Source organism: Leopardus geoffroyi, chromosome X, assembly GCF_018350155.1.
Source record: "Leopardus geoffroyi isolate Oge1 chromosome X, O.geoffroyi_Oge1_pat1.0, whole genome shotgun sequence".
NCBI lineage: Eukaryota > Metazoa > Chordata > Mammalia > Carnivora > Felidae > Leopardus > Leopardus geoffroyi.
The window spans coordinates 1,530,851-1,601,633 of NC_059343.1; the positions used below are offsets into that span (position 1 = coordinate 1,530,851).

General features: G+C 49.0%; 3 protein-coding genes and 1 long non-coding RNA gene across 28 annotated transcripts in view; 2 read left to right on the forward strand and 2 right to left on the reverse strand.

Annotated features, from left to right (window-relative positions):
• Positions 1–5,326, forward strand: part of XG (Xg glycoprotein (Xg blood group)) — a 35,897-nt gene extending 30,571 nt beyond the window's left edge. For 9 of the 16 annotated variants that reach the window (XM_045471444.1, XM_045471442.1, XM_045471437.1 and 6 more), the window contains 2 exons: positions 1,064–1,099; positions 2,210–2,321. In XM_045471444.1, coding sequence (XP_045327400.1) covers positions 1,064–1,099; positions 2,210–2,221 — 48 coding nt within the window. In that variant the 3' untranslated portion in view covers positions 2,222–2,321. Of the gene's footprint in view, positions 1–1,063; positions 1,100–2,209; positions 2,327–3,682 lie in introns of those variants that run through there. The other 7 variants (XM_045471434.1, XM_045471445.1, XM_045471440.1 and 4 more) reach the window with 1 other exon arrangement.
• LOC123594599 lies at positions 1,973–3,748 on the reverse strand. The gene is made up of 3 exons (XR_006710794.1): positions 3,681–3,748; positions 2,158–2,340; positions 1,973–2,083 (listed from the first exon to the last, which is right to left on the reverse strand). It is a non-coding gene; the product is annotated as an uncharacterized LOC123594599 (long non-coding RNA).
• An 8,747-nt stretch (positions 5,327–14,073) lies between the features above and the next one.
• Positions 14,074–50,441, forward strand: GYG2 (glycogenin 2). 7 transcript variants are annotated; one of them, XM_045470762.1, is made up of 12 exons: positions 18,780–18,899; positions 19,698–19,853; positions 24,648–24,789; positions 31,453–31,627; positions 32,623–32,785; positions 33,511–33,637; positions 35,823–36,045; positions 37,165–37,293; positions 43,821–43,925; positions 45,303–45,410; positions 45,666–45,774; positions 48,626–48,735. In XM_045470762.1, exons 2-12 carry the CDS (start codon positions 19,847–19,849, stop codon positions 48,628–48,630), a joined length of 1,293 nt encoding a protein of 430 aa, XP_045326718.1. In that variant the 5' UTR covers positions 18,780–18,899; positions 19,698–19,846; the 3' UTR covers positions 48,631–48,735. The 7 variants fall into 7 exon arrangements, with proteins under 7 accessions (XP_045326717.1, XP_045326716.1, XP_045326719.1 ...); XM_045470761.1 differs by lacking the exons at positions 18,780–18,899; positions 45,666–45,774 and adding an exon at positions 14,074–14,225 and having other exon boundaries at positions 48,626–50,441; XM_045470760.1 differs by lacking the exons at positions 18,780–18,899; positions 45,666–45,774 and adding an exon at positions 18,219–18,503 and having other exon boundaries at positions 48,626–50,441.
• A 3,048-nt stretch (positions 50,442–53,489) lies between these two features.
• Positions 53,490–70,783, reverse strand: part of ARSD (arylsulfatase D) — a 25,138-nt gene continuing 7,844 nt past the window's right edge. For 2 of the 4 annotated variants that reach the window (XM_045470540.1, XM_045470541.1), the window contains exons 3-10: positions 68,927–69,048; positions 65,481–65,603; positions 62,865–63,288; positions 62,348–62,484; positions 60,902–61,036; positions 58,581–58,743; positions 56,789–56,910; positions 53,490–54,768 (exon numbers count right to left, since the gene is read on the reverse strand). In XM_045470540.1, the coding sequence (XP_045326496.1) occupies positions 54,404–54,768; positions 56,789–56,910; positions 58,581–58,743; positions 60,902–61,036; positions 62,348–62,484; positions 62,865–63,288; positions 65,481–65,603; positions 68,927–69,048 (1,591 nt within the window). In that variant the 3' untranslated portion in view covers positions 53,490–54,403. Of the gene's footprint in view, positions 54,769–56,788; positions 56,911–58,580; positions 58,744–60,901; positions 61,037–62,347; positions 62,485–62,864; positions 63,289–65,480; positions 65,604–68,926; positions 69,049–70,138; positions 70,672–70,783 lie in introns of those variants that run through there. The other 2 variants (XM_045470542.1, XM_045470544.1) reach the window with 2 other exon arrangements.

Here is a 70,783-nt window from a genome sequence, read left to right on the forward strand (position 1 = left end):
TGTGTGTGTATGTGGGCATGTGCCCATGGGTGGGCATGTGCCCATGTGTGGAGGTGTGAGTGCACACGTGTGTAGATGGGCGTGTACATGTGTGGAGGCGTGTGTATGTGTGGTGTGCGTGTACGTGTGTGGAGGTGTGAGTGCACACGTGTGTAGATGGGCGTGTACATGTGTGGAGGTGTGCGTGTGCACGTGTGTGGAGGTGTGTGCACATGTGTAGGTGTGTGGGCATGTACATATGCGGAGGCGTGCACGTGTGTGCATGTACATGTGTGGAGGTGTGCATGTGCACGTGTGTGGAGGTGTGTGCACGTGTGTAGGCATGTGTGGGGGTGTGTACATGTGTGTAGGTGTGCACGTGTGTGTCCATGTGTGGAGGTGGGCGTGTGCACGTGTGTAGGCCTGTGTGTGGGCGTGTACACGTGCAGAGGCATGAATGTGTGTGCGTGTACATGCGTGGAGGTGTTCGTGTGCACGTGTATGGAGGTGTGTGCACATGTGTAGGTGCGTGTGTGGGCGTGTACATATGCGGAGGCGTGCACGTGTGTATACATGTGTGGAGGTGTGCGTGTGCACGTGTGTGGAGGTGTGTGCACGTGTGTAGGCATGTGTGTGGGTGTGTACATGTGTGCAGGCGTGCACGTGTGTGTCCATGTGTGGACGTGGGTGTGTGCACGTGTGTAGGTCTGTGTGTGGGCGTGTACACGTGCGGAGGCATGCACGTGTGTGTGCTTGTGCGTGCATACATCGGTTCGTGTGTGCACATGCATGAATGTGAGTGGGAGCTCACATCTGTTGCACATGTGTGCATGGGCACGTACCCCGACCCCTGACACGCAACCTGCACCCCCGTGTGTCTCCACCGCGGCCTGCCCCCCCTCACCATGTCGTGTGGCATGCACACCTGCTCCCCCTGTGGGTGTCCCTGCCTCCCTGGGAGCGGGAGGCTCCCCGCGATGGGGGCCTGTCGTGTGCTGCGCTTGGACCCGCGAGCCCAGCGCCCGGGGCTGGACGCGCCTCGGAACACACTTATGACCGGGTGCCCTTCCCCTTCCCCTTCCAGGCGGAGACGGATACTCCACATATGGCAACCAGCAAGGTAACGGGTCGGGGCCACGCCCCGCGTCTTTAATAAAAACACGCTCTCACGGGGCGCGCGAGGCCCGCGTGGTCCCCGCCTCTGGTCTTTGACGGAGCACCTGCCGTCTTCACGTTGGGAAGGAAGGTCCTGAACAGCCCTGTGTGCCTTCCGGGGGCGGTCAGCGCCCCGGGGGCTCAGGGAAGGAGAAAGGAGGGCGCGTGCCAGGTGGCCAGAAGCCCGGTGGCCGCAAGGGCACGGTGGGGATCGTGGGCCTGTGTCGGTGCCACCGAGGGCTGTCCTTTGCTGAACGCACAGCTCGGGAGGCAGAGAAGGAGAACAGGAAGGAGGGCACGGGCGCTGTGCCCTCGTGAAGCCCCCAGAGCACGGCCGGCCACAGGGCAGGGGTGCGGTCCAGGGGACCGACGAACATCCGGCCCAGACACACGGCTGCACGGAATGTATGGGGTCCCGCGGCAAGACGGGGGGACGATGGCAGGCTGGGGTGGGGTCCGGGCACGCGAGGCTTCCCTGCGGTGACGATATCCAAGCCAAGGTGCCATGGGGGCCAAGGATCCCTGCCTACGACCCGCCAGGGGCTCGACCCCGCCTGACACAAGACGCAGGGGGTCGGTGTCCACACAGGCAACGACTTCTCTTTCCAAGTGTTGACTTTGGTCACGCGAGGTCCTGCACGGGAGAAACCAAAGCTGTGTGGTAACCTTCCCTTGAAGGCGTCAGCCTGTGGGGTGTGAATGAGTCCAGACCTGTGGCTGTCAGGACACGTTTTGGTTGAAGAAAAAAAAAATATTTTCTTTGGCCTGCGTAAACATTCGACTTGGAAAATGGTACAAACCTGTCAAATTCAACAGGCAGATGAAAAACCAATCAAATGCCTCTCACAGGCACTGTTCTATCTTGAACGTCCTGCACGGGGAAGACGTGCTTACTGATGTCCACGCGGGGTAGGCGCAGAACCCTTTCCTCTAGCTCCTCGTTCGGATTCTATGTATTTTTTTTGTCTGGAGTTAAGGGCGGGGAGGGCGGGATGTGACAATGTGGAGGCATTTAATACCAACGGCTTTCTCGTGGGGTGTTTTCTCAGAACCTCTCGGTCTCTCCACCCGGCAGGTAACACGATAGCGAAAATCGTGTCGCCCATCGTGTCCGTGTTGGTGGTCATGCTGGTGGGTGCTGCCACGGGGTGGTTCCAGCGAAACAGGAGGAGAAATTGTTTCAGGACAACAGGCAAGTGTCTCGAGCTGGAAAGCTCCTTCTGGAGCCTGTCACTCAGCAGGGCTGTTTCTGGTGATGGCCAGCCTAGCACCCTGGCATGAGGACACGGTTTTCACTTGGGATGTTTGCGAGGGACACATGGGGACTTGGGAGAAGCCAGCACACGTGGTTTTCTGGTCCCACTTTGGGTACAGGCTCCTGGGTTTGGAGAATCACGCGCCCGGCTGGTGGCGGTCCTTGGGGAGCAGAGGTGTCAGTGAAGGGCCCTGAGGACATCTCTGCGGGGAGGGTCCTGGGACAGACACGGGGGCCTCTGATGTGGAAACAGCAGCTGCGAGTTTAAGCGACAGTGTCTTGAGTTTGGGTCCCGAGAGCCCCCTGCGTCTGACGGGGTCTGGGATTTGCAGGGAGTGTCTGCCCTCCCCTCCTTCCTGTCCCTAAGGTCGCTGTGAAAAGCAGCCTTGGAGAAGAGATGTCAAAACCCCAAAGCCTGCCCGGGGCCTCCCCCTGCTGGCGGATGCAGGCTATTGACCAAACGCAGGCTGGGACCAGCCAGCCTGCGTCTCCGCTGTCCCCGGGTCCCCCCAGAAAGTCCGGCGGGGGTGGGGGCGGGAGAGGGGGACCGAGTCCATGAACAACGTGTGGGCGTTGGAGAAGCAGGAGTGTAAAGCCAAATTGGGTTTTATTTTATTTTATTTTTTTTCATTTTTTAAAATGTTTATTTATTTTTGAAAGAGACAAAGACAGACAGAGACAGAGTGTAGGTGGCCGAGGGGCAGAGATAGAGGGAGACACAGCATCCCAAGCAGGCTCCAGGCTCTGGGCCATCAGCACAGAGCCCGACGCGGGGCTGGAACCCACGAACCGTGAGATCGTGACCTGAGCCCAAGTCAGACGCTTAACCTTCTGTTCACACTAGGGACCTCAGACAGGCAAGGGTGCACACGATGTGGTGAACTGGCCCCTTCTAGGTGGGATGCGGTGCAGTGCACAACCTCGTGAACTGTATGTGTGCCGCAGCTCCACAGGCAGCCTAGCACAGCTTGTGGGGACACGGTTATCGGGTCGGGCTGCCACTTACGGGGTGACAGACATCCTTTACAGTGGGTTGTTTGAGCGCGATTCACATTTATTTTGTAAACTAGAAGGAATGAAAGCCCCCGCATCAGAGACTTTGAAGGTTAAGGAAACCACATCCCTAAAAAAATATTAGCTGTGACCAAAAAGATAGAGTGGCTGGTTCGTTGAGGGTGTTCAAAGCCCTCAAGAGCGGAAAGCATAAAAAGGACGGTAATCCTTGAAAATCAAGCCACAGAGGAGTTTTCTTGTCCCTGGCGGTGACACTGTGTTCCCCGTCTTCCCTCACAGAACCAGAGCACGTGTGATGGCTTCAGGATCCCGCGGTTGCTTTGAGAGAAGCTCAGTGTAGACGAGGTCCCCGTGTATCACTCCCGTGACAGCTCCTTCCATTGTGGATGTCATCGCCACCCTAAAGCGTCTCTGTCTGGAGGGGACTGACCGCCTGACAAACAATTTTTGAGCCGCCGGACGGGGGAGGGGGGTGTTTATAAAGATAAGTTAGCCAAGCCTTGGGTCCTAAGAAGACGGTCTGACCTGCACGTTCGGTGACTCCTCTGACCAGATTGCGAGGCTGTGGTGGGTTCCCCAGAACTACCTCACGGTGGAGGATGCACACATTGTCCCAAAGTACAACGGGGGTGCAAAGGCATAAGGGGTCTCGGGCTGGGGGGTGCTGTCTCCTTCTGGGGGGTTCGGGGGACCCTCCGAGGGTTTCCAGCGGGCTCTGGGGAGAAACCTGATCCATGGGAAGTCTTCCTCAAGGAGCCAGCATCCCCCTTTCCAGCTGGAACAGCAGGATTCCCGCTGCTCAGTGCTGGCCGTGACCATGTAACCCTTATTAGCACACAGTAAGGCTGGCATTTCCAGTTGCCAGTGCATACACTCCCTGATGTGCAAGACATCGTGGGCAATCTGTGCAGACTTTTTCTCTTTTTTTCCTGCGAAATCTTAGGATTTCGGTATTTTGGGAAGGGAGAAAATTGGGGCTGGCAGTCATGATTTGTGCCTGTTGAGTCTTCCCGTATTATTTTTCATGTGATAGTCTGTAGGCAACCGTGTTGAAGGCAATGGCATCCTTTTCCTTGGTTTCTACTTTTTTCCGCCCCTTTTTACTGGAGCAGAAAATTCTAAGTCCTCAGGCATCTAAAAAGCATACTAGGTATTTGCTTCTATTTTAGCGACATTTTAGGGGAAGCTGGGAAAAAGGAAGGATTTGGGCTCATTGATAGAGTTTCATTCAACTAACATAAATGCTTCTAGGACTTTCGGAGTTTGCCCTAAATATCAGCACTGAACATAAAGACAGTTACTGCAATCCGGAACTCATCAGGAGGGCCCAGGAAAGTCCTAAATTGTTGTATGCACCGTGCTCATGGGTATGGACTGGGAAGTAGGTCTCCAGGGAGGACTTGAATGCAGAAAGACCTAGAAATACCTCCCCAAATAGAAAAGGGAATTTACAGCTAACGCTCTTGATGTGATGTGATTCATATGTGATTGGAGCACTTTCAAGATGGCCGTGGTTCCCGTCTGGTTGCTATCGGGATGGGAATGTCCTCCGACGTTTCTCCAGTGTCCCCATCGAGTGACAAAGCCTCGTGGCCCCAACACTCTTTCTGTACTCTTTTCTGTGGGTTTCGGTAGGAGTTTATTTTGACTCTTGATAAAAAGTATGCGTGTGTGTGGACAGACAGACACATTCACGCCATCACAGACACTTCTGGACGGAATGGAAGCATTCATAACGACATACATCCATCGGTTTCCTGTAACTGCCATAAGTACATTTTTATCATGTAAAAGAAATGTAAAAAAAAAAATAAATGTAAAAGGAGAAAAGAATCAACCCCAGGTTGATGGCTGTCTTCTTTGTTTCCCACCGACGTTGATGAAACAGCACTGGAAAATAAAAATCATAAAGCATCGAGTAAATCCCGTCCTGGGCCTGGTGGTGTGTCCATTGGGTGTGTGTTCTGTCTGAGATGGTCTCCGCTCCATCCCGGGGGAGCTGGCAGGTATCTGAGGGCTGGGTGGCCTTCCTTCACCCCTCCCCCCAGAAACACATTTTCAGGTTGGCACCATTTGGAATAAGACGGATTATGGGGCGCCTGGGTGGCTCAGTCGTTAAGCATCCAACTTCCGCTCAGGACGTGATCTCGCGGTGGGTGAGTTGGAGCCCCGCATTGGGCTCTGTGCTGACAGCTCCGAGCCTGGAGCCTGCTTCACATTCTGTGTCTCCCCTCTCTCCACCCCCTCCCCTGCTCACGCTCTGTGTCTCTCTGTCTCTTAATAATAAACGTTAAAAAAATAAAAATAGATAAAAAATAAAAAATATATAAATTAATTTAAAAAATAAAAAATAAAGGGGCGCCTGGGTGGCGCAGTCGGTTAGGCGTCCGACTTCAGCCAGGTCACGATCTCACGGTCCGTGAGTTCGAGCCCCGCGTCAGGCTCTGGGCTGATGGCTCAGAGCCTGGAGCCTGTTTCCAATTCTGTGTCTCCCTCTCTCTCTGCCCCTCCCCCATTCATGCTCTGTCTCTCTCTGTCCCAAAAATAATAAATAAACGTTGAAAAAAATTAAAAAAAAAATAAATTTAAAAAATTAAAAAAAAAAAGGAGAAGAGGGGAACCGGAAGTTGGTGAGTCTGCAACAGCCCCTCCCGTATAATGTTCACAGGGAGCGAGGCCCTGCCCTGCCTGGATCTCAGACTTCTTGCCTCCAGAGCTGAGAGAGAGAATCAACGTGTGTTGTTGTTTCAGCTGCTGGGTGTGTGGGACTCTGTTGTGGCGGCCCTGAGAAACTCACGCACAGGTCACGACATGTTGCGTCCATATGTGTGACTTCCTGTGCACCTTGCAGGCAGCCTGCACGACCTCTCTGGGCTGCAGGAACTGCACCTGAAGGGTGGGTGTAATAACGGGGCTGCGCCTCGCCCGGATGCTGGGGGTGTAGGAGCTGAGGTGTCACAAGCAGTCCCAGCCGTGCCCGGTAGGTAGTGAGGTCTGCAGGTGCAGATGTGTGAAAAAAAAATACAAATAACCTTTTTTTCTTACTATAAATAGAATTAGGTTCAGTGAAATATATAGGATATTTCTTAGAGTCAGATTAGAAGATGAGACCGTGAAATCAAATCTTCGGACGCTAATGAAACACACAGAGTGTTCGAGAATAGAGGCTGTCCCTACCAAACCACCCTTGTGCCTCTTCTGAATCAACGGCGCCCTAGCCAGGCTCCAGGCTTCCCAGGCGGACTACAATTCCCAGAACCCTTTGCACGCTATGATCGTCATGTGATAGCTCTGGCCAATGGCGTGCCACCTCTATTTCTAAGGCTGCAGGAGAGTTCTATCTGCGTGCAGATGATCCCCTTCTGCAATGAAGAGATCTGGGGTGTATTTGGGGGCGGGGCTGCTGTGCCAGGACCGGGACGTCTTCACGGAGGGACCCTTCTCCTGTGGTCTTGACCCTCAGACCCTACTAATAAAAGGGTACAAGCTTCCAGTTGTGGACCCCGCGCGTCTTCGGCATCCTCGCCACAAAACAGACGCGGCAACGTGGGAGTGTGTCCCGTGCCACCGTGCACACCTGACACGGACACCATGTGGTAGGACAATTGTACAACACACCCGGGCGAGCTCTGCTCTCTCTCCACAAGCGTGTTCGCTTGGAGTCTGCAGGCGTCCACTGCTGGACACGCACAGATGATGTTTTCAGGGACTCTGGAAGATTCCCCTCTCTTTCCACGGTAAATTCACTATAAATGTAATCATGGTGATAATTCAATACAAGTTTGTAACGACATATAGGCATTATATAATATATATACACAACATATTTGTGCATATAAATTTATATATCATTATATATAACATATTATTTATAAAATATATTTATATATGTATAAATATATATGAATATACTTAAGTATATAAGTGCTATAAAATATAAATATAAAATATATCATTTTTAAAATATATTTTTATATTCATGTATATAAATATATATGAATATACTTATGTATATAAATACTATAAAATATAAATATAAGACACATACTATATAAGATAAATATATATACAATGTATACTATATAAGATATATAAAAATATGTATCTATAAATATGTATATATATTTGATGGATCGATAGGATGGATAGATAGATGATGGATAGATAGGTGATACATAAGTAGATAGATATGGTTGATGGATAGTAGATATGATGGATGGATAGACAGATAAATGGATATGATGCATATATCTATAGATAAGATGGGTGGATGGATAGATAGATAGATAGATATGATGGATGGATAGAAAGATGGGTAGATAGGTAAATAGATAGATACATATGATGGATGGTTGGATACATAGATAGGTGGATGGATGGATAGATAGATAGATAGATAGATGATACATAGGTAGATAGATATGGTTGATGGATAGATAGATATGATGGATGGATAGAGAAATGGATATGATCCATATATCTATAGATATGATGGGTGGATGGATAGATAGATAGATAGATAGATAGATATGATGGATGGATAGAAAGATGGGTAGATAGGTAAATAGATATACAGATACATATGATGGATGGTTGGATAGATAGATGGGTGGATGGATGGATAGATAGGTGGATGGATGGACAGATAGGTGGATGGATGGATAGATAGATAGATGTGGTTCAGTAATGGCTTTATGATTGAGCTGACATTACAGAATCTGACTTTCAAATTGCCTTTTTTTTTTCTGACTACATGAAGCTTGCTTGTTGTGGAGACTTGTAAACAGGATCTGCATGTGCACTGGTATTTTATCTTCCATCAGACAATTCACTGTACCTTGGGTTGCTTTTTGTTCCAGAGAATTTGAGCATTGATGAGAGCACATTAATCATTTTCTTAAAATTTCTTCCTCATGATACATCACCAGGGCTCTGCCTGGACTTGTGCATTTGTCCCCAATCCTAGGGACACCCCTACCCCCCGTCCCTACCACCATGACCTCTATCTTGAGCAAGTGTTTATTGACATTGTGTTTGTTTGCTCATTGAGTTTACTTCCTTTTTCTTTGCATCCTTGGGTGTCTTATCAGATTTATGTGTCCCTGAAGATGGGGACTTGCACCCAGACTGTCTGTTCTTGCTGCCTTGTGTGAGACGGTTGTCCTTAAAGCTCACCGATCTTTTTTTTTGATGGCTGAGAAATGTCATGTTGGAATGTGATATGGAGGGTGGGTGGATTTCAGAGCCCGTCAAACTTGTTCCGATCCAGTATTGCAAAGCAGTGATGACACATGGTCCCCAACCTGCACCAAGGGGGCTCTGCTCATTGGGACAGTTCTTCAGGATCCTTATTCTGTCCTCGAGCCGTGTAATGTGGGTCTCTGAAAGCTAATTCTTGCTCTGAACCCATCAACCTTTCCAGGACACATTAATCCACTTTCACACGGGCCTTGAATTTTGTGTTTGTTTGTCAGAATGTCAGAAACATGGCCAAACAAATTATTTGAAACAAATAAGTAACCTGGCTTTAGCTTTGTTTCAAAAAAAAAAATTATTTACTTCTTTTTGCTCATAAACTAGTGATGGGACCCTCGATTTGGAAATTTTTATTACTATATCTATCTATCTAGATATATGTATATCTGTGTATATCTAGAGATATATATGTATACGTACAATGGAATATAATTCAGCCATAAAAAAAAGATGAAATCTTGCCATTTGCAACCACGTGAATGGATCTAGAGTGTATTATGCTAAGAGAAATAAGTCAGAGAAAGAAAGAAATACCATATGATTTCACGCATATGTCAAATTTAAGAAACAAAACCTATTATTTAAATAGAAGTTAGTTAATTCATGGCCAGTGCAAGTTCACTCAGACCCTCGTCTGTCCCCTTGAAAGCAAGAAACAAGTTTCCTGTATGAAAAATACCTTCCCTTACTAACAAGTAACAAGACACCTTTATCACCAGAAACTGGGGCTTTAAAGCTGAAAAAGCTGTGTATGCAAACCTTCCTTTTTCTGATCTGCCTTGGCCCAAATTCTGTTCAGAATTCCTTACTAGTACAGCCCCTGAAATCTGTGTGTGTGTTTGTTTGTTTTTTATCTTGTCCATTTCTCACAAATGTATCATCTCCACCTAAAACGTATAAAAACTGCCTGCGTTGGTCATTTCTTCGGGTATCAATTTCATTGGCCTCTGTGCACAAGTAACAAAACTTCGAAGTTTTTTGGTTTTTGGTTTTTTTTCTCCTGTGGTCAGTCTGTCTCATGTTGATTTAGTTCCTGAACCAGCTGGAACACCTTGAAGGGTAGAGGAGGAATTTTTCCTTCCCGACACTTTGAAGGACTTCTCTTCTGGAATTCTGACGGGATGGTCCTTGCATACAGGTGCCTTGTTGTGCCTGCATCGGACGTCTGGAAGTGCCCAAAATACACCTGCTAAGAGCACTGTGCAAAAGTGACATCTTCCTCATCTCCTTGGCCTCACTGCTGCGAACCACGGTGCGGACAGCTTCCCTGCGGGCTGTGAGGCGAGAGATTCTGCAGCTGGGTCAGGCATTCGGGTGCAGGTGATAATTGCTTTTCGAGACACCAAATGCTGCTGTCCCCAGGCTCCCCAGAGGGTTATGTTTTACATTATGCACTTGCAGACTCCTTAGAGAGTTCAGGGCTTTGTTCAGAGCGGAAGGGACGTTGTGCAGTGCAGAGCCACCGATTTTATGTCATGCGATCAAGTTTCCTCGCAAATGAGACCTTGGGGCTGAGGACAAAAGTTGGGGTGCAGAATTCCAAGTGGAGATAAGGTAGGTTAGCTAATGATGGCTCCTGTGTTGTCTTGTGATTCTAATGAGCTTTGGTGAAGAGAAAAAGATATATATTTTATGTATATATAATTATATATGCATTATACATATACATTATTATATTTGTTAATAAATTAGTATAGGAAAATATAATATACGGTATATACAATATATAGATTATAAACATATCATATAAACATATATTATAATTATTACATAATAAACATAATATAGACAGATATATATGTGATTTATAGTATATATTATTGATACATATCATATATAATATGTAATCATATATATCATATATAATACATAATTATATATTATAATATGTTTATATATGTTTATGTTATATAAACATATATAAACATATATAAACATATATAAACATGTATATATATAATATATACACATTACATATATGTATATATATTATATATATACATTACATATATGTATATATGTATATATATAAACATATATAAACAAGTATATGTATATGTATATATAATATGTAATCATATATATCATATATAATATATAATTATATATTATAATATGTTTATATATGTTTGTTATATAAACATATATAAACATGTATATGTATGTTATATATACATATTACATATATGTGTATATGTATATATAAACATATATAAACATGTATACGTATATGTAATTATATATGTTTATGTTTATGTTATAAACATATATAAACATATTATAATTATTATGTAGTAAACATATAATATAGACAGATATATAGGCGATTTATAATATATATTGATACATATCATATATAATAAGTAATCATATATATCATATATAATACAATTATCTATATTATAATATGTGATATATAGAATTTACATGACATTATATATAATATCTTACATATATAAGATATACACACATGGGATATATAAGATATAGATATCTCATATTTATATAACATATATAATATAATATAGATATACAGATATGGGATATATAATATAATGTATAGAATATATTTTATATTTATATATTTTTAATATATATGTATATGGGTTGTAAAAATATATTTAAGGAGAGCTAGGTCTTAGAGCTTCAGAAATTTCATTTTTTTCTATATATTCTTCCTAGGTCTACAGTCTTAAAAATCTGTTAAAACAACGTGCACAACAATGTCAGGAAATCATCAATAAAAGAGGAAGTGTTGGTTATTTGTGTTTGCTAAATTTCACAATAAAAATTCGGAAGGAGCCACAAAAGAAAGACAATGGTATGTATGATTCATGCACTCCCCGAGAATCTTTTCTTAAATTTTTTAAATATTTATTTATTTTTGAGAGAGAGGGAGAGAGAAAGACAGACCATGAATGGGGGAGGGGCAGAGAGAGAGGGAGACACAGAATCCGAAGCAGGTTCCAGGCTCCGAGCTGTCAGCACAGAGCCTGATGTGGGGCTCAAACTCATGAACTGTGCGATCCTGTCCTGAGCTGAAGTCAGACGCCCAACTGAATGAGCCACCGAGGCACCCCCGACCACGATTCTTTTAAAGTGACGTTTTTTGCCACCACAAAGGCCCATCATCGTTTCTTTTTTTAATAAAAATGGGCGATGATAGATAATTTCATCCAGCCAGTGATGAATCCGTTGGTCAGCGGGTAGCCATTTAGAATTCATAAAATAAATGACGTTGTGATGGGGAACAGTGAACGCCAGGACCTATGTGTATTCTATTTCAGTAGGAAAGCGGGCAATGACAGATTATTTCAGAATGTAAGAGTATCAAGGAGTCTTGTGACCAGAAGGCTTGAGAACTTCTGCTAGATTGTATGAATTTGGATGCTTTTCTGTGGAAGCCACACAAAGACATCTCAAAATGGATAAAACCATGAAGATATTATCACATAAGAAGACCTAGTGAGGTTTGAGCCTCTGGGGTGGGGTAACTTGAGGGTTCAATAATTTCCTCCCGTGGCCCAGTTGTCTGTTTGGTGACCTCAGGTTTTGCAGCCCATTAGCCAGTTTTACTCATGGCGCAAGATGGCTGCTGTAGCTCCGGCTGTCACAGCCTGCCTCCCACCAATCTCCAGAGCCCTAATTAAGACCCATTTCTTATCTGCATTCCGGTTTTATCTTTTATCCGTTTATGCTTTTGACTCGGGGCCGGGATGGAGTTTGAAAGTTAACCAGTAGATATAAGTCCTTTGATTATTATTATTTCTTTTTCTATCCATCGACTTGCAATTATAGTTCTTTAGATATGACCGTGTCCTACAATACGGATGTACAATTACAGTCGTTTAATTTGCAATTGCAATAATCGTGTACTAGGCATATTTTTTCTCATCCTTTTGCTTGTTTTTCAAGTTAGTTCATTCGGCCTTTGTCTCAAAAGCGCGTTGCACAATCACACTGGTTGGCGGGTTTTTGTTTTTGTTTTTGTAGCTTCTGGGTTAGAAATCTATCCCGACACATAGTGATTATAAAAAAGGAAACCAGAAGAAGAAGAAAGTAAGGTCCTTTACGTCTGCAATAATACTTTTTCTGGTGTAGGACGAAAGTCACATTCTCGGGGCGCCTGGGTGGCTCGGTCAGTTAAGCGGTTTAAGCCTCAGAGTCTTGACCTCAGCTCAGGTCAGGGTCTCCGGGTTGGGGATAGGAGCCCCGCCTGGATTGGGATCTGATGCCTGGGACTCTCTCTCCCTCTCTCTCTGCCCCTCCCCTGCTCACCGGCTCTGTTTCTCTCTCAAGATAGATAAATTAACTTAAAAAAAAAAAAAAAAAGTCCCATTTTCTCCCCAGGGCTCTGTTGGGGAGAACGCAGACTCCCTTTTGCAGTCAGCAACCACAGCAACCGCCTTATCACAGGAAAGCAGAGGACACCGCACCTTCCGCTGGGGGGTTAAAAATGGACGCACCCTCTGGCCAGGAGCCCGGCAGCTCCCCTGGGGTCACTGCCTTTTGTCCTGGTTTCCAGGCCCAAATTCAGGACTGCAAGCGTCCCACGGGGCAGGCAGGGGAGTGGGGCAGGGGGTACTGGGTCTCAGGACACAGGACGGCTGCTGGGGTTCCTGAACCTTCTCCTAAACCTCTCGGGTGATTGGCCATTTCCCGCTGCCTTTCATCCTGGCCCACCCTCTCCTGCCCCCAGGGTCCAGCGGCCCCCTCCCCACCTTCCCCAGGGGTCAAAACAGACCCCGTCCCCCCTCCCCCACAGATCAGAGCTGACCCCGTCCTGGAGCCCCCCATCCACCTTCCCCAGGGGTCACAAAAGGCCCCGTCCTGGAGCCCCCTTCCCACCTCTCCCAAGGGTCAGAACAGATCCAGTCCCGGAGCCCCCTCCCACCTCCCCCAGGGATCAGGGCTGACCCCCTCCCGGAGCCCCCTCCCAGCCTCTCCCTGCAAGCAGAGCAGACCCCCTCCTAGATGATGCATCTGCAGGGCTTGTGCACACACAGCACCCACTGGCCCCCAGACTCAGTTTTCTGTTCCTCAGGGTTGTGGGCCGGGGGAAGCGCTGAGGGTGTGCATTCCTGAGATTTTCCCTGGTTGGGGGGGGGGGGGGTGCCAGGGGGGAGGGGCTGCTCTTGCTGTCTGGTGGGGGCAGAGCCAGGGCTCCCGTTTGGTGGATTGCTTGGGGGCGGGGTGAAGCCCACCCAGCCCCTGGCCCCGTCTCTGGTCCTCTGAGAGCTGGGCTGAGACACCAGAATTCCAGCTTCCCTTTGGGAGCGCTTATCTGTGACTCAGCACAGGGAAAGGGTGGCGCCGGGAGGACAAGAAGCCATCTGCATCTGGGCGCTCCAGCCGGACCTCCCTGCCCCTCAGGCTCCTAGGGAGAGGGCGTCGTCCCCTCCCCCCCCCCCCCCCCCCCTTAGCTCCTGCCTCTGGCTTCGGAGGCCGGTGGGCAGGTGCCCCTGGCCTGTGGGGGTGGAGGCCAGGACGCAGGGTGGACCCTGCTGTGCGCAGGACGCCCCACCCCACGCACGCTGGGCACGTGGAGAAGCCACAGAGGCCCCTGGTAAGTGGCCCGGAGGTCCGTGACGTGCGTGTGAATGGAAAGCTGGAGGCTTGTGCTCGGCTTGGACAGGGATGTGCCTGGGCCGCAGGGGGGACACTCAGGCTAGGCGCCAGGTCAGACTCCACTGCGCACGCAGACCCCCACGGTGCCCACTGAGCCTTCGTTCCGCGCGCACACACCCCTGGGACTAACGCCCCACACGATGTGGCGTGACGCGGGGGCGGGGACGCCCCGGTTTCAGGGCCTGGCAGCCGGCTCTGCTTGGTGCGGCCCCAAGCTGGCGTCCACCCAGAAGGCTCTCTTGCCGCAGGACGGACATTCTCAGCCAGGCGTGGTTTCGTTCCCGGAGGCCTCGGGGCAAAGTCTGGAGACATTTTCAGTTCTTACAACTGGGTGAGGGGGCTCCTGGCAGATGGTGGGTGGAGACCAGGGAGGGACGCTGGGCAACACGGTGCCCAGGACGCCCGTGTCAAAGAGTCATGCAGCCCCAGACGTCAGCAGTGCTGATGGCAAGAAACCCTGCCTCGGGACAAGAGACTCCATTTGTCTACCCATCTAAATATCCAACCATCCCTCATATCTACCTATGTATCTATCCATCCATCATATGTATGTATCTATCCATTATTTATCGATCAATCCATCGATCCGTCCACCCATCCATCCATCTGTCATCTATCCAACTATTATCTATCTATCCATCCAACATATGTATGTATGTATCTATCTATTATCTATCGATCAATCCATTCATCCATGCATCCATCATATATATTATCTATCTATGTATCCATCCATCCATGCATCCATCCATCCATCCATCCATCCAATCATCCATGCATCCTATCAGTGAATGAATGAATCAATCAATCTTATCCATCCATCCATCCATCCATCCATCCATCCATCCAATCATCCATGCATCCTATCAATGAATGAATCAATCAATCAATCTTATCCACACATCCATCAATCCATTTATCCATCCATCTCTTCCATGTACCTATGTATGTATGTATCCATCCATCCATCATATATATATATGTATGTACCTATCTATTATCTATCTATTGATCGATCCATCCATCCATCCATCCATCCGTCATATCTATTATCTATCTATCCATCCATGCATCCCTCCCTCCCCTCCTCCCTCCCTATGGCTAACTACCTAGTGCTGATTCTGCCCCTCAGGGGACTGTTGGCCATGTGTGCAGTTGTTTGTGGTGGTCACAACTGAGGGAGGGGAGGGAAGTGCCACTGGCACTTATGGGTGGAGACCAGAGAAGCTGCTGCATACCCTACAGTGCCCAAGATGCCGCGCATCAGAGCATGCCCTGCCCCACACGTCACCGGTGCCGGGGGGGGGGGGGGGGTGGGAAACCCTGCTGGTAGACAGCTTCCGACCCACAGAAAGGGGACAATTTGGGAACCTCACTGCCCCATGTAGTAAAGGAGGCAGGACCCGTCTGGGACATTTGCAAATGGATCTCTTACTGTTGGAGTCCCGTCCCAGGACCCCATGCCTCATAGGAGGGCCTTTGCACGCAGCACTCCACACTTTGCTCACTGACAGGCCAGAATGAGGCCCAACAGAATGACCCCGTGGCTCGGATGTGTGGGGACACTCGGGAAATAATGGAGCCAGAAGGAAGACCACCACAGAGGCCAGGGAGCCTCCCCCTGCCCCTGGAAGCAAGAGGGCTGCGGGGGGCCGAGCAGGACTCACACGGGAACTCTTTCCCATGCTGTCCACCTTCCTGAGAACGTTTCTCCTCTTCCCACTGCTAGTCTGGAGGCTGCGGAGATTTCAGAGAACCTTCTAGAGGCTCAGTGAGCCCTGCAGATACCTTTCCAGACCCCAGAAGCGGTCAAGCAGGTGCACACAGCCGTGGTGGGGGCAGGGAGCTCCATAAGCCCCTCTCCAGTGGGGTCAGACCCACGATACCTTTGTGGCTCACCACGTGTGCATTCTGGAGACCGTGAGCATGATGAGGTGGGGCGCTGCCCCCGCGTGTTCCAGATGGCGTCGCCCACTTCCCTCACCGGCTTGCAAGGTCTTAACAGCTCTGGGCCCCTCTGGGCCCTGGGGTGAATAACCCCACCAGCACCTGTGCCCCGAGGCGGATGGTTATCCATCAAGCTGCTGTCTCTGTGGACAGGGGCTGCTGGAACCTGGGTCCCTTCCCTTCTCCATCTCTGCCATTGTTACGCCCAAGGTCCTTCTTTTCCAAGCCCCCTGAGGCCTGCGGCTTTTAAGGATGCAAAGCCCCTGTTCCCCATGCAGTCACTTGTGGGCCACTCGTCACAATGGGGAATCATGAAATCCAGCAAAGTCCTGTTGTGGGGAGGTGACCTCCTCTGTGACTCTTCTGTCCTCCTCCCCTACCCCAGGTGACTTCGCAAAGCGGGAAGCCCGGTTCTGTCCCTGAACAACAGGCATGTCAACTCCCCCTGCAGATATATGCCCCCTGGACCGCAGAGCCAGAAGGACAAGGACAGCTCATTGGATCCAGGAAGGCCACACAGAATGAAGAGCTCCAGAAGGAACTGCCTGCTCTCTCTGACCACTGGTCCTTGACGCTCTCCCATGGCCCCAGTCACAAGCTGTCTGGTCTCAGGAGTTCTTGGCCCATCTGGCTGCCATTTCCCTCCCTCTGCGACTCTCCATGGCTCACGTGTCTCCTGTCCTAACACTAACTCTTACCCTGCGTTCGTCTGCTGACCCTTCAAGTTGTGCGTCCAAGACGTTCGTCTCTTCAGGGCAGCATTTCTGGGTACCCATGTTCCCCCTTCCCCATCCACCGAGGGATGCTGCAGAAACTCACTCATGCGTGGATACGGGCACCCCTCCCCCAGCGATGAGGCAGGAACTCACTCATGCGTGGATACGGGCACCCCTCCCCCAGTGACGGTGCAGAAACTCACTCATGCGTGGATACGGGCACCCCTCCCCCAGCGATGGCGCAGGAACTCACTCATTCATGGATACGGGCACCCCTCCCCCAGCGATGAGGCAGGAACTCACTCATGCGTGGATACGGGCACCCCTCCCCCAGTGACGGTGCAGAAACTCACTCATGCGTGGATACGGGCACCCCTCCCCCAGCGATGGCGCAGGAACTCACTCATTCATGGATACGGGCACCCCTCCCCCAGCGATGGCGCAGGAACTCACACCTTCATGGATACGGACACCCCTCCCCCAGCGATGGCGCAGAAACTCACTCATGCGTGGATACGGGCACCCCTCCCCCAGCGATGAGGCAGGAACTCACTCATGCATGGATACGGGCACCCCTCCCCCAGCGATGGCGCAGGAACTCACACCTTCATGGATACGGGCACCCCTCCCCCAGTGACGGTGCAGGAACTCACTCATGCATGGATACGGGCACTCCTCCCCCAGCGACGGTGCAGGAACTCACTCATGTGTGGATACGGGCACCCCTCCCCCATCGATGAGGCAGGAACTCACTCATGCATGGATATGGGCACCCCTCCCCCAGTGACGGCGCAGGAACTCACTCATTCATGGATACGGACACCCCTCCCCCAGCAATGGTGCAGGAACTCACTCATGCATGGATATGAGCACCCCTCCCCCAGCGATGGCGCAGGAACTCACGCCTTCATGGATACGGGCACCCCTCCCCCAGCGATGGCGCAGGAACACACTCATGCATGGATACGGCCACCCCTCCCCCATCGATGGTGCAGGAACTCACTCATGCATGGATATGGGCATCCCTCCCCTAGTGACGGCGCAGGAACTCACTCATTCATGGATACGGGCACCCCTCCCCCAGTGACGGCGCAGGAACTCACTCATTCATGGATACGGGCACCCCTCCCCCAGTGACGGCGCAGGAACTCACTCATTCATGCACTGCACGCACTCCTATACTCATTCATGGATTCCCTCCTCCTTTGACTGAAGCATGCGTTCAGTTATTCCCTTCGCTACTCACTCACTCACAGGCGGATAGGCTGGCTCACTGTTGCATCCATGCCTGAGGTCGGCCCCGCACATATCCAAGTCTTAGACGCACCCCCTGGTGCTTTGCGGGGTCACAGGCACAGCCCTGCGTGCGCACGCGCGCCCACTCGCGCTCACACTCACAGGTGCCCTGGCCCAGGCGAGCACGGATTCAAGTGCTGAGGCGCCAAGACTTCATTAATCTTGTGGTCCTCTCCCGCCTTCCTGCGCGCGCCCGCTTCGCTCTTCCCTGCGCTCGCCCCGAATTCGGTCAAGATCCAGCGTCGCGGTCCCTGCGGGTAGGTCTCCAGCGTGGCCTCCGCAGGGCAGCTCGCTGGCCTTGAGCCCAGGCCGGCCAGGCCACTGCAAACATTTACTTTGGGGGGGGGGGGCTGGTTGAAGGTTAAATGTGCAAACCTCCAAACCTGGGGCTCCAGGATTTGGCAAGGAGGGGGCTTCGGGGTGGGGTGGGGTGGGGGCAGGGGCGCGGACGGAGGGCTGTCGAGGCTCGCTCTGGCGCTGGCCGGGGGGGCGGGGTCTGCGGCGGAGGTGGGGACCTGTGCCCCTGCGGCCGAGCGGGGGTGGGGCCTGGCTTCCGGCGAGCGGCCAATCGCGGGGCGCGGGCCGCGGGGCCTCCCAGCGCCTGCCCGGCCAGAGGCTGCCGGAGCGCAGGAGGTGTGGGGGGCGCGCAGAAGGTGTGAAGGGCGCGCGGCTGCGGGGGCTGGGCAGGGATCGGGGGAAGGGGCGCCGGGCCGCCGGAGTGCGCAGGAGGTGTGGGGGGCGCGCAGAAGGTATGGGGGGGCGGGACTGAGGGGGCTGGGCAGGGATCTGGGGAGGGGGCGCCGGGCTGCCGGAGTGCGCAGAAGGTGTGGGGGGCGCGGGGCTGCGGGGTCCTGGCCAGGAGTCCGGGGAGGGTGTCTCCGGGTTGCTGGTGCGCTCGGGACGTGCGGGGGCGTGGAGGCCGCTGGGGCGTGGCGGGGACCGGGGCGGGGGACGCTGCGGGGGAGCCGAGGGACGAGGGGCGGGGTGGCGCACGCTGTGGGGGACCCGCAGGGAAGGAGGCGACGGGGGCGCGGGGCCAGGGTGGGGCCGAGGCCTCCGGGCGCTCGTAGGAGGGGCGGGGCGCGGCGGGGCCGCAGGTGACTCGGGAGCTTCGAGGGGTCTAGGGGCCCCCGGAGGGAGCGGGGGACACGGCGGAGGCTGGAGGGCGGAGGCTGGAGGGAGTGCCGGGCACGGCGAGGACGCTTCTGACACCCGGGCGGGCGGGCTAGGGCCAGAGCGAGCCTGAGGGTGCCCCGGGGCGCAGAGGGGTCGCAGGTGACTCCGGGTCGAGGGGAGCTTGGCTGGAGGACAGAGGCTGCCCGCGAGCACGGACGAGGACGTGCAGGGCACGGGGGTCGTGGAGGGGGCTCGGGTTCAGCAGGGCCCAGGGTCGGGGCGCGCCGGGCTGGGGCTGCAGCTGTGGGTATCTGGAGTGCAGCTGTCGCCTGCAGGCCTGGAGCTCCGCGCGGGTCCCCTGGAGACGACGACGACGACGAAGCCGCCTCTGCTAGGCCCTGCTCCAGCCGGCGGAGTCCACCCGCGCGCCCAGGAGAGCCCAGGCGGTCAGCCCCACTGTGCGCCAGGCGACGAGCGCGGAACCATGCCGGGTGAGTCGGAGAAGGCTTTGCGTTCAGCCTCCCTGTTCCTTGTGGCACTTGTGAGATCCATCTGATCTGGAGAGACCCCCGCTGTGCCCCCACAGTCTCCCCAAGCCCCTCGCCTCCCCAGTGCCACCCGAGTGTTTCCGAGCTTTCGCAGAGCCTGGTGCTGCCAGGTGGGCGGAGTTGGGGGGAGTCTCACCAGCGGGGAGGGGCCATTTATAGCATGGGCAGGGGGCTTGGAGGCTCCCGAATTTTCCTCCTGTCAGTCGCTGCCCGGGGAGTTCCAGTGGGCTAGTTTCTTGGCCACAGGATTGCACTGTGTGGGGTTCTCAGCAACCGGGCGACAGATAGCAGGTTCCGGGTCATCTCCCCGCACCGCAGCAGGCTTAGGGTGGCCGCACGCCTGGGACTTAAGGCTGGGCCTGACCCCGAGGGCTCAGATCCAGCCCTTCGCACGTGGCGTTGGGTTTTGTGGACGTCAAATGTGGGCACTTCGGGGAGCCACACAATTAGGTGATTAGCATGTGACGTTCGCCCCCCCGAGAAAGATGCCTGTCCTCCTGCTGGCACAAAGCCACCCCCCGTCTTGCACCAGACCAGACCAGACGTGACCATGCACGTCTTTTCTTTCTTTAGGGAAAAAGAAAAAAAAAAAAAAATCAAAAAACGTTACTTTTTATTCAGAGGTTGGTAAATCTGTGCTTTCCTCTTCTCTGGCCTTAGAAAGGAGAATTGTTGAGCGGGGGACGCAGGACCATGGTTCCCTGTGGTTCCCGCTGTTAAGAGTCTGTTCCCAGGAGGAGGAAAACAGGTCCTGTGTTGCAGGGAGAGGCCTGCGTTCCTGCACAGGGGAAACCACCTTCCCGAAGCCGCTGGGGCCTGTGGATAATGGCAGCATTCAGTGAGAGGCGTTGGGACACATCCCGGTCAGCCTTGCAACGTGCTCCAAGACCCCAACTGTGGATTCCACATTTTCCTTGGGTGGGGGCGGGGGGAACAGAAACCAGCTTTGAGTAAAAGCAGAGGGGGGGGGAGGAGGGAGCCAGCCGGCTGTGTTATTGCGGAGGGGGGTGGATGGAAGACAGGTCAAGTGGAGGACAGGCCAGGAAGAGACATAGGTAAAAATAAACAGGTTTCTTCCAGACCCATTGGGAAGCTCTCAGCTGCCACGTTCGTCCGGCTGAACTCGCTTTTGCAGGAATATCTGTTTTGTTTTGTTTTTCTTAAACCCGCATTGGCTGATGCCTTATGGAAACTCGGTCGGTGGTAGCTTCTTAAAAGCAGGACCGTGTGGGTGGGTGAATTCTCATCCTTGTAAAGGTGGAGACCCGTTGGTCTGCGTTGCTTCCTCTGACAGGGGTCCTCCCCGTGAGTGATTTTGCGCACTCCTGTTAGCGGGATCACGAAGCCGTCCGTCCTGAGCAGAATCAGGCCCGGGTCCTTGTGTCCAACCCGCTCAGTGGTCCCAGCTCCGGCTGTGACTTCTGTAGGAATCCGCGAACGAACTGCCTGTCCGCAGTGCATCGTTTGGGGTCCCCGGAGACCCCGTGCCTCACGAGGAAGCCGCTGATGTGTCCAAACCTGGTCGTTCTGAAACGTGAGATGGTTGGAAATCTACTTAATTGTTCTGGGCCTGACGGTTGCCTTAGGTACAGGGCAGCCGGGCTCCTGATCATCGAAAAGATCAATGAGTAGGAGTAACCTAGTTGGGTCTTTGTCGGGTCGTGCTGTTACCTTCCGCTCGGCCAGAATTTGACGTTCTTTTTTGGGTGCTATCCGAGCAAGCTTCGTTGGGGATTTTCTTTTTCTGTGAGGAAGGGTCACTGGGTGATTTCTCTGCTGCTTTTCTCCCGGGCTGGTGTGCCATTACCGGACTCCTGTGACAAATACTCTCGATGACGTGTCTCAGATAACATACGTGTCTTTTCTCCTGGTCCTGGAGGCTGGGAGTCAGATCCGGGCGGGGCTGACACTGGTTCTTCCTGTGGCCTCTCTTTTTCGTGTGTAGACCGTCTTGTCCCCGTGTCCTCATATGGTCGTCCCTCTGTGTCATTCTGTATCCTAAACTCCTCTCATAAGGACCTCAGTCCTGTGGGATCACGCCCACGCCCACCCTACTGACCTCAATTTACCTTAATCTCCTCTTCAAAGACCCCATCTCCAGATATATCCATATTCTGAGGTCCCAGGGGGGAGGAGTTTGTGTGAATTTGGCGGGGGGACGTAATTCAGCTCATAACACCCATCGATTACATCAGGTACATTTATGTCCCTACAAAACGCTGCAAAACCAGTGTGTACCGTTACCAGTGTTTGGACACTTTCGTGTTCTGTTCCACCCAGTACCTTATCTCGGGCCAGTTGAGCAACACTTGCCTCTTGTCTGCACGGCCATCCTGTCACAGGGCCATCCGTTCTGGTCTGGGGCTCTTTCCCGTCACTGTGAGGTCTCCGGGGGACCCCAGTCTTTGTTCCCATATCTCAGACATCGCAGGGGTGTCTCCTCAGCCTTCCAGCACCTCGTGGCAAAACTACCCTCCTTGCTTTTCCCACAACATTGTTTTTTGTTGTCCATATTTCTGTGAGTGCTATCCCTGTCCCTGCAGACTGAACAGCATTCAAAGCCAGTTGTGTAAAAAAAAACAAAAACAAAAACAAAAACAAAAAACTAGATTGATAGAAAAAGAGATAACTAGATGATGGATGGATGGATGGATGGGCGGATAGATAACAGACAGACAAACAGATATGATGGACGGATGAATGGATAGATAGGTGATTGTAATAAATGGTTGACAGATGACAGGTGGTGCATAATATGTGGTAAGTAAATGATAGATGACGGATATATAGATAGATGGTAGGTGATTGATATGTTGGCAATATAGATAGATAGATGATAGATAGATAATAGAATGGATGGATGGATGGATAGATAGATATGGATGGATAGATAGATATGATGGATTGATGGATGGATAGATGGATGGATTTATTGATGGGTGGATGGATGAATGGATGGATGGATAAATAGATGGATAGATAGATATGATGGATGGATGGACAGACAGACACAGAAATAGATGGATGGTTAGAGGGATGGATGGGTGGATAGATACAGATAGATGATAGATAGATGGATCAAGAGATAGATGATAGTTGGATGGATAGATACATAGATAGATATGATGGATAGATAGATAGATAGATATGATGGATGGATAAATAGATATGATGGGTGGGTGGGTGGGTGGGTGGATGGATGATAGATAGATATGATGGATGGATGGATGGATGGATGGACAGATAGATAGACAGACAGACACAGAAATGGATGCTTAGAGGGATGGATGGGTGGATAAATATAGACAGATGATAGATAGGTAGATAGATAGATATGATGGATGGGTGGATAGATGGATGGATTTATTGATGGATGGATGGATGGATGGATGGATGGATAGATAGATAATCATGTATGGACAGATAGATAACACGTAGGTAGATGGGTATTTGGCGCCTAGAAAGTTGAGCTCTCAAGTGTGGGGTAAGACTCAAGCCACAGAGGAGACCGTGGAATTCACCCAATCCTCTTAGCAGCAGCCACGTGCAGACGGGATCCTGTTGTCACAAGTGCACTTTGGAATGTAGCCCCATGGCATGTAAAGGTCAGGGAGGCGGCCCAAGAAACAGGCCTCGCTCAGAAGCTTGCCTTTGTCACGTTATATTCACTGTGAATGTGAGTCCTTCAGGCCCTCCTTTGGGAGCCACCAGCCCTGCTGGGAGGGGAGGGGAGGGAGGGCTCAGCTCGGCTCTCTGGCCTTTGAGAACCGAGGTCTGTGTGTTCGGGCCCCACGCCGCGTGCTGCGAATTTTAATTTCTGCAGACAGCACGGAGCCTGCCCAGGATTTCTTTACGCTGTTGTGTCTCTCCTGGCAACGCGCTCTGGGCGGACCAGGAACTAAGTCTGGAAGTCCCAGGAGACACGAACACCGGGAGGGACGATGTACTTGGATTGCAAATGGCCCTCAAGGGGATCTGCTGTTACCGTTTCCTCCTGTCCTGTCCACGCGTTGGGAAACCGGGCGTAGCTTTTTTGTGGAGAGTCTCACGGGCATCTAGAATGTAGCTCGGATCATCGGACGGTGGCTGACTCGTTTCCATGTGCTCGGGCTCAGGATCAGATATTTGGAGCATCAGTACCTTGTAATCATATTCTGCTGGTCTGTGCTTCACGGGTGGGGTCTCCTTACACTCCATGGGTGTCTGTGTGATTTTTTTTTAGTTTTTTTTTTTTAATATTTACTTATTTTTCAGAAAGAGAGAGTGTGTGTGAGCAGGAGAGGGGCAGAGAGAGAGAGAGAGAGAGAGAAACACAGAATGGGAAGCAGGCTCCAGGCTCTGAGCTGTCAGCACAGAGCCCCACGCGGGGCTCGAACTCACAAACCGTGAGATCGTGACCTGAGCTAAAGTCGGACGCTCAGCTGACTGAACCCCCCAGACTCCCCTGTGTGTGTTTTGCAATGAAAAGGGACGTCAGGGAGCCCGACTGGGAAGCGTGTGACTCTTGATCTCGGGAGCGTGAGTTCAAGGTCCACGTGGGATGTACAGGTTATTAAAAAAATAATAAAGGAAAACATAAAAAAAAGAAAGGATGTAAGGAAAGTGTTCCCAGGGAACGTTTGAGAAATATCGAGCAGTTTGCGATGGTTCAGAGGCAGAGACAGGGCTGACCTCGAACCCGGCCACCTGGGGAGACGCCTCGGGACGTCACTCTGGTGTTTTTGTCCACGTCCACAGTGTTGGACCAGGCGTTTGTGACGCTGGCCACCAATGACACGTACTGCCAGGGCGCTCTGGTGCTGGGACAGTCGCTGAGGACGCAGCGAGCGACCAGGAAGCTGGTGGTTCTCATCACCTCACAGGTGTCCAGCCTGCTCAGGTAAGACCGGGAGATTCTCACGCGCTCGGCCGCTTCCTGCCGCTGTGCAGGGACGCGAGGCCGCCGATGCTCGGGGAAGTGCAAGGGGTCCGGAGCACGGGCCGTCACGGGGGGCGTGTGACTCTGGTACGCGCCAGCTGTGATCCGCGTAGGCAGGACTCCCAAAGGAAGAGACAGATGTCAGTTCGGGAGTCGGGGGATCCTCAGGCGGTTCTGCAGGAGCCTTGGGAGGGCGGAACGGGGCTCTGCTTCCCGATGAGTGCGTACGTGTCCCCGTGTTGCATGCGGATTTCCGGGCGTCTGTCTGTCGTGGTGGTGAGTGCGCGTCTGGGTACGGAGGAGAGCTCTGGGTTTCTCGTGGTGACTCTGGGAGAGAGAGGCTGGGGAGGGTCTGCCAGCAGGCCCAGGGATGTCACAACCAGGCGAGCCACGCGAGGGACGGCTGATCGAGAAGCCTCACGGTGCTTGGTGGGTTGGGTGCTGTCGGTGCCCCTCTCTGGCCCCATGTTAGCAGCACCCCTCGGGCGGGCGTACCCAGCTGGGATCCCAGTCTGCACATCCACACTGTGCCTGCCACCTGCTCCCCAGGACGAGACCCTGGGAGCGGTCGGGAGGTCGGCGGTGCACGAGGGTGGGGTTGAGGGTCCGATGAAGGAGAGCGGAGGCGGTGGGGTGGGGGCGTTGCGGGCACACAGCACCAGCCCAGTAGAAACAGGACCCCCACTTGGCCCGGGGTCAGCGGACACTGTGTCTGTACAGGCAGGGACAAGGAAGCAGGCGCAGGAGGCGGGGACAAGGAAGCAGGTGCAGGTTCCTGCCTCTACGGGCCCCTGACGTGTGTCCTGGGAACAGGGGGCGCCCGTGCAGCAATCTGAACTGAGGCGCTCCACAGTCCGGGACCTTGAGATCGCCACGCAAGGTTTGCCACGGGAGGTCGAGGACGATTCCAAGCTCAGATTGATCACGACGCCTTCGCGGCCATGGGCGCGTGCTCGCGAATGCAGACACGTGAGCTCCTCAGACGTCCTGGTTCTGGAGAGCGTGTTGTGCATTCGCCCCCGAGCGTGGGGAGGCTCCCGCCTGTGCAGACGCGCATCGGGGTGTCACCACATGGTCACGAATGGTGCTCGTTTGCGTGGGCAACCCCGCGTACCTTCTGGGTGCTTTCCGGGTGACCCCAGTCATGACTCCAGGAGCAGATCCCATGACTGCCCGTGTTTCCTTTGCTACGTTTGCTTCTCATAAAGAGAATTCTCTTTTTTCTTCATCTTCCTACGAAAGAGAATTGTCTTGAAGGTGACTGTTGTAAGAACAGACTTGTGTGAATTCAGGGCTCCCGGTTGTCAGGTTTTATTTAAACCCCTGGATAGTTCATGTGTACTCTTACTTTAGTTTCAGGTGTATAATATAGTTGTGAAACATGTCCATACAGAATCCGGGGCTCATCGCGACGGTGCCCTCCTTCGTCCTTGTCACCTGTTCCCCAACCCCCACCCCTCCTCCTCTATCTGATATATTTATTTGATAAAGGATGGACAGATGGATTGGATCACACGTACAAGGGAGGAAAAGCAGAGGCGATCAGAGGGTTTTTCCGAGTGTAAGGATCTAGGCAAGAGACGCTATCTAATCAAGTGGAGAATTCACACGTTACATAATACCACTCAAGACCGTGCACCAACGATCCCTATACAAAGCACGTAAAAATAAAACCTATCTGATACACAGGCAAACGGAAAGAGCCGTAGAGGGAGGGTCTTTTCATAGCGTTTTGCTGGTTTTTAACTCACAAAGCAGACATGTAAGTAAGTTGATGTAATGAATAAAGCATAAGGTATCTCTTAAACGTTACGCGTTCTATAAACAATGGCCCTTTTTCTCATGTGCCACGGACCACTTAGAAAAATTGATTTTATACTCACGGCACAAGGAGGCATTTAATGTGTTACTTGGCGCAGGAATTGGATGTTATGCCCTTTGACTGTAATGTGATAAACGTAGACATTAAGAGCAAAACACATTTAAAAAACAGCATTACCCTCAGACATTTTAAATCAGAAATTCTCTGCTTGGGATTCTGTTTCCTCTCTCTCTCTCTCTCTGCCCCTCCCCGGTTGGCGCTCTCTCTGTCTTTTTCAAAATAAATAAATAAACTTAAAAAAAAAAAGGAATCTTAAAAAAGAATGCTAGAAGGCATAGAAAACATTGCTACCCAGTACCTGGGGGTGGGGAACAGAGACTTATCAGTTAGAAGGTCCTGTGACTGGGCAGTTGATCAAGGATGTTCTGTTACGTTGGCCACAAGAAATTAATTTCCATGTGATGGGAACTATCTCAGAACCTGGGGGTGGGGGGGGGTGGGGAAATGAACATGTTCATTTATTTTAACAAACCGTCCTAAGCTTGAGACCCCAACTTGATTTACAGAGAAAGGCAGTGATCTAGTCCTTTTAATACAAAGTTAAACGTGTACCAGGATGAAATCCAGATGAGGAAGTGTAACATTTTTTAAAGTGTAGACAAACCTTAGAAGTCGGTAGATCAGGGTGCCTTGGCTCGGGCACTACTGCCATTTGGGGCTGGATGTCTGTCTGTTGTGGGGTGTCCTGTGCATTGTTGGGTGCTGACCAGCATCTCTGGTCTCCATTCGAGATATGCTGGTAGAGTCACCACCCACGATCCTCCCTGCGGTTGTCGGAAAGACACGTGTCTCCAGACACTGATATGATGGATGGTCCATTCATCCGAAAGCTGGGAAAACCATTCTAAATTAAATCAGAGGCTGATAGCCAGACCTCTGTTGGTCAGAAATACCATGTGTAAACGTGAAAGATCAAACAAATAAACTAAGGGGCACATTAAGGAGACCTGCGGTGGGGACGAGGCTTGTTGTCTGTATCATGTTCAAGGAAGTCTTACAAACAGGACACACAGACGGACAGGTGGACATAACAGGGATGGAGGGTGGGAAGCATCACTGTATCTTTGGAGGATATTTATAACCAGAGAGGTTAGTCTTGGTTGGGATTAAGATGGAAAACATGGGGTGCTTCCTGGTTGCCTACTGTCCCATCAGTTGCCCCGGTGATTGGGGACCGTCATATTTTTTTTAGAGAGAACAGTCCTCAAAGGGCCCAAAGCATCCCCATGACTCCCATGTGATTCCCTCCTCTGTTCCCGTCTCCTCGGGGTCGGTACAAGCTGTCCACACTGACTTTCTGGCAGTCTTCTGGTCCACTGAAGACGAGCCGTAAAATATTCAGAAACGTTCAGTAACCCTGGGAAGGTCCAGTGTTGGAGAATCATGACACGGTTTGCAGGCGTCGGAAGAGCTGAGGAATGGTGCCCTGTGGTCCAGTAGAAGACAGACAGTGACAGGTGACCGCAAGTGACCAAGGGTGTGAGTATGGGGACCACCACTCTGCTTTTGTCTGCTGTAGGGTCCAAGTGCAGAGTGGAGTCATCTTTCTGCACAGAAACAAACCCAGGAGCACGTGCTCGGAGCTTCAAACAAATTGTATTCGTGACACTCAACTCCAAGACCAGGGATTTATTTTGAGAAAACAAGCAGAACTGAACAAAAGAATTCAAGGACGTGACACCACCATCTATTTGTAGCAACACTGAGTGATGCTTTTTTTGCCCTCCACCCTCCTGGCTCCCGGATCTTTACACAACCCTGAGGATGCCATAAATTCCATAAATAACTGGGTTAAAAGCAAGGGGAACTTGGCATTGAAATAGCACTCTTTCAGACACGTAGGTACTTTCAATACTGTTCAGTGAAGCACACACAAAAAAAAAACGTAAGGCATGAGCATCAAAGCTGGTACGGACATAACGGCTCGACTGGGAAATGCCAACACCTGCCTAATAATGGAAATTTCAAAAGGAGACAAAGAACGGATTGTAGGGAGGAACTCATCTCCTATTTCCGCTTTGAGAAAGGATTTTAGGTTGCGAATGCCCCGTGAGTTTTGAGCACATGAATGAACCCAACAAAGAGCGGAGAAAGGCGCTAAGTACACTTGAGCATCCATCAGGTTGAGACAGTGGATGTCTCCCATTCTCTGGAGCACAAAGCACTCGTGGGATGGGATTTCTCAATTCAGCCACATTAATGCCGTTCGAAAGCAAAATAAAGATGTACCAAATATGTAAAAGCTTAATCATTCTACCCCTCAAAGACCTTTGGAGAACATAATTACTTCAGGATGTACTCAACCAGAATGAACTATGAATCCAGGCAGGAACTTGTAATATAAGAAGCATTGCTAAACAAATAACTAAGTAGAACTCGGATTGAATTGTAAATGCATTGTGCATAATTATGAAAATCGTCTGGGATTTACACTCCACAACGAGGTGATTGTGGAGTGCAGTGGGGAGGGACAGAAGTGAACATCAGGTGATGTTCTTGCCTCTTCTGGGGTGAACATACAGATGCCGACTATCTTTACGTTTGGTAGAAAATATATTTTTAAAAGAATTTTAAATGTTTTATTTTTGAGAGAGAGAGAGAGACCGTGCGCGAGCTGGGGAGGGGCAGACAGGGGGAGACACAGAATCTGAAGCAGGCTCCAGGCTCCGAGCTGTCAGCATAGAGCCCGACGTGGGGCTCAAACTCATGAACCATGAGATCATGACCTGAGCTGAAGTTGGATGCTCAACCAACTGAGCCACCAGGGTGCCCCAGAAAAATATAAGTTCAAATATGTGTGTTGACAGTCTGAGGATGGTCACCACCAGGAGACTATAAAGGGTACGTATGCTTCCCAAGCATTAGTGGAAAAATGCATGGAATGGAAAACAAAATCTAATCCATGCAGTGGAAGGCAGGAAAGGATTACAAAGAAGAAGAAAGTATGATAAATGTAAAAAAAAAAGGGGGGGGGGAAAGAATAAAATTGCAGGACTCAGTAAGAATATGTCAACGATGATACTAAAGGTGAATGGGTTAAAAACCTCTTTTAAGGGAGAGAGACTACCGCCAGGGGAAAATAAACATAAAATCCAGCCATATCCTGGATGTGTACAGGGGGCACCTTCAATAGCAACACAAAATGTGGAAATGAAAGGATGTGCTTGATATTAGATGATTCTGTTCTCATCCAGGACCCTGCATTAATTATCACGTCTGCCCTTGTGACTTCCCATCTATCACATTTTCTTTTTCTTTCCTTACGTGTCATGATCTTGACATTTGCAAATAGTACTGGTCAGTTATATTATAGAATTCCTTTCAGCTTGGGTTTGTCCAGTATTTTCTCGTTAGTAGAGGTTATGCATTTTTGGCAAAAAAAAAAAAAAGTCTGCAGAAGTGATGTACCTCTTTTGGGGCATCCTATCAAGGAGTATGTGATGTGGCTGTGTCCTGTTAGGGTGATATTAACCTTGGTCACATGGATAAGGTTCTATCTGTGGGGTTATGATTTTTGTCTTTGTAATTGATAAATATCTTGGGGAGATACATTCAGACTATGAAAACATGCTGCTGCTTCTCAAAACCTTCACCCGTTGATTTTAGCATCCATCGGAGAACCTTGTCAACAGCAATTATTACTGCAGTGTTAGCCTAATGGTGATTTTCTTTTCTTGTTTACAAATGTTATTTTATTTATTGTGAGAGAGAGGGAGAGAGGGTATGCATACAAGTAAGGGAGAGGCCAGAAAGAGAGGGAGAGAGAGAGAGAGAGAGAGAGAGAGGCTGAAGCATGTTCCACGCTTTCAGCACAGAGCTTGATGAGGGGCTCGATCTCACCATCTCTGAGCCAAGATCAAGAGTAGGATGCTTACCTGAACCACCCAGCCACCCCCAATGGTGATTTTCTATTTCCCTCATTCCTAATGCATTTATTATTTGGCATTCTTCTGCTAGTCCTTTTTTCCCATTTACTTATCTATTAATTAGCATATTAATACTAATATTATGATATTAACATATTTTTGATACTAATATTAATACTAATATTGACCCATGAAGATTCATTTTATACTTTGGGTTTCTTATTTGTTTTCCTGTTCAAAGTGCTTCCAGCTTGGGCATGGGTAACTCTCCTGATTGGCTCCCTGTATCCTTTTGACCTTCCACCATCCTTTTTCTAGCTCTTCCTTAATTCTTTGCATCCCCAAACATTCTGGTCTATGATGGAGTAGAACGTAAGCAAAAAAATAAGTTAATGGAATAGAGGGAAATTTCATTTTGACAAAATGTCTTTCAACATTTGAGTGTTGAACTTGTATGCAACCAACAATGTAGGTTTTGAATACATAAAATACAAGCAAAAAGTAAATACATAAAATGAAAAAAATAAAAAATGATCATAGAACAAAAACTGATAGAGATTGTCTGTATCTGCTCAGCATTCATTCCCACAGCACACACATTTTTATAAGAGAATTGCCTTCTTAAGGGATGACCAGAATCAGTCTAAGACAATTTTGTATAGTTGTCAAGCTTTTTAAGTTTGCGTAAGGCTTAAGCATGAGTGGGAAGTGTACAAAACTCCATGGCAAAAATAAAGCCTGAACACAAAGATTGCTTGGGGTTTTGGATCCGTGCTCCGTTTTGTGAGTAGCAAAGGGGTGTCATCTTGAAGGGATAGCATGTCCTGTGTTGAATAGTCCCTTGCTCTCCTAGTATTTGGTGTGGCTCTTTTCCAGGGTTATCCTGTCGAAGGTGTTTGATGAGGTGATCGAGGTGAATCTGATGGACAGTGCAGACTACATCCACCTGGCCTTTCTGAAGAGGCCTGAGCTTGGGGTCACCCTCACCAAGCTTCACTGTTGGACCCTCACCCATTACAGCAAGTGCGTCTTCCTGGATGCAGATACTCTGGTGAGTACGGGGGGGGACAGCGAGGAACCCCTCAAAGACCCCTTTTAAGTAGCCTGCTGGTTCTTACTGCTGGGTCCCCACCTCCATTTCTGTCACCAGCATTGACATTCAGCGCGTCGGAACCAGGTATAACACAGCACTTGCACTGCCGTAGTCCCCGTTCGGGACACTAAGGCACTTGAAGCCACGCTCCCTAGGAGGGATTTCTAATCACATCGTTTCTAATCACATTGTTTCATCTACACGAAATCGAATAATTAGAAAAAAGTATTTTGCCTTGATTGTATATTGAAATGCATAGTCCCAATGGGACTGGAACAGCTGGCTTCTGAGGCTGTGGCTCCCTCCCTTTGTCATTTAAGGTAGTGACCCGAAGGGTGGGAGCCTATGTTGGCTGCCTTCAAAACCAGCCATTGGAAAGCTAAAGCGTGACAGGGAGTTGGGATGTCGCCAGTCCATTGTAGGTCGTCTTGGTGGGGCAAAAGCATCTCTATGGGAAGACGGGGAGGTGCCAAGGAAAATAAGACCCATAGCAGCATGGGAGTAACGTCTTCTTTTTCCAAGCAGAGCACAATTTAAAAAGGCAATGGGTGTTGGAGGGATTAATCTGGAATTAATAGTTAAGCTCTGGAAGGCAACATCACGTTGACTTGGAAACCTCTCCGTTCACGGGTTTGCAGAGTTTCGTTGGCCACCTTTGCTGGATTAAAGAGGATATTCAGGTGGGCAAGCTCTATGCAGGATTTTAAAAACCTTGAGAAAATAATGTCGTCTCCGAGATGGTGTTACTTCAGGCGCCTGAAATGAGCCGGAGAGCAGTCTTACTCATAACGCTCTCCTGTGTCTGTTGGAAGCCTAACAGAAGAGTCGGTCAAAAAACATGCACGGGTTTCCAGTCGCTGGACATAGTCTGCCCATAGTCTGTGGCATTTTCACCCGCATCCCAGAGGTAAGAGACGTGTGGCCACACGGTTTCCCATGCTGTGCTTTGCCAGGTGCTGTCCAATATCGATGAGCTGTTTGACAGGGCGGAGTTTTCCGCAGCCCCGGATCCCGGGTGGCCGGACTGCTTCAACAGTGGCGTCTTCGTCTTCCAACCGTCTCTTGAGACGCACGGCCTCTTGCTGCGACATGCCATGGACCACGGCAGCTTTGACGGTAAGCGAGGGAAGCCGGACGTGGGTGGAAGAGAACGGGGCTCTTCCCAGGAGCCATATCCCTGCCTCATGCTCACCTTCCCCCAGATATGTGAATGGCAAATCGACGTGAGTTAAAGACGGGTGTGGAAGAATAGGGCCAGGCAAGGTGTTAGGAATTAGTGAAGTCAGTCAGTAAATACACAACGTAGAAAAGCATTGAAAACATCCACAGTGAGTAGGAAGGATGGGTCCCCAATCCTGATCATACAGGAGGTAAGCCTTGGTTGGCCAGCCCCTGGAGTAGAATAAAGTGACCCAGCGAGAAGCCGATATTTGGCTGGAACAGGCTTTAATAGAGGGGGAGTGTGCTACGACTGTTGTCACGTAAAAGAAAACACGAGACTGATCGAGAATCCTGTCTGGGTGCGGGCCAGGAGCTGCCCACCAGGCAAACATGGTAGAGGAAGAAGTGTTGCTACCAGATGGGGTTCATTGTGGGCAAGATGGAGAATTCTGGAGACAACGTGTGAGTTTATTATCAATGGTCTAGGTTATGGGTGGAGAATTTTGGAGACAATATGCGGTGTTAAGATTAACGGTGTGGGCGACCACTCCCTTTTGAGACGAACGGTCGTGTTGTAGTGGGCAGAGAGGAGACACGTAATGGGACCTCGAGGGTGGGTGCGTATATTAAGCCCTTCAAGCGCGTCTTGAATTCTCTCCGAGCGCTCTTCCGTCATCTAGGGGCAGATCAAGGCTTACTGAACAGTTTCTTCAGTAGCTGGTCCACGGCAGACATCCACAAGCACTTACCGTTCATCTACAACTTGAGCAGTAACACGGCATACACCTACAGCCCCGCCTTCAAACGGTAAGTTCTCTGTGTTCTAGATCCTTCTAGAGCAGCTGCTTTCCGGCAACCCTGTCTCTAGAATCTTTATCAGCTTTTGGCATTTGGGTTAAAAAAATCAGATCCTGGGGTGCCTGGGTGGCTCAGTCGGTTGAGCATCCGACTTCGGCTCAGGTCATGATCTCGCGGTCCGTGAGTTCGAGCCCTGCGTGGGGCTCAGAGCCTGGAGCCTGCTTCGGATTCTGTGTCTCCCTCTTTCTCTGCCCCTCCCCAATTCATGCTTTGCCTCTCTCTGTCAAAAGTGAATAAACATTTTAAAAAATTAAAAAATATTAGATCCTCCCTCCATTTGCCTTTTGTAATTATAAATTATAGGAAGCCAAGGCAGGGAGTTTTAATGGTAGTGGTTCTCAAAGTGTGGTCCGAGGAACCCCCAAGGGGTTCCCCACAGTTCTTTTTAATGTCTGCAAAGTCAAAATGACTCGAAAAATAATTCTAAGATATAAAAAATAAAAATAATTCTAAGATGTTATTTTTTTCTTTTCTTCTCACTTTTTCATGAGCGTATAGGAGTTTTACAGACACTCTATGATGTAATAAAAAATGCACTGAAAAACAAAAAACCAAAAACAGTGTCCTGAATGCACACAGTTATAAGAAGCTGGCTGTTTCCTCTTGGGATGGTCCATGAAAATACAGTTATTTTTCAGGAAGAAAGTATGAAATGAACATCAACATCTCAGGGGTGATTGATTTCTAATGAATTGATTAAATCGGTTTTCAGATTCTTGTTTTAATTTCCATTGCGATAAATATGTACAGATAGAATCCACGTGAACAAATCTAGGCTTGTGGTCCTCAGTGCATTTTAAGAATTTCAAAAAGTCCTGGGACAAAAATGTTTGAGATTTGCTGCTGTGGGTGATGCTGTTATAAAGAAAAGTGGAAAATCTGAGCAGAATGTAGGGACAGAATAATTCTAGAGTGCGCATTTTTTTAATTTTTTTTTATTTTTTTTCAACGTTTATTTATTTTTGGGACAGAGAGAGACAGAGCATGAACGGGGGAGGGGCAGAGAGAGAGGGAGACACAGAATCGGAAACAGGCTCCAGGCTCCGAGCCATCAGCCCAGAGCCCGACGCGGGGCTCGAACTCACGGACCGCGAGATCGTGACCTGGCTGAAGTCGGACGCTTAACCGACTGCGCCACCCAGGCGCCCCTAGAGTGCGCATTTTTAACAGGGGCCAGACTGCCTCCAAGGGGCAGAAATTGGTCCTTGGGGAGTGCAAACATCCTATTCTTTTTAATGTATAAACCAGAGATGTGCATACGGAACACGCATTACAGTGCAAATATAGTATTAAAATTTCATGGGAAGACGCATATGGAAAAAATGTTTTAAAATGTTGAGAGGAGATGGGGCCCCTGGGTGGCTCAGTCCGTTAAGCGTCCAACTCCGACTCAGGTCGGGATCTCGCGTGATCTCGCGTGAGTTCGAGCCCCGCGTCGGGCTCTGTGCTGACGGCTCGGAGCCTGGAGCCTGCTTCGGATTCTGTGTCTCCCTCTCTCTCTGCCCCTCCCTCGCTCGTGCTCTGTGTCTCTCTCTCAAAAATAAATAGACATCAAAAAAAAATTTTTTTTAGGGGCGCCTGGGTGGCTTGGTCGGTTAAGTGTCCGACCTTGGCTCAGGTCATGATCTCAAGGTCCGTGAGTTCGAGCCCTGCGTTGGGCTCTGTGCTGACCGCTCAGAGCCTGGAGCCCATTTCAGATTCTGTGTCTCCCTCTCTCTGACCCTCCCCTGTTCATGCTCTGTCTCTCTCTGTCTCAAAAATAAATAAAACATTAAAAAATAAATAAAACATTAAAAAAATTTTTTTTAAATAAAAAAAAAAGGTTGAGAGGAGAAAATCCACAATCTTTATAAGGTTCTCAACTGATTCTTCTGCTTTGGGGGGAATACCCCAGTGGGTTATGATTATGTTCCTTGGTATGTAGAAAACCAAATACTGCAAATGTGGAGTGTTTAAACCATTATCTTTAAGGAAACCTAAGTGTGGGTCCAATTAGTAGGGTTGAGACAGGTGTTTACTTGCTGCTGTCTTTGACGTGTCTCATGGCCGCGTGATGCTTTCCGTGTGTGTGTGTGTGTGTGTGTGTGTGGTCACTTCCAAGTGGAAAGTGGAATGCTGTGTGTTTCCTCCTCAGATTCGGCTCGAGTGCAAAGGTCGTGCACTTTCTGGGGCCCACAAAGCCATGGAACTATAAGTACAATCCGCAGACGGGCTCGGTGTTGGAGGACGGCTCCGGGTTGGGGACCCAGCACCAGACGTCCTTCCTCAACCTGTGGTGGACAGTCTACCAGCGCAGCGTCCTGCCTCTTTACGAGAGCTTCCGGGATGCGGGACAGCACGTGGCTCCGGGACAAGCCGTAAGCGGGTGACGCCCTCTGGAAACAGGCGTTGGGCACGGGTAGATGCTGTGCGTGGTCCAGATGCCCGGTGTACTTTCTAGAAGCTCACGCTTCCGTTCCCACATGCTGTATTTCATAAAGGATGCTGAACAGACAGACACCCTGTGTGGTTATTGTTCCCCCTGCCTTCGGCTCAGAATCGTGAATGTTTAATGCGCCAGAGTGTTGCTGAGATTTACAGGATTCGTGCATAAATCATTCCAATTAGCTGCCTGCGTCAGGGAAAGAGCCGCTGGGGTATGAGTGGCCGCGGGGGACTGATTACCGTGTCTTGCGAGGACACACTTTCCAATTTACATCATCAGTTGAAGCACGCTGATCTGGTTTTTTTTTTTAATGTCACGGTGACTCTTAACGCACTACGTAATGATGTGTGTGCAGTCCGCCGACTAGGGGTATGGCAGGTTCCTCGCAAAAGAGTTTTTGGAATTCGGTCCCAGGGAACTTTCTTACTTGATCGTTGCTTACCGGCTCGTTTATTAGTACGGGAAGGTCGGTCCATCCACAGCCATGGCGTTGATGGCAAATCGCAAAGAATCCTTCGTTTACTGCGGGTTCTGTCTGGTGGAACCAAGTGGTTCTTCTCTTTCTGAGGACTCGGGGTCTCAGGTCATGTCACATGAGCGCATACAAGTTTGTCTGTGTTCAGGATGCCACGTGGAGTCAGGTGCTTGGGAGAAATACGGCATCCAGAGCAGTGAGGACACAGAACGGGGCAGCTTGCTTGAGAACCACCTGTCACCTGTTCGATCAGAGCTGACTTTTGCAGGTGTCTTCGTGGTCAGCAGCCCCTATGGCCCGAGGGGCTCTCTGTCAGCCAGGGTGTGTGGGGGTGCTGGGGTTTGTTTCCAGAGCAGTTAGCTGTCTGCACAGCCGACCCAGAACATTTATGGCTTGTTGATAGGTTCTGGGGTCCTGGTTTCCTAGGTCTGTGTGCATTCCCTGGGCAAGGCTATGTTTACCGAGTTGGGGAGCACTGGCCTCGCAGGGCATGGTATGAGTCTTGGGGTCCCCAGGGCAGCTGCAGAGTTGGAAACATAGGAGGAGGACTTAGCTACTGTGTTCATCTTTCTGCAGACTGGCGTCGGGGAGCTGTGTGCAGAATCAGCAGGGTCCAGCCAGCCTTGGCCAGCTGAGGGCCCTTCGGAGCAGACTGTGGTCACAGAGGACATCCCGCCTTCCCCCAAGGGATGCCGTTCGGAGGACGTGAGTACTCGACGTCCACACGGCTGTGATGGGAGAGTCAGACGCTGGCTCCCCAAGGACACAGAGCTGAGAGCCTGCTTCCAAGGCTCTGGCTTTGGCGTGGGGGGCAGGGGCTCCTGCGTTCATGTAGGTCCTTGCACAATTATATGTGGATCATGGCACAGTTTTGTGGGGGGGGGGTTCCTGCGTTCACATGGATCATTGCACAGTTTTACGTGGGAGGGGCTTTCTGCATTCACGTGGATCATTGCACAGTTTTATGTGGGGGGGCTCCTGCGTTCACGTGCATCATTGCACCTGTGGGTACATCAAATGATTCTCCCCGACCAACACGGGCACGTCCTGACTCTGGGAACCTGAAAATGCTACCTTATCCGGATGAGGACCTCGTGATCAGATGATTCTGAGCAAGGCAGAGACAGAAGACGTGAGCTCCGCTGGCTTTGGAGGAACGTGGCCACAAGCCAGGGCCTCCGGTGTCTCCAGAAGCGGGAGAAAGCCAGGAAACAGACCCTGTGTGGGAGCCGCTGGAAGGAGCTCCAGGCTGCCCACACCTCGATCAGCCCGGAGATACTCGTGGGGGACATAATCCCAAAGGATTACGGGTAATCCCAAAGGACACCGGTGTTCCTAGACCCCATATCTCCAAGTGAATACATTGCGATAATATCCGGTGTTGAAAGATTTCTGCATTTAAGTCTTCCAGTCGGAAGGCACTTTTATTCCCCTTAAGTTCTCTGTGCTGCACACGGCCTTGGGGAAGCTGTTTCTCAGTGTGAAGAAGCAATGTTTAATTTGTTTTAATGTGTATTTATTTTTGACAGAGAGACAGAGCATGAGTGGGGGAGGGGCACAGAGAGAGGGAGACACAGAATCCGAAGCAGGCTCCGGGCTCCGAACCGTCAGCACAGAGCCCGACGCGGGGCTTGAACCCACGAACCGTGAGATCGTGACCTGAGTCGAAGTCGGACGCCTCACCGACCGAGCCGCCCCCAGGCGCCTCAGTGAAAAAGCGATGTTTAAAGTTTAGCGGACATTTTTGTGGAAGGCACTCTACAGTTTGTTGCACCTCCATGCCTCCGTGCCCCAGGCTTCCCAGACATCTCCAAACGGCGGGTGCCTGCGATGAGTAACCAGTGTGTGCAGATTGCGGAGGAAGGAGTCTAGAACCATCCACCTGGAGGTAGAACTTGGGTTCGCATTCAAGTGCTCAGGCAGAAGGGATCTTCCAGACGTGCAGAGGCAGGAAGGGAAGACATCCGACTTGTCTGCTGAAATGTGTCATTAGGGCCAGGGAGGGGTCACCGCTGAGGATCCCAGTGGCTCGATTCTCTGATGATGACCTTGTGTCTCTACAAGCGATGAAGTCCTCACACTTTTATTTTATTTTATTTTTTTCAACGTTTATTTATTTTTGGGACAGAGAGAGACAGAGCATGAACGGGGGAGGGGCAGAGAGAGAGGGAAGCACAGAATCGGAAACAGGCTCCAGGCTCTGAGCCATCAGCCCAGAGCCCGACGCGGGGCTCGAACTCACGGACCGCGAGATCGTGACCTGGCTGAAGTCGGACGCTTAACCGACTGCGCCACCCAGGCGCCCCAAGTCCTCACACTTTTAAAAGGACGGGACGCATCGGTAAATTCCAGCCCTGAAACCAGTATTATGCTCTGTGTTAACCAACTAGAACTTAAAGAAGAACTTGGAAGAAAAAACACCAAAGGAACTCGTGCCTTCGCTGTATCCGAAGAGCTTTATTTTGGAATTCATTACACAGCATCACTGCCACCTACCGGCCATGTATTGAATTATTGACTCTGGGTCTTTGATCTGGGGAGCTGGAACCCAGTCGAAAAACAAAAAAATTATTTTTATAAATTCCTATAAATGTATAAGAGCTGGGTCCTGACCTTGGGATCCCGATGGAAGACAGGAGCCTTTGTAAATATGGCAACCAGTACTGACGACTAGGTATCCGTTTTCAAAAGTTACAGCCGGAGGTCTGATTTTCTTCCCATGTACATTGATGTATTTAGGCAAATATATTTGCCGTTTATTATTTTCTCAGTCATGTGTTTTGTCCTCCAGTATCTTGGGTGGGGAAATGTAGTGAATGAAAAGACAAGGAATGCCGTTTATTTTTTTGAAGTTATTGGTTGTTTTTATTGTTTGTAGAACATCCTCCTCCCTCCCTCCCTCCCTTCCTCCCTCCCTCCCTCCCTCCCTTCAAGCTGAGGGATAACATATGTGTGAAAAATGACACACGTGATAAGTATATACCTTCATGCATTTTCAGAGTGAAAAAAATTCTCAATAGCCACAATCCGGACCTGGAAATTCACCCCAAAAGACCCCTTTCACCCTCCCGGTCACTAGAAAATGCTACCCTGACCTTGGCCCACCATTACCACTTACTTGTGAGTGCTCTTGAGCTCCTTATAAATGGGATCCTACAGTATGTTCTTTCTAGCCTGGTCTCCTTCACACGACATATTTATGAGATCCTTCCGTCTTGCAGAGTGAGTCAGTAGTTTGTTTATTCTGTGGGTTGCATGGTGTCAAATTGTAGGAGGACATGATACATTGATTCTAGCGTTGATGGATACTACCGTTTGGGGCGATACAGGTAACGCTGCTGGGAACAACGTTGTGCGTGCCTGGCGTTGCCCTTGCACACGCGTTTTTGGTGAGGTGATACTTAGGGGCGGGGTCGTTAGATCAAAGGGTAGGCTTTTATGTACCCTTTTGCGTTAGTAGATTCTGCCAAGGATTTGGCAAGTGGTGGCACCCCTAGTGGGAGTCCTGGTGGCTTCACCTCGTCGGCAACCTTCCAGAGTGCCAGTGAGCACGTGGGGCGTCTCCTTGTGGTTTTAGTGTGCATGTATCAGATGAGGCTGAATTAACATGAGACAATTTTTGGATGCTTATCAAGCTGTGGCGCTTTTGGCAATGCTCGTTCAAATATTTTGAACATTTTTTTTCCTCCAGGGTCTCCTGTTTTAAAGTTAGTCTTAACAATGTGTATATATTCCAGATACAAGCTCTTTTCCAGTAGTACGGTAAATACTTTCTCCTACTCTGTTACCTTTTCAGTCCCCAAATGGCATCCTTTGATGCCCAGAAATTCCTAGTTTAGCCAGGTTTTAGTATTTCCTTTATGTAGAGTCTGTTTTATTCACCGTTCAGGAAAATCTGTCCCAAAACTAAGGTGATGAAGACGTTGCATGTCTTACAGAATTTGTATTGTGTCTTCTTTTTATATGTAAGTATATAATCCACCTGCAGTGGATGTTGGGTAAGGAATGGGCTTGGGGTCAGCATTCATTACTATTACACGTGGACCCAGAATGAACTCAGCACAGGTTAACAACAAAGCTGTTATTTCCCCACTGCTTTGTCATGTTGCCTTTGCCATCATTCCTGTGCCCATTTTGTGGATGGATCTGTTTTCAGATTCTATATTCTTTTGTGTTATCTTTCCCTTCCTTGCACTAGTAACATACTGCCGTGATGACCATGGCTTTAAAATAAGTCTTATTACTGGTCATACAAGTACCTCAACTTTTTTCTTCTTTCCCTGCCTCTTCTAAATTTCCCTGTGAATATTAGGATCAGCTGTACAGTGTCTTGGAAAACAAACAAAAAAGTCTTCTGGAATTTCAGCTGTGATTGCACTGAACCTACAGATCAGTTTTAGAAGGACTGATATCTCCAAAGTGTTGAGCCCTCCATTCTGTGGACATAGTATATTTCTAGGTAGATCTTCTTTATTTTCTGTCAATAGGTTAAATTGTTTGGTAGGGATCTTGGATACATTTTACTAGACGTATTCCTCGTTTTTGGTGTGTTTTGAGGCTACTATAAACGGTATCATTGTAAAAACTAATTTTCTTACTACTTGATGTGGGTGTCTAGAAATATGTTTGAGTTTTGAAATCCAGCTGCCTTGCTAAATTTTTACACACGAACAGATTCTGCCTCGATTCTTTTGGTCAGTCGACCTGCAAAATCACATCATCTGCAAGTGAAAAACTGTATAGTAATTTCTTAAAATGTCATTCATACATGTACTATGTACCTTCATTTTAGGCCGTATTTTACTGGATGTGGAATTCTCCCCTGGCAGGTAGTTTCACAAGGGCACCCTAAAAATGTTGTTTCTTAGTCTTCTGACCTCCATGATCTCTTAATAAGTCCGTCTTCCAGCATCCTGTTTCTGCACTTGAGGGCAATTTGTCTCTTTGCTCTGGCTGCTTGTAAGATTTGTCTCTTGGGCTTTGGTTATCTGTTTCCTCACGATGGCTCTGGGTTGTTTATTCTTTGTGTTTGTCCTCCTTGGAGTTTGTAGCACTCCTTGACCCTGTGTTCCTTCTGAGCATTCTGTCTTTCTGTGTTCTCCCTCTTTCTCTCCTTCCTTCTCCCCACTCACCTACTCTCTTGTTATTGTAATTAGATCTTTAGTATGACTTTTTATGATGTTCCTTGTATCTGTGACTCACTTCTCTACATTTCCCTCCCATCTGGCTTTCCATGCTTCACTCTACTGGCCTGTTCTCCAGTTAACTGGTCTTTTCTTTAGCTGTGTTTAATCAGTTGTTAAACCCATATCCTGGACACTTAACTGCAGTTACTGTGAGCTTTTTTAAGTTTACTTATTTTGAGCGGGGGGGGAGCTGCAGAAAGAGAGGGGGAGAAAGAGAATCCCAAGCAGGCTCCACGTGGTCAGGGCACAGCCTGACATGGGGCTTGAACCACGAACCATGAGATCATGACCTGAGCTGAAGCTGCATACTTAACAGACCGAGCCACCCAAGCGCCCCAGTTACTGTGTTTTTAATTCCAATAAACAGAAAATATTTAATAGGACAGTTTCTGGACTCCTTTGAAATTCTCTAATTTCCCCCTTTATTTCATTTAAAGTATTTTTTAGACTTGATTATTGATTATAGTGCGTGTCTGATAAGTCATATATGTGGATTTCATGGTCTTGTGTTTTTTTAAAAAAATTTTTTTTAACGTTTATTTATTTTTGAGACAAAGAGAGAGCATGAACGGGGGAGGGACAGAGAGAGAGGGAGACACAGAATCAGAAGCAGGCTCCAGGCTCTGAGCCATCAGCCCAGAGCCCAATGTGGGGCTCGAACTCATGGACCGCGAGATCATGACCTGAGCTGAAGTCGGACGCTCAACCGACTGAGCCACCCAGGCGCCCCATGTTCTTGTGGTTTGATTTTGTTCCCTCTTGCTTTTCATTCATTTGATCTTGTTTTGCTCTATGCTAGTTGATTTTGAATAGCCTTCAAGACATTCATTGTACATGGAAAAATTGCTGGGGTCATTGGAAGCTCTGAATCATATTATCCTCATCCAGAGAGCATTGTGTTTTGTTTTGTTTCATCTTTCCTGGCAGGAAGTCTTCATACAGGTGGTGTGCCCACACCTTTGAGGGGTTGAGCTGGTGTGAAATCGGGCTTCTGTGTTTGTAAGAGTCGCTGTTTCTGGCCCTCCTTTTAGTGTGGTCCCATGTGAAAGCCTTTGGCGTTCCGAGGGTCCCTCTTGGATGCCTCATCATTTATGGGGTCCTCAGCCTCATGACACTGCTAAAATGTCTGCCCAGATTCTTCTCGACAGCCTCTTGGTTGCTTCAAGGGGAAATAAAGTGCCAGGTGTATTTATAATATCCATCTTGCAAGCTCAGCCCAGTCCACCTGCATGATTTTCACGGTGTTTTTGCACAGAGAATTGGGCACATACCTCGGCATTCTCTAGTCGCTGTGGCTGACTGATGAGCTTAGTCTTGCAGAAGCCTTCAGAGCATTTATGGCCCCCAGCCTGTGGGTGCAAGCTTGCTTCCCCATTGTGAATTGGTCAGGCTCGCCGTGTAACAAACATCCCCAAATGAGGAAACATCTGTGCCCATGTCCTAGTCAACTGTGGTGACAAAGATATGTGTGGCTCCATGCAGTCATCGAGGGGTCCAGGATCCTCCTCTTATTCTGGTCCAGCGTCTTCTAGGACATCCCTTCTCTGCCGTGACTCGCTGAGGGACAATTAGGATCTCCTGTCGTGGCCAGCCATTGAACACAATGCGTTATGCTGTCTCTCGTACACCTGGAATGATCTTGGCTGCATACCATCCTTGGAAGAAGTGAGAAAATAGTCACTCAAATCACTTTCGGTCGGGGTTTGTTTTCTGGTGGAACCCCAGTTGAAATAGGCTTCACCTGACCTGGGAGTGGAGAGGTTAAGGAATGTGTATTCTGCCTTGCTCCAGGTGAGTCACATTAGACCTCATGCGTGTGGGTGAGAAGTCCCTGTGGGGCTCCACCTAGGGGCAAGGAGGCTGGGACGCGTGAGCCCGAGACTGAGGAGTAGACACAGGCATCGGTGAGCCCAGCAGCGTCTGTCCCACACGTCTTCCTTAACGGGCTGCCCTTGTATCATGGATGCAGAAAAAAAGAGATTGGGTGTTTTCAGATACCTGCAGGAGGGCTGACCTAATTTGCTTTTCTTTCTTTCTTTATAACAGACGATAGGGTGGCCTGAACTTGAGACTTCCGCTGGAGTGAGGTGTGACCCATTCTCACCACCCTCCCCCCAATGTGCAGACTCCACAGAGACCCAGACCACCTCGGTACACCTCATTTATACTCCTGACGCACATCTGTGTCTGCTAGTGTTGTTTTCTCAATGTGTCTGTGTCTGTCAATACCAAAGATTCTCCATGCTTTTCTTCTTCGTCCCATGACCTTTCTGAATGGTTTACCTCACCTCAAATACGTTGTGTGGTGACTAGTCTATAAAGGACCTGGTCATCTGTTCAGATTTTTTTTTTCTCCTCCATCTTTCTGTTTCCTGTCGGCCATTGGGTCACTCCATTTTCCTTTAGGAAGCATTAGAAACGACAAAGGTGTAACGTCACCATGACATGTATTCTCCCATATGTATATTTTTTCTTTTTATTTTTTTTTTAATTTTTTTTTAACGTTTATTTATTTTTGAGACAGAGACAGAGCATGAATGGGGGGAGGGTCAGAGAGAGAGGGAGACACAGAATCGGAAGCAGGCTCCAGGCTCCAAGCTGTCTGCACAGAGCCCGACGTGGGGCTCGAACCCGTGAACCACGAAATCATGACCCGAGCCGAAGTCGGACACTTAACCGACTGAGCCACCCAGGCACCCCTATATATTTTTTTAAATAAAAAAATTTGGTACGATTTTGGACCCATGTTTAATATCAGTATCGAAGGATGAGGAGTCCTACCCCTGTTTTTTTTCTAAATTTGCCCTCGTGAATCTGGGCTGTCATTTGCTTGCATCATCAGAAGATTGAACCCAGAGGCTGCTATGCTGCCCGAGAGGCGAGCTTAGTAAAATGCTTCTGTGGGTATTTGGTATAACCTGTAGTCAACCCTTGGATGGCGCGGGGTTGAACCGTGCGGGGCCACTTGTACACGGATTTTTTCAGTAAATGCCGTACGGTACCATAAATGTATTTTCTCTTCCTTAACGATTGTCTTAATCACATTTGCTTTTCTCCAGCTTACATTTTGTAAGAATACATTATAAAATACATAGAACATGCAAAAGAAAAACGTGTTACTTGACTTTTTATATTATTGGTAAGGTTTTCAGTCACTGGTTGGCTAGTAGTAGTTACCTTTTGGGGGAGTCCACAGTTATACGTGGATTTTCGACTGTGTGCAGGTCAATGCCCCTAGCCCCGTGTTGCTCGGGGGTGAACTATAATTGAATCCCCGTCTAAAAAATTAGCTTTGGCACATCCCATAAGAACTCGCGGCATCTTGTGTTGTGCGAGAAACGGTGGGTGTCAGGGGAGAAGGTGGGAGTGGTGGAGCCCACATTTCTAGACTTTGCAGAAGAGGCCATTTAGCACAATGTGTGCCTTTGATTTTATTTTCCCCTGGCAAAGATTCTCTGTCCTCGTGGTTAAGGCTGTAGTTGTCCTGAAGCCGTCCGCAGACTAACGATGGCCTGGTTGTGTTTCTAGCGGCCTGCGGATAAAGCAGAAAGTGGCCCGTCTGTGGAAGCCGTGGAACCGAGCCAGGAGCCCCCTGTGGATGTCACCGGGGACCCCAGTCCTCAGGATGCTCTGGAGGTGGTACCCTAATTGTCTTGTCCGGCACTCCTGGTGGATGCCGTCCGCCATGTCTGAGGCCAGCCGTATTCACGCACCAACCGCTATATCAATTTCCAGCCTGACTTTCTTGCAATAAGACTCCACCAGCCTCTTTGGTGCTTTTGATCTGCGTCCTTGTCCTTTGCAGCACTTGCCTGCGTTGCTTGTGGTCACTTTCTTTTCCATCCTTAACCACGATGGCCTTTCTCTCTTTTAAACGCCGTTCTGCAAAAGTTCATTGACCATCGGGGGCTTTGCTGTTTTTCTGTATGGCGAGCGTGGGAACAAATGCTGAGGGAGCCATTGTCTCAAAGGAAGCGGATAAAAGCAGAAAAATCTGGGGGTGAGCCTTCTGATCCAAATGGCCCATGTACTGCTTTCCTTCCTCTTCTAGAACGTTCTGTTCTTAAATTTTCTTCTTTCTGTGCATATATTTAGTGAAAGCAATTGCTAATTTTTTTTTTTTTTTCTAACAGCCATTGAATGACACCTCTTGGTCTTTAAGGAGTAGTTAATATGGCTCTAGAGCTGGGCGTTGAGCCTCTAATGATCATATTGAACGTGTTCCTGAGTACGTTTGAGCAGCCATAGCCGAACATGATACGCCATGGGGCTGATGCACAGGGTACATTTCTTTCTCAAAGTTGTGCATGGCGGAAGTCCAGGATGGAAGTGCGACCCGCTTCCTGGTTCATGGACGTCTGTCTTCTTACTGTGCTCTCACACAGCGGAAGGGATGAGGGAGCCCTCTGGGGTCCCTTTTTTTTTTTTTTTTTTTTTTTTTAATTTTTTTCTTTTTCAACGCCTCTATTCACTTTTGGGACAGAGAGAGACAGAGCACGAACGGGGGAGGGGCAGAGAGAGAGGGAGACACAGAATCGGAAACAGGCTCCAGGCTCCGAGCCATCAGCCCAGAGCCCGATGCAGGGCCCAAACCCACGGACCGCGAGATCGTGACCTGGCTGAAGTCGGAGGCTCAACCGACTGCGCCACCCAGGCGCCCCTGGGGTCCCTTTTATAAGGACACTCATCGCATTCATGGGGACTCCACCCTTATGACCTGACCACCTCCCAAAGGCCCCGCATCTTCATACCCTCCTATTGGGGGTTGATAGGAATTTGGGGGAACAAAGATATCTAGTTCATAGCAATAGTTGGAATCTGGCTGACCATATAATAAGGATGACAGTCGGCACAAAGCCTTTACTAGCCGTTAGCGCTGGAGAAAACGTGACCGCCCTGTCTCCCTCCATGTGAAGGTAGTAAATGCCAAATACGCTACTTAAACTTCATTCTAGAGCGGTCGGTGATGGCGTCTCTTCAGTTCTGCTGGGCAGGATGTGGAATGTGAGCCTATTCAGCACCGGGAGTACGGCTTTGAAGCTCTGTGATGCAGACGAGTAGTGTTTAGAGGGTAACGTGGTTTGGGAGTGCTGCTCGGCGGACCTTATGTAACAGCTCAGCCGGGTGGTGGGTTTGGGACCGTAGGTGAGTTCACTACCTTCTCTGAGCAGGGAATGCGGGTGGAAATTAGACCCAGGAGTGGTCTGCAAGAGTCCGTGATTAGTGCCTGGCTTCACTGGTGCACATTCACTTTCTCGGACAATGCTCAGTATCTTGGATCATTCCGTGTGTCACAGAATCGGGGGGCTTTCTGGTGTTCTCAGATACGCACCTTCTCTGGTTATCACGGGTGATGCAGTCAGCACACCGTTTTGTGCTGGCGTAGTGTGACGTGTGTGCTACGGTTCCCGTTATTTCCACAAAGCTTTAGTTCCCAGAGATGCGCCGGGACCAAATCCAAGGGCTCACAGAGAAAAGAAGGTATTCTGGAAAAGACCTTTTTTTTTCTTTCCCACTCTTGCTGTTTCCTTGACCAGTAGGATGGCCTGAACACGACACACGGGGACAAGGGCAGAAAACAGAACGTTTTCCGTACAAACTCTTTAAAAACACGGTTGCAGGGGCGCCTGGGTGGCGCAGTCAGTTAAACGTCCGACTTCAGCCAGGTCACGATCTCGCGGTCCGTGAGTTCGAGCCCCGCGTCGGGCTCTGGGCTGATGGCTCAGAGCCTGGAGTCTGTTTCCGATTCTGTGTCTCCCTCTCTCTCTGCCCCTCCCCCGTTCATGCTCTGTCTGTCTCTGTCCCAAAAATAAATAAACGTTGAAAAAAAAAATTAAAAAAAAAATAAAAACACGGTTGCAAATGGAGTACAGAGTACCATAGCCCACTGATATCGAAATCCTCTTTTTTTATAAAATATTTATTTATTTTGAGAGAGACAGAGACGGTGCAAGCAGGAGAGGGGCGGGGAGAGAATCCCAAGCAGCCTCTGCGCTGTCAGCCCAGAGCCCGACTTGGGAGCTCAGACTCACGACCGGTGAGATCATGACCTGAGCTGAGATGAACAGTTGGACACTTAACAGACCGAACCACCCAGGCCCCCCCAGCAGCATCTAAATTCGAATTTAGCCATCTGGCATCTAATATCATCCCGTTGACACATAGTGTCTGGGGAATACCCGAGTCACCTTTAGCGTCTGTGTGTGTGTGTGTGTGTGTGTGTGTGTGTATTATTACCACATGCATATTTGTAGACATCTTTTCTAATTCTTAGAAATTTTCAAAGCAAACATACTTGCTAGTTTTGTTGACCCATTTGAGTGCCACACGAAAGGGGTGTGTGTGTATGTGTTTGCACACGTGTGTATCTATATGTTGTCTCAGTTTTTTGCTTTAAGAGGGTAGAAACCCTACCGTTTGCGAGCAGAAAACCACTGGGATTATTATTTCGATGGCTTTGCCAGGCCGTCCAAACTACTATAGGCTTTATTCACATATGGTGAACATCCTCTTGATTTCACGTAGTTTGATTATATACAAGTGATTCAAAACATTGAGGTTTGGGGCGGGTAGAAGCCTTAAATCAGGACAGGTGTGTGTCTCAAAAGGTTCAGTGGCTAGAAATTGAAACACGTCTTACGAGAAAGTGAACCCAAGTACGATGATACTTTATAAGACTTCACAAAACGTGGCCAGCAAAAGCATCTTCTTCTAAGCGTATGGTGTGAAACGCAGCACGTATTTGGTGCCAGAGAGCGGAGATTCATTCGTAGAACCAGTCGCTGAAGCGGATGGCCTGTTGTGCCGCTGATGGCTCCAAAGACCGCCTCCTATCTCTTTGTCTTCCCCAGGTTGACCTGGCCGTCTCCGTTTTCGAGATTTCCATCGAAGAGAAGGTCAAGGCCCCGAGTCCTGAGGAGGAAAGGAGACACTGGGAGGAGGGACGCATCGATTACATGGGGAAGGACGCGTTCGCCCGCATCCAGGAGAAGCTGGACCGGTTTCTGCAGTAACCTGACCGGTTGTGTTGTTCCGTGTGTGGTTATAGACGGTGCTGTTGCATGGTCCCGTTGCGTGGACATCTCCTTCCGGCCCTTCAGAGGGAACAGGTGTTCAACTATGTGCCTCTATTTAGGGCTGACCAGCCTGAGTGCCTCAAAATAATAACGTAGACCATCCAAAACCCAGCTTGAAGCCCTCCCCACCGCCCCCGCCGATCCAAGCTCTCCATGCCTTCTTGGCTGCCCCCCACTTTCAGCAGATGGGAGCGGCAATAAACTTCTGGCAGACCCTTATTCGTGCTCCCTGGTCTTGCCCCAAGGAGCTCCGAGATGCTGCCTTGGGCAGGTGCTACCGTATCTATCCTACGTAGCGTTAGATGTCACTGTGCGTTGTCTTCTGCCCCGAAGCTAATGACACCGGTATACCCGTTCAGGAACCCTCGAGGATGGAAAGTCCTTTCCTTGAGGATTAGGTAGACGTTCAGACATCTCGAGGGTGAGTCTCATGTAGACTTTGCAGAGCGCATCTGAGAAACACTGCAGCTGTTTCTCTTCTGGAAAACCCAACTGGACCGCCACGTGCCATTGACTGATGCCCAATATGGGAGACGCTGGAGATGATGTGGAAGGAAGATTCTAGCTGGCTTGCGGCAGGGAGCGTCATCTCAGTTTGGAAGAACCAAGGTTTTAGTCCAGGTGGTTCTGGCGACACCTTGCTCACGCTAAGAGAATCTCCAGAGGTTCTTTTCCTTGTTTAGAGGCAGATCCATTTGGGGTGTGTCCCACGTGACTGCTCGTTGCCGGATATCACTACCTCAGCCTGAATAACGGGTCAAGTCAGCACGTTCCCAAACCATTTCGACACCGCTGTTTTGGGGACAGTTCTCAGTTGTTTGAGACTGGAAGCTTTCTTCCAGGAGAAATCCTCATCTTCAGAAGTGTCCTAATTTTGTGAATCCATGCCGCGTGTTGGAACAGCTCACAGGGTCGCTGCTTGTGGCCGCCACGATCATAATTAACGACGGGCATCGCTGAGCTAAAGAGAGGTAAATGTGACGTTTTAAAAGTTAGAATGGTGTGTCTTGCACTTACTGTGGAGCATCGAAGGGTCTGGTAGACCGGTTTGGACCACGTGGTGATGGTTATGTCATAACCCGGTGGGTGTGTCTGGCCAGAGTTTCCATCCTGTCAAGCAGGTGAGCCCTTGGCTAGGGGAATCTGGGCGCGTCCGCGACATCAGTTGTGGTGACAGCTTTTGCACGATGTGAGTGACGGAGGGTTTGCTTCCTTCAGCTCTGGGAGGCAGTCTAGGCTGACATCACACACAGGATGCTCCCGGGGCTAATTGAAGATAGCCATTGGGATATAGCCTTAGAGGGACTGGATTGGGACGGTACTCAGCCGTCAGAGTAACACGGTACAGTTATTCTGGGGAAAGACTGGTGCTCTGTGCTGTGGTGTTGGGTTACAAAGAACAGGAGCCCAAGTCTGACATACTTCAGGAGGAGCCCAGATGATGAATATTTGAGTCTGGCGTAGCTTCTGTGGGGAAGAGAACTCCTGTTTCTGGACAGTGGTTCATTGGCTTAAGACACACGCTCGACGAAGACTTCTGTTATGCATTCTGGTCTGCTCACGCATTTCAATTAAAAATTTAAAACAGCAATATGGTGTCCCTTCTGGTGTGTGTGTGCACGTGTTGTGAGCAGCAGAATAATATTTTATATGTAACAGCGGGAAGGGATGTGGTTGCCTTTGTGTTGTACCAATTTAAATCACCAATTTTGGTTTTTTTTTTTTTTTCAGAATTGCTAGTAGCAGTAAAATGCATATAACTATTTACTTCTCAGTGTGTGAAATTCCCTAAGGTCTCTCTATGGAAGCTGCCCATTTTCCTAGCATTGCTTCTCAATATCACGTATTCATTAATTTATTCAATTTATCCATCCGTCCATCCATGGACCCATGCATCCACCCACCCACTCACCTACCCATCCATCCATCCATCCATCCATCCACTCATCTGCCCATCGATCCATCCACCCATCCATCCATCCACCCACCCATCCATCCATCCATCCATCCACCCATTCACCCATCCATCCATCCCCCCATCCACCCACCCACCTACCCATTCATCCTTCCTTCCTTCCTTCCTCCCGTCCTTCCTTCCTTCCTCCCTCCCTCCCTCCCTCCCCCCCTTCCTTCCTTCCTGGTTATTGAGTTCTCTGTATGGCAGGCACTGTGACATGGGCTTATTCAATAAATGAGAAGTTCAAAAACATTCGGAGACTTCTACAAAACATCCACGGAAGAGGTATAATACAATGTATACCTGAATAAAGCCAGTGCCCGAATCTGTGCTATGTAATGTCGGGACTACACAATTGTATATGCTGAGACCCCAAGAGATGTGATGTGACCTATACCATCACAAGTATTTTGGTACTTAGAAGGAGGGTTGGCTGTGTGTGTGTGTGTGTGTTTACATTTTATGGTTCTCTTATTACGGAGTTGTATTCATCTGGAAATGCTTCCCTCCCACCAGTGGCTTATCTCTTCTTTTGTTCATCTCTTTGAAGCTTTGAATTCAAAGCTTTGAATTCTGCTAAACGCTCAGGCTTTAGGTGTCTTATCTAAAATGTCTCTTCTAAGGGAAGATGATAAAGATCTTCCCTTGAGTTTTTTGGGTTTTTTTTTTTTTTCCTGAAGGTTTGGCAGATTTCTCTTTCACATGTGGGTCTCTGGCGGATTTGTGAGTCCATTCTTCTGTTGAGAGATGAAGGGTCTAAATGTCTAAATGTGTGGACGCCCCATTGGCTGTTTACAGGCAGAGCTTGCATAAAGGTGAGGGGGAGGGACGGCCAGCCCTGGGGGTTCAGCAACAGCCTGTGCAAAGAGCCTCATTTGCTGTGTCTGCAGACTGAGCAGCTGGGCGTGTGGGAGCAAACATTCGAGGGAGAGGTGTGTCTGGCCTCCGGGGCACTGACTTAATCCACAGCCGGTCTAACCGGTTAGGCCAGTGGCCAAGGTTTCACTGTAAATCAACAGACAGGAACCTTGGAGATTAAGATGGGGTCTGTTCTGTCTCTCCAGGGCCCCAACCCCCACCGGAGGGCATTCAGCGGATCTCCAGTCCTGGGGCTGGGGGCCACCCCCTTCCGCTGAGGGTCGGTGGGCGGCTCCCTTCCCCGGGGTGGGGGGGGGGGTCTTTCCCCGCGTCCCTCCCGCCCCCCTCCCTGCTGCACTTATGTGATTTCTCTTATCTGACTTGGTTTTGCATCCAGTAAGATAACGCAAATCTGCAGTGACAGGTGTTTTGTGTTGTGTTTCACTCAACGACTCTGACTCACAAGAAGCCAAGGAGAAAGTCATAAAGGATGAAAAGAAAAGAAAAGAAAAGAAAAGCCCGGGGGCGGGGTGGGGGGCGGTTCTTGCAGAAGTTTCAGATGTTCAGAAGCCACCTGGAAACTCTACATTTGCTGAATCAGTAATTGGGCAATGAAATGATGTTTCGAACACCCCGGTCACGTCCGTAAAGATGGGCCACCCTATAGGCTGACGAGATTAACCCTGAATTTCCCCTGGGCAAGTAAGCGCCCACTTGAAAGCCCACTTTCTCAGTTCCCAGACTTGTTCCTTCTTTTTAAGCTACTTTTTAAGTTTATTTATTTTTGAGACAGAGAGAGAGAGAGAGAGAGAGAGAGAGCAGGGGAGGGGCAGAGAGAGAGGGAGACAAGAAGCAGAGTGTCCCAAGCAGGCTCCACAGTCAGCACAGAGCCCAACACGGGGCTCAAACTCACCACGTGTGAGCTCATGACGTGAGCCGAAATCCAGATTCCCAACCACCTGAGCCGCACAAGCACCCCTTCTGTGGATGGGGGGGTGGGGGGTGATCGGCCGAGGCTGGGGTTAGGAATTCTGCAGAATCTCCTTCACAAGGGCTGACTCAGCTGGGAGGAATACCCTTCCTCCTGCAGCTGAGAATGTCGATGCGCTGCCCGGAGCTGCTGCAGCCATATTAAAGCACTGAGGTAGAGGCTAGGACGGTAGAGACTAGGTGTGAGCCTGCCGGCCCTGGGTTGCTCCCCTCTCTCTCGTTTACGACATTTATTCCCAGGGTGTGTTACTAGCAGCCCCAAAATAATCTCTGAGAAGAGTAGGCAACATACTTTTATCTCCCATATCGAAAGGCTGTCCCCGGAGGCAACGCAATCCCAAATGGGCTGTACAATTAATGGCTACAGAAATCGGACACTGGCGCTTTGATAACCCCTGAGCTTTGGAAAACGATTACGACTGGGGTGGGGGGGGGCATGATTGGGTGTCCACTGGGATTGTCTTGTTTCGCAGATGAGAAAGTGGACACACACTCCCTGCCCACGACATCCTCCTCGAGAAAGGGAAACCGAGCTCTCCTTTTCGCTGTGCCCCTTCTGGGTCCCTCGGCCAAGTGCTGGCCTTTTGGGGAGCTTGTGAACATCTATCGCCCAAGGGTGCCTGGGGGGGCTCAGCCGCTTGAGCGTCTGACTTTGGCTCAGGTCATGATCTCACAGTTTGTGAGTTCAACCCCCGCGTCGGGCTCTGTACCAACAGCTCAGAGCCAGGAGCCTGCTTCTGATTCTGTGTCTCCTCTTCTCTCTCTGCCCCTCCCCTGCTCATGCTCGATCTCTCTCTCTCTCTCTCTCTCTCTCACAAATAAATAAACATTAAAAAAAATTTAAACGTTTATTTCCCAGCTTTCTTGGGGTAGAAGTGACACATCAAATTGTATGTATTGACGGAGGACAGACAGCGTGACGATTCAATGCACGTGTCCATCGTGAAATGAGCACCCCAGTCTTGTTCATGAACCCAGCTGCCACCTGCAGTCGTGATCGCCCCCTGTGTGCGCGGTGAGGACACCAAGCATCTGCTCTCTGCAGAGTTCAAGTATAGACCACAGTATTAGGAGCTATAATCTACGTGGACCGTGAGGCGGGCAAAACGTAGACCTCTTACAAGTGGAAGCTCATGCCCTCCGACCACCCCCCTGCCCGTCTCCCCCAGACCCTGGCAGCCAGTCTTACGCTCTTTTACTCTTGTAAATCACACTTCATACTCTTGTGAATCAGGCTTTACCAATGAAGGAAACAAAAGCTCAAAAAAAGAGCATCAGAGACAAGGTCAAGGAGATCCGCTGGTTGCAACTTAGAGGCAGAAAGTCTAAAATAATCACCTCATTCGATAACTGTTTCTGACTCATCTGGGAACTGTTTCTCTGTTCTGTTCCCAGATAACGATAAAACGATGTGATCGGCTTTAAAAACTCTGTACCCCGGCTGTTCGGGGCCGCACTCTTATCAAGAGTGTTGGTCCCGATCAGTCGGCCTTGCCTCTCATTGTAATAAACTTTGTTGTGACTGTCCCTGGTGCCCGTAGCATTCTGTTTCAGGAGTCGTGTGGATGCAACGCCGCGATCACTAGACTGTAGGGCGTGTATGCTTTTAACTCGTTGAAGAACTGCCTTCCTGTTGTCCAGGGTGGCTGCACCAGTCTGCATTCCCAGCAACGGTGCACGAGCGCTCCTTTCTCTGCACCCCGTCGCCAACCTGTGTTGGATGACGGGCACCGTGGCCGAGGGTGAGGTCACGCCTCGCTGGGGTCTCCGTCCTGCATGCACGCGCATAAGGGGAAGGTTCCGCAGCACGGCTGCAGCCACGGCTTCCAGACGATGTTGCCCAGGGAAAACTGGGGGGGCACAGGACTCAGGGTCCTCCTGTGCTGTTCCAACGCCTCGTGCACCCGCGCCAGCACCACGTGGTACCGGGGCTCCGAGCCAGGGGACAGGGGCCGCGTCTCCGAAGGGTCCCTGGACAGGTCGAAGAGCAGAGGCGGGCTGTGCCGGGTCACGCCGTCCCCGGAGCAGGGGCACACGCCTTGGCCGTGGCAGGCCCCCGCCCCCTTGGGGTGGAATCGCGGTGTCATGTAGTGAACCTTCCAGAGTCTTCCGCCTAAAGGCAAACAGGGAGGCGGTCAGGGCAGGACGAACCAGCAGAGCCAAGAGCCAGCCCTGGGGACGTCTTCCACGTCCCGTTCAAATGGAGAGGAGGCAATAAGCAGCGGATGCTCTTGCAAGTTTGAAAAGACGTCACGTCCTCGTGTGTGTGTGCGCGTACGTGTGTGCATGGTGTGCTCCAGGCACACCCAGGCCAAGGGACTCATCCCAGAGTGCTCAGCGACACACTGAAAGAACCGTGACAACAACACGGAGAACAATGACAGAACAGCCAGGGGTGAGGCACAACTAACCACGGCACCTAGGGTGAATTTCATGTGTCATCGTGGCCAGCCTACGGCACCCAGACACGTGGTCAAACTAGCCTACGTGTCAGTGCAGCGGGGACTTTCTTGGGTTGTTTTTTTTTTTTAGAGGAGATGAACAGTTCCATTAGTACACTACCCTCCATATTGTGGGTGGGCCTCGCCCAATCAGTTGAAAGACATAAGCCAGCAGACAAAGGGCCCCTAAAGAGGAAGGAATTCTGCCTCCAGAGCAGAAATTCTGCCTCAATTTCCAGCCTCTGGGCTCAAGATGGCAGCATGCACGCGTTCCATGCTGCTGGCCGCCCCTGAAGTTTCAGACGTGCTGCTCCCCATGGCTGCATAAGACAATTCTTTAAAATCCATCCATCCATCCATCCATATCTGTCTTTATCTTCTATCATCCATCCATCTACTACCTATCATATCTATGTGATTAGCTCTTAATCAGTCTATCCTGTCATCCGTCCACAATCTGTCATCTAATCATGCATCCATCCTCTATCATTTATCTACAAATCCATCCGTCCATATCTCCATCCATGCACCTGTCTGTCCACCCATACATCCATCCACCCATCCATGTATCCATCTGTCCACCCATCCATCCATCCCTCTGTCCATCCACTCATCCATCCATCCATCCATCCGTCTGTGCGTCCATCTACCATCCATCCATCTGTCCATCCACCCATCCACCCTCCATCCATCCATCCATCCATCTCTCCATCTATCCACTCATCTGTCTGTCCATCCATCTACCATCCATCCATATCTGTCTTTATCTTCTGTTTCTATCATCCATCCATCATTTATCTGTCATCTATCCATCTATCCATCATCCGTCTATCACCTGTCTACCCTTCCACCCATCTGTCCACCCTCCATCCACCCTCCACCCATCCATCCGTCCATCCGTCCATCCATCTGTCCATCCATCCATCTATCCATTCATCCATCTGTCCATCCATCCACCCATCCATCGATCCATCCATTCAACTCTCCATCCATCCACCCACCCATCCACCCTCCATTCATCCATCCATCCATCCACCCATCCATCTGTCCATCCATCCATCCATCTGTCCACCCATTCATCCATCTACTCTATATCCACCCACCTATCCGTCCATCCATCTGTCCGTCCATCTGTCCATTCATCTATCTGTCCATCCATCTGTCTGTGCATCCATCTACCATCCATCCATCTGTCCATCCACCCATCCACCCTCCATCCATCCATCTGTCCATCCATCTACCATCCATCCATATCTGTCTTTATCTTCTGTTTCTATCATCCATCCATCATTTATCTGTCATCTATCCATCTATCCATCATCCGTCTATCACCTGTCTACCCTTCCACCCATCTGTCCACCCTCCATCCACCCTCCACCCATCCATCCGTCCATCCATCCACATCTGTCTTTATCTTCTATTTCTACCATCCATCCATCTATCTACCTATCATCCATCTATCTCATTAGCTATTAATCAATGTATCCTATCATCCATCCATCACTTATCTGTCATCTGCCCATCTACCCATCATCTGTCTATCACCTGTCTACCCTTCCATCCATCCATCCATCCATCCATCCACAGTCCATCCGTCTGTCCATCCATCCCACACACTCTTGGTTCTGTCTCTCACGGGAACCCTGACTAATGCAAGCCCCCCCCTGCCACAAGAGAAGGGTGCGTACTCACTGTCTTTTTCGTGCCAGCGTGCTGCGTGCAGATACTTCCCGCAGTAATGAAACAGGAATTCGTGTGCTGAGTGCTCGGCAGTCCCTTGCAACAAGGGCACCAGGCTACGGCCATCGATCACCCTGATTCAGTGAAGAGACACAGGAAGGAATCAGACCAAGGTTGTTCGTGCTGTGTTGCACCTGCAAATGAAACTCCAAGCTTGGAGGGGGCCCCTGCTGAGGAAGAGGGAGACGAGCCATCTCCCCAGTATCGTGCAGGTGGCAGGTTGCTGAGCGAGATGCATACTGTTTTCAGACACACGGTCACTAAGTCGTGGGGTCACTTTTTCCACACAAAGTCATCTTCAATTCTGGCTGGACTGCCCAGGCCCCTGATTTGAGTGTTAATGCAACAGAATCATAACATAACATATTATGTTATGATTTAAAATCATAACATAACATATAATATTATGATTTAAAATCATAACATAACATATTATGTTATGATTTAAAATCATAACAGATTCCAAGACATGTTGTCACATGTCTATAGGAGCTGGGTAGGGAAGCCAGTAACGGCCACATGACCTGAAGTGTCTTCCTTACAAGCAACTTATATTTTTAAAAAGTCCTTAATCTGGGAGCACCTGGGTGGCTCAGCCAGTTAAGTGACTGACTTCGGCTCAGGTCATGATCTCGCAGTTCACGAGTTCGAGCCCCGCGTCAGGCTCTGTGCTGACAGCTCAGAGCCTGGAGCCTGCTTCAGATTCTTCGTCTCCCTCTCTTTCTGCCCCTCCCCCACTCACACTCTGTCTCTGTCTCTCTCTCTCTCTCTCAAAAATAAATATTAACAACAAAAAAAGTCCTTAATCTGAACTGAATGTAAAAATGGAGTTATTTTCCCTTTTATTTTAATTGTACCCTAGTTGTGATGATTCCATCTTCTGTGTCTACTTGGCTGGGTTATGGCGCCCAGGGATTTGGTGAGACGCCAGCCTAAGGGTTACCATGAAAGCGTTTTTTTAGATACGGTTAACATCCACAGTCAGTGGACTCAGAGCAATGCAGAGCATCCTTGATAATGAGGGTGGGCCCCACCCAATCAGTTGAAGGAGAGTTTCAAGAAGGGAAGCATGCGTTCAGAATCTTGCCAAGAGCAAAGCCTGAGGTTTCCCAGAGAAGATGAAATTCCGCCTCAAGACTATGACACGGAAAATCCGGCTGCATTTCCAGCCTGCTGGCCCGACATGAGGATTTCAGTTGAACAGCCTCCACAGTTGCCTGAGCCAATTCCTTAAAATCAAGGTCTTACTTGATAAACCCATAGACACATACCTGTACATATTGTATTGGTTTTGCCCTTTTATTCACAAGTATTTCTTTGTCGTCTTAAAATCAAATCATTGTGAAAAGATTTACTTTTTTGTTTTTACCCTGTATTAGGGTGAGCCTTTGGTAATGTGCAGATATCGAGGCCACAGCCTCATCCACCTATGGGCAAGACTGCCTTTTCAGGAAATCATAGGGGGATGTTTTCCAACGGACTGACTTCTACTGCTTTAATCTCTCGATTGTTGCAGTTATCAAATTCTACCCACTGGGCAAAACCGGTCAATGGACCCAATAGTGTATTTAATCATGTTTTCGCCAGTATGGTTATTTTGTGTTGTTAGGCTGACCCCTACCTTTGAGGACGTGAGAACCTTTTAGATGTTCTCACGTTGTGGCCATTTTTCTTCCCCACGTGTGAAATAGTACAAGGGTAGCTGTCAGGAACTGGGGAACAGAGGGTCTCATTGTTTGTGTACCTGTCCTGGGGCACGTGGCCGCCCCCCAGCTCGACCACGGTGGGGAAGACATCCATCAGACTGGTGGGCTCGTGGATCACTCGGCCGGCTGGCAGCACCCCAGGCCACCGGAAGATCCCCGGGACGCGGATGCCGCCTTCCCAGCCCCCCATCCCTTTGCCACCTGTAAGGAAGTGCCATTAGGGTTGTCCAGGAGACGGTCTCATCCACACACACACCTGGGCACACACCTACGCCCATCAACGCACTCCGCGGCAGGCTGCATTCCCCATAAATGGTTGTGGCAATAATTCCAGAACCTCGTCACTCCCCCACGGGCACGTGGAGTCTGTGCACTCTCCCCTTGTGATTCAGGGTGTCTTTGTGACCGCCAGAAAAAACGGGGTGTGCGATGCATGGCATCAGGGGCATAATGGCCCTGGAATTTCACACCGTGTGCGGCTGGTGACCCCTATCTTATTCCATCCTTTTTTCTTCCGGAAGGACTGGGAACTGGGTCTGGGACCACCGTCCCTCCCCCCCCCTCTCTTCCTTTCCCACCTGCTCACCACACCATCCACCTGTTCCTTTACCCCTTGCCTGGTTCTTCCTCATTTCTGGGGTGCCTGGCAATGAGTTGGGACCCAGCTTGGCTTTTGGGGAAACACGCACAACTAGTGAGCATTAGGGAACATGCTTACGTTGCCTAGGAACTCTGGATAGGGGAGTTAAAGCAATCTTATGTTACAGAAGGAGAGTTTTAAGAAGGGAGGGATGCATTCAGAATCTCACTAAATAAAGGCTTCTTTGCCACAGTTCAGATGATAATGTGCTTCCTTTCATTTTCTGTCGCTGTGTGACGGGTGACTGAAAATCAGCAGCTTCACTCCTGTGTATCTGGTCTCAGTTCTGTATGCTGGGTTGGCAGGTATTCTGTTCCAGGTCCCACAGTCGGAATTCAAGGTTTCGGCCGTTTGTAGAACATACTACCAGGGACAGTAAGAATCTACTGGAAATGAACCTGCTACATCTTGGACATGTGTACGTGGATTAGAAGAAAAATCCGCTTCCAACGGATAGGAACATATACCGTCAACCTTCATTATCCCCTGGAGTGGTGTTCTACAGAGCCGTCAAAAACACCCCAGGAGCAAATACGAAACCCCAGCTCCCACGAGTAATACAGGGCTCGGTTCCAGGGAGACTCTGGTCTCTATATTTTCATCAGTCAGTTGGTATATTTCTGTGCGTTTGGCTTAAACACACCTTACTGAGTAGATGCTGTGATTCATTGACATTGATGTCACAGCCAACAGCATTAGAACGCATGTCTCGACCAAGCGGATCTAACACACTGATTTTCTCAGTGAGGCACAGCGCAGGCTTCTTGCCCTCGGACACAGGGCACAGCTTTCAGCGCTATGGTTGGGAGCCATTTGAAGCAGCCAAGTCGCCAACAACAAGCAAACAAAACCGCAAAAACGTGGCCACGAAAGACACCTGTGTTCTTAGTCTGAGAGACGAAATATAGGCACACGGTTGCCTCATCCAACCTTAACTGGGAATGTGCGTGTCAGGTGACCAGTATTTTCATTGCTCTTTCAATGACCACAAATTCATCATAAGTATTGATTTGGGGGCTACAGATAAATTTTAGCAAGCAGGAGAATTCATAAATATGGAATCCATGAATCATGTGGAGCGATTGTGTCAGACTTTAAAAAAAAGTTATGATGGGCTAAGTATCGCATAATATACTCAAATACAAGGATGCATATAATTAGGGTTACAATTACTGTACTCTCTTTTATTTAGGATGGCATTTGTTTTGTCTTAATCATTTATTTGTATATCTCGCACTTCTACTAAAATGTAAACTCTTCATGGGAAGGTCGGGTGTCTTTTTTTCTCTCTGTTGCCATCTGGTAAAATTTGGTGAATAGCTGCTACTCAAGAAATCCCCCTTTGAAAGCACACACTCTTGGGGTGCCCGGGGGGCTCAGTTGGTTGAGCATCTGAATCTTGATTTTGGCTCAGGTCATGATCCCAGGGTTGTGGGATTGAGCCCTGTGTTGGGCTCTGTGCGCTGAGTGTGGAGCCTGCTTAGGATTCTCTCTCCCTCTGCCCCTCCCCTACTCACACTCTTTCTCTCACTCTCTCTAAAATAAAAAAATAAAAAAAATAAAAATACAATGAAAGAAAGAAAGAAAGAAAGAAAGAAAGAAAGAAAGAAAGTGAGTACACACTCTTTCCCCCTTCTGCTTGTTCTCCAGTCTCCACTGCTGGGAGTCATTTGGTGGACCACGATCTGCCTTTTCAGCCCCAATCTCCACTGGTCTCACCTCTGAATATTCCATTCCATCCCCCCAGCTGGCCACGTTCGTCTCTTGCCTCCAAATGTCCTCCATGATCAGAGGTAAAATACGCGAATGTTGTGTTTTTCAGACCGTTTTCTTCAATGGCCTGAAGGATTTCACCTTTAGGAAAAATGGAACATTTCAGGACAGAGCCAGTAATCCATCATCAGTGAATTCAACCCAAATTTCCCCATTCTTGCTAGAAAGTCCCCCAAGTGGATTCTGCATTCACCATAGACCATCATAACGCACGTTGTCAGAAAGGATCAATGCCTATGAGATTATTCTGACGCCACAGGATTCAGAATCTTGCTTACAAAGGTATCACCAATGCAGAGAACATAATAAGCACCCAAAGTCATAGAGTGTTCTGAACACGCATGGTTGGCATGCATACACGTGTCCATGATGAGTGCATGGGGGTGGCAACGTGGTGAGAAAAGGTTTGATGGGAGTCCCCTGTTGGGACACGAGGAAGCCAGACCTGTGAGCATCTATCTGTGGGTGTTGACACAGGGAGCCCAAGGCTCGGGAGTGCAGAGCCACATACAAGCCACGTGCACATTTTATCCATGGAGACCGAATGCACATCTAAAGCACTGAAAATGAAGATTTTAGAGCACATTGGCATGCGTAACAGTGGAAATGCAGAGTTTTAAAACATTATGTAATCCACCCTCCCATTTTGGGGTTGTTTGCCTCTTAACTTGGTGTACCACATCACTATGTTTCTCCCAGGACATCCCTCAGATCCTGCGAGGATTTAGATGTCTATGTCTTTCTGAGAATCTCTATACAGTTGACACTATCAAGTGTGATACACTGTGTATCAGCTACACTCCAAGGTGAAAACAAATAGAATCTACCATCTCATTGGATCTGTCCGGACTTTCTCGAGGTCACAGGAGGAAAGCTGTGTTGGTCTGTTGTCCTGAACAACAGTGTTCTTGCTTCACTTTCGGTAATGTCTCACGATGGCTTTAAATAACGCACTTCTTGGAAGGATGATTTTGTGCCGAAGCAGACTGAGGAATCCGAAGTGCTGAAGGAGCACGTGAATGATATGGGGACGTTTCTCTCTATTCTTTGCCTTTTTCATTATTCTTTTTAAAAATTCTTTTTTGATGTTCATTCATTTTTTAGAGATGGACAGAGACAGAGTGTGAGTGGGGAGGGGCAGAGGGAGAGGGAGACACAGAATCCAAAGCGGGCTCCAGGCTCCGAGTGTCAGCGCAGAGCCCAACGCGGAGCCTGAACTCACAAACCATGAGATCATGACCTGAGATGAAGTCAGATGCTTAACTGACTGAGCCACCCAGGTGCCCTGTTATTCTTTATTGCAACCTGGTTAACAGTGACATGGCCCATGTGTTCTCCAAACTTGAGCAGTGACTCCAAGAGTGAATGAGGCTCAGGTGTGCGTTGACTTACCTACCAGCCAATCCATCTCCTCAACGTTGTCGCCATATAAGCCGTGCTGGCTTTTCCCGAGAAACTGTTTTGTGGTGACCAGGGGGATGTGCACGTGTAGCAAGGACACAAGGAGGAGGAATGGCCCGTGCTTATTTCTGAAAGCAGAGAAACACCCTTCAGACACGATGGAACCTCTTTCGACATTATTCGATCCACCTGAGCCCCTGAAAACCATCTCCCCACTGAGGCTGGTTGAGGAAATCCCAAAGATGATCAAGAGACTCAGGTGCTCTGAGAAGTCACCTCCTCTTTCAAATGTGGTGTTTTTGGCGCTCCTGGGTGGCTCAGTCGGTTAAGCGTCTGACTCTTGATTTCAGCTCGGGTCATGATCTCATGGTTCATGGGTTCAAGCCCCATGTCTGACTCTGGGCTGACAGTGCGGACCCTGCTTGGTATTCTCTCTTTCTCTCCCTCCCTCTCTCAAAATAAATAAATAAACTTAAAACAATAAAATCAAAGGTGATGGTTTTATTACCTTTCAACATAGGAAACTGCCTCCTGTAGCATGAGACGCGCGGTTCTTTCCAAAACCATGGGCTGCTCAGTGACGTCATGGTTTCTCATCAGGATACAGTTCCAACGACGCACAAACCCGAAGCTGGCATACCAGGAGACAAAAAAGAGGAAGACGAGGCTGGCCGCACCCAGGACCGCTTTCCAGGGCACGGAGATTAACCCGCAAATCTTGCCAAGAGCAACGGTCAGCACTCCCAATGCCGCCACCTGGGTGTAAAACCACAGCCTCGCTCTCGTGCTGGCATCCACTTCCGGGGGCCTGCCTGGCTCGCAGTCATTCACGAGCGTGAAAGGCATGCCATAGAAATAGTCAAATCCGTGGTTCAGTGGGTGGTGGCAGTGGTCAGTGCGGGATGCACAATTTACGCCCTGGTGCCATTTCCCTGAAAATGAGAGCGGGGCGTTAGAGAAGAACATACAAATAAGGTGCTCTGTCTGATACGAATCACCTTCTCAATAATTTGGATGTTCTGATGAAAAAAGATGGTATGCAACCAGCAAAACTTGAACGAGAAAAGCAACATAATAGCAGCGCCTGGGTGGCTCAGTCGGTTAAGTGTCCGACTTTGGCTCAGGTCACGATCTCATGGTTCATGGGTTTGAGCCCCACGTTGGGCTCTGTGCTGACAGCTCGGAGCCTGGAACCAGCTTCGGATTCTATGTCTCCCTCTCTCTCTGACCCTCCCCTACTCGTGCTCTGTCTCTGTCTCTCTCTCTTTCTCAAAAATAAACATTAAAAAAAATTTTTTAAAGAAAGGAACACAATAGAAATTCAAAATAGAAAGGGATGAAATGAATTCATTCATATTGGGGTATTTTTAATTTTTTTTTTCAACGTTTATTTATTTTGGGGACAGAGAGAGACAGAGCACGAACGGGGGAGGGGCAGAGAGAGAGGGAGACACAGAATCAGAAACAGGCTCCAGGCTCTGAGCCATCAGCCCAGAGCCTGACGCGGGGCTCGAACTCACGGACCGCGAGATCGTGACCTGGCTGAAGTCGGACGCTTAACCGACTGCGCCACCCAGGCGCCCCTTATTGGGGTATTTTTAAATGGGTGTGTTACACTTTGCAAACAGTAATCAACATTACAAATCCTCATGACGGTTATCGAGAGATTAAAGGTTTAAGATTTTCTGGACTGTTTGGGATTATAAGTTTGTCACCCTAGACTATCCTATTAAATAACTCACATAATATCATTTACTGCTATTTCTTACTTAAAAGACAGCCGCTTGATAACGGGAGTTGGTTCTTGCAAAATCTCAAGACCGAGTAGAAGTAACCATCTCACTCCACCAACTAGTAAGCAAGAAATGCTTATAATAGATTTTTTCCCAAAGGCAAGAACTTTTGACAACAATATCATTGAGATGGAACGTGAGTAAGCCCGTATATCAAATTCCAGCAGGATATGCAAGAACTGGGTTCTCTTATGGGCACTTAAAAAAAAAAAATGTTTAACATTTATTCATTTTGAGAGACAGAGGGAAACAGAGCATGAGCAGGGGAGGGGCAGAGAGAGAGGGAGGCAATCCAAAGTAGGCTCCAGGCTCTGAGCTGTCAGCACAGAGCCCGACGTGGGGCTCAAACTCACGAACCGCGAGATCATGACCTAAGCTGAAGTCAGACGCTTAGCCGACTGAGCCACCCAAGCGCCCGTCTATGGGCACTTTCTATTTCGTTTACTCCAGACCTTCAACCACCTTAAATTTAGCTACAGAACAGGATAGAAAAGGCTCCAAAGTACTATTTGCCATAATTTCCAAGTGCACAGGGCACACCGGGTCCTTGCCCTGTCGCTCCCTCCCGCGACTCACAAAGTGTCTTCAGAACCTATAGGAATGGGTTCTAACTCCAAGCCCGGGTATCTTCCTATATTCCCCTGCTTTCATTTAAGGCAGCAAAACAGTTCGAACAGGGTGAGGGTGGTGGAGACGAAGAGTGTCCAGGAGGGTCTCCACCATCTCATGCTGTCAAGAACAGCCTTCTCTAAATATAGATGGCACGTGTGCACCACAAGAAGAGGCACAGAAGGAACTGGTACACAGGTCTGCAATTCTAGTCAACGCAAACTAAATCTCTTTTTCCAGTTCTGGGGTCAGGGACACTGACCCAATGGTGGTGAGTTGCTAATGGAAAGTTCTAGTCCATTTGGGTGGCTAAGAAGCTTTGCTCCCCTTCTTGGGAGTGAAAAGAGAAAGGTGATAGTGTGGATGTGCAACGAGTCCTTGAAAATGTCCCCAAAGGTGTGATGCGCTATGTTCTGAATGTCTGTGTCTCCCTCAGATTGCTACATGGAGACCAGAAAAGTCATGGGTGCCGGGAAGCAGGTGCCTATGAGAACAGTCCCGAAGATAGAACCTGGGGATGGAGGAAAGAGGGCCACCTCCCAAGAGACTGAGTGAAAAACTGCCTGTCAATAACAGAAGTTCCAACAGTGTGACAAACCCAAGAGAGATCAGAAGGGTCCAGCCCCCGATTTTGGTTCTGACGCACGACTATTTTTTTCCGCCTTGTAGGGAAACAGGTTCTCTTGATGGTTGGTCTTCCTGTTCACTAACGATATGAGTACCTATGAGGCCGGTTGCATAACCTTGTTGCTGCAGGATTCTTGCAAACGTGGTTTCATTCTCGGGGAGTCCACCCGATCCCCCGTTCCACTGGAGGGCGCGGTACCCATCATGGGCTTCCATGCCTGTGGAACAGAGCAGACAGCAAGTGCTCACTCTCCCTTGACTACAGCAGGGCTTCTCACCTGGGGAGGAGCCTGGCCCACACCAGTGGACTCGTCGCTGTGTCTGGGCTTGGCCTGGGTGTCACAATTGTGGGAGGGGTGATACTGGCATCTGGTGGGTGGAAAATACCCTACGGTGCCCAGGACGCCCCCACCACAGAGAATTATCTTGCCCCAAAGTCAGCAGTCCTGAGATTGAGAAACCCTGCCTTACCGTGAGAGATTCTGTTTATCTATCTATCCATCATCTGTCTGTGTATCTATCCACCATTTATCTATCCATCCATCATATCTATCTATCTATCCATCCATCTATCATCTACCTGTGTATCTATCCATCACTTATCCATCCATCATATCTATCTATCTATCTATCTATCTATCTATCTATCATCTATTCACCCATCCTTCCATCCATCCATTCATCTATCTGTTTCTGTCATCTGTCAATCCATCTATCTACTCATCCATCCATCTGTCCATCTGTCTGTCTGTCTGTATCATCTATCTACCTTACTCTCCATCTATCAATCTATTAATCTACTATCTATCTATCTGTCTATCTATCCATCCATTCATCCATCCATCCATCCATCCATCCATCATATCTGTCTATCTATCTATTTATCTATTTATCTATTTATCTATCTATCTATCTATCTATCTATCTATCATCTGTCTATTCATCATATCTATTTACCCACATACTTATCTATCTATCTATCTATCTATCTATGTATCTATCCATCCATCATCTATCTATCTATCTATGTATCTATTATCTATCATCCATCTATCCATCCTATCTCTTACCTATCTACCTATCTATCTATCATATCTATCTATCCATCTTATCTATCTACCCACCCATCCTTTTTTTCTATCTATCTATCTATCTATCTATCTATCCATCACACTTATCTATTGATCTATCTATCTATTATCTGTCATCCATCCATCATATCTCTCTATCTATCCATCCATCCATCCATCCATCCATCATATCTACCTATCTATCTATCATCTATCTATCATCTATCTATGTCTCTATCTATCTATCTATCTATCTATCTATCATCTGTCCATTCATCATATCCATCTATCCATCATACTTATCTATCTATCTATCTACCCATCCATCATCTATCTATCTATCTATCTATCTATTATCTATCATCCATCCATCATATCTATCCATCTCTCTTGCCTATCTACCTATCCTATCTATCCATCTTATCTATCCAACCATCCCTATTTCACTCTATCTATCCATCCATCCATTCATCATATCTCTCTCTCTCTATCATCTATCTATCCATCCATCCATTCATCATATCTATCTATCTATCTATCTATCTATCTATCTATCATCTATCTATCATCTATCTATCCATCATATCTATGTTTCTATCTTTCTATATATCCATCCATCATATCTATCTATCTATCTATCTATCCATCACCCAACATATATTCTATCAATCCATCCATCCATCCATCCATCCACCCATCCATACATCATGTCTGTCTATCTATCTATCCATCTTATCTATGTTTCTATCTTTCTATCTATCCATCATATCTGTCTCTATCTATCTATCATCTATCTATCCATTATATCTATGTTTCTATCTTTCTATATATCTATCCATCATATCTATCTGTCTATCTATCTATCCATCCATCATATCTATCTATCTATCCATCACCCAACATATATTCTATCAATCCATCCATCCATCCATCCATCCACCCATCCATACATCATGTCTGTCTATCTATCTATCTATCTATCTATCATCTTTCCATGATCTATGTCAGTGTTTCCCAACCAAAGACAATTCTGCCCCCCAGAGAATACTTGGCAATGCCTGAAGGTATTTTTGGTTGTCACAATTTGGTGGGGAAAGTGGGTGCTACTAGCCTCTAGCCGACCCCTAACCGCACAGAATGTGACTATGTTTGAAGATAAGGTCTTAAAGAGGTAAAATGAAGTCAGTAGAGTGGACCCTGATCCCATAGGACTGGTGTCCTTTTACGAAAAGAAGATGAGAACACAGACACGCACAGAGGGACGACCACATGAGGACACAGGGAGAACACGGTGTCTGCACGCTGAGAAGAGAGGCCTCAGGAGGAACCAGCCTCAGCCCCACCTGCTTTTTGGACTCCCAGCCTCCAGGACTGGTGAGAAAATTCATCTCTTTTGTTTAGGCCACCACACCTGTGGCGTTCCATGTGGCATCTCAAACAGCCCAATACAACAATATTCCAATACGTGAATATACCAGGTTATTAACCCACTGTTCTGCTGGTGAACTGTCTCCGTGTTTGCATCTTACAAACAGTGCTGCTGTGAACGTTCTCATTCCATCTTTTGTGGACCATGCCTGTGTGTCCATATTGGGCACATACTCAGGAACTGCTGGGTCACAGGGTACGCACGCATTTAGCTGAAGCAGGCTCTGAGAATCAAATCGTGGCCCCTTCCTGCATCCTTGAAGTTCATCACACCAACCTCTTCCTTGTCCTTTTCTTTTTTTTTTTTTTAATTTTTTTTTTCAACGTTTATTTATTTTTGGGACAGAGAGAGACAGAGCATGAACGGGGGAGGGGCAGAGAGAGAGGGAGACACAGAATCGGAAACAGGCTCCAGGCTCTGAGCCATCAGCCCAGCGCCTGACGTGGGGCTCGAACTCACGGACCGCGAGATCGTGACCTGGCTGAAGTCGGACGCTTAACCGACTGCGCCACCCAGGCGCCCCTTCCTTGTCCTTTTCTGACCCTGACCCTGACCCTCTTGCTTCCCCCTTATAAGGACCTTTGTCATGACACTGGGCACCTGGATAATCTAAGATAACTTTCCCATCTCAAGATCCTTGATTTAATCCTACCTCCAAAGTCCCCTTTGCCATATAAAGGAACATTCGTCACTTCTGGGAATTACGATGTGGGATCTTCGGGGACCCTCATTCAGCCCCCTATACACTCACCCAGAGCCTGTCTGAAATCATGACTACACGTCAAGATTGACTAAAATATTTAGACAACTAAACACAATGTCAAACATAGTCAACTACCCTTGGAGAGTTTCAGCCTTTGAATTCCCAGTCGACCCAATCATTGCATGACTCTATAAAATACAGTATTCTTCGTGTAATTACAAAGTGATGCCTCTGCAGATTATATTTGCACCGTTTCCCCTGGATCTCAAGCATCGCTAATAATATTGAAGATGAGAAATGAGTGGCGGCCCCTTTCTCGATTGTCCCCACAACACCGACCTGATCTGAAGGAGTGCCTCCCCGTGAGGAAGGAAGATCTGCTTGGGGTGCACAGGGGGGCAGCCGCCAAGTGCTGGGTGAGCCTCACGCCTTCCTCTGCAAGCCGGTCGATATTGGGTGTCCTGAGCAAACCACACAGACAATCACTGTCAGGACAGGGACATGCATTCAGCTTATGGAGATCCATGCACTGGAAGGTGCTGGCAGAGTGCATTTCTATAGGTTTTAGAAGTAGTTGCATAGGTTTTAGAAGTGTCTTGCAGAGGCAGATGGACCCACCCCCAAAACAACCAGCATGAGCACATGCATTGAGTACTGCTTGCTATAAAAGATGCGGGGCCCTTGTCCTGGGGTCCTCAGCTGGAGCCCAACCCACTGCCTGTATATCCAACATCTGAGCCCACTGTGTCACCAGAGGGTCTTGGGGGTCAGGAACAAGCTTCCCCTGACACCCATTGCTGCTCTGTGAGCATGCTCTGTTCCACATACAGTCAATCGTCTTCCCAATTGAATGGGGACAAAGTGCCCCTTTCCTGCCTAGACCACCAAGTTTTTGTGCGGATGGGTTATAAATAGCAGAGAGCAAGTGGATTAGAGAGAGAGAGGACGACATGAAGACCAAGGCCACTGGCTGGAATAGAATCTGCAAAAGCCAATACCTAAAACTTCCTTATGGGCAAGTGGTTCAAAAGCCAATGACCTCAAGGTGAAAGGGATCTTTGGACAGTATTGGAGGCATGGGTGGAGGGCTTCCTAGCTGAGATTAAGATTATTGGTGGAGGATTCTGGGAGTCGAGTGTGGTCCACAACCATTATCTACAGGGGAGAAGAGCCTCTAAAGTTCCCTGTTCACCCAATGCTACAGGAGGAGCAGGCTGAAGTGACTGTGGCTTTGTTGAGGGGGCATGGGCAGCCCCAGGCTGAGTCATGACACTAATGGGCGCTATTTTCTTGTACCTAAGGCACACCCTAAGCCCTGTGACACTGACTGCTTGCTAGTGGGGGGTTCCAGGTGTCCCAGAGGGTCCGTGTCCATAGGTTGTATGGACAGAGGATAGAAACAAGATGAGCTGTGAAGGAACAAGAGGTCAACTGAAGGACCTCTGTGAGTTGGTGGGCGTCCCAAAGTCCTAGTGTGGGTTTTCAGCTTCAAGAACGTGAGACGAATCAAGACCACCACTGAGACCATTCTCTGAATGCTTCACTAAGTACCTTTCTTTCTAACTCGAATGGTGTTTCACCTTTGGAAGAACACATTTTTAGTTTTACTTTTGCTTTTGTTTCGGTCCCTTTGATTGAACATGGTACATGTTGTCTGAAAAAAAAACATGAAAAATTAAATGTATTCATCAAAACCCTCAAAGCCAGTGAAGCATAAAGGTAACGGGCAGGAGGATCGTTTTCAAAAGATGTTCGTTGTTAAGGCGTAAACTTCTGAGCTGGTATAGTAATATAATCATATGATGATTTTGGGGGGTCATTACAGTGAAAAGCTGCATTTTTGGACACCCTGCGTTATCTTTAGCCCTGGCGATTTCTCAGCCAATGGAGCGATCTCCCCGTTTGCGAGGAGACAAGCAACGTTTGCAGGTTGAACCCCTCACCCTTGGTCATGGAGCAAAAAAGTGCCAAAGGAGGGCTTAATGCCAAATCTGTTTGACTTAAAAAAAAAATCCAGAGTGTACCGTACTGGGCATTGTGACTCAAGCATCTTAGATATCGGGGGTCACATCTTGTATGAGTCACGGATTATCTGATCGTTTACAACCACCCATCCACTTTGTGACCGTGGCAGCCTTTTTCCTGATCGCTTTGTTCCTGTTCGAAGGCAAGGGGTGCCCCTCACCCTCTTGTGTG

What these genes read in the sequence shown, in the direction of transcription:
- GYG2 (XM_045470761.1), top strand. An exon ending in CAGGTGTCCAGCCTGCTCAG is followed by an intron (nt 24,790 to 31,452) that starts GTAAGACCGGGA and finishes GCTCTTTTCCAG; the next exon opens with GGTTATCCTGTCGAAGGTGT. An exon ending in TCCTGGATGCAGATACTCTG is followed by an intron (nt 31,628 to 32,622) that starts GTGAGTACGGGG and finishes GTGCTTTGCCAG; the next exon opens with GTGCTGTCCAATATCGATGA.